The 72,089-nt window shown below is 38.9% G+C and overlaps 1 protein-coding gene and 1 pseudogene across 1 annotated transcript; one reads left to right on the top strand and one right to left on the bottom strand.

The window, feature by feature from the left end:
• Nucleotides 1-10,676: 10,676 nt before the first annotated feature.
• LOC109275567 (ATP synthase F(0) complex subunit C2, mitochondrial-like) lies at nucleotides 10,677-11,316 on the top strand. The gene has a single exon (XM_053908655.1). The coding sequence runs from the start codon at nucleotides 10,771-10,773 to the stop codon at nucleotides 11,314-11,316; it is 546 nt and encodes a 181-aa protein (XP_053764630.1). The 5' UTR covers nucleotides 10,677-10,770.
• Nucleotides 11,317-23,508: 12,192 nt separating this feature from the next.
• CYP1D1P (cytochrome P450 family 1 subfamily D member 1, pseudogene) lies at nucleotides 23,509-66,268 on the bottom strand (annotated as a pseudogene).
• Between the last annotated feature and the right edge of the window lie 5,821 nt (nucleotides 66,269-72,089).

Here is a 72,089-nt window from a genome sequence, read left to right as displayed (position 1 = left end):
CTTGACTGCCTGACAGCCTGATGTCTTTGGGGTTTCCATACCTATGAAATTAAAGGGTTTTTTCTCCCCCTCCTGTTAATCTGTTTTATGTTAATTTAATTATTAGACCAGCCAAAGAATCTAGAAGGGAAGAAGGGAAGTTTTTCTCCCTTGTACTTTTTAAGACCACTTCTGAAATTATCTATTTTCAGCTGGGTTTCTGAATTAGTTTCCTAGAGCTGCCATACCAAAATTTCACAAAATTAGTGGCATTAAAAAAAAAGAAAAGAAAAAGAAAAACAAAACAAAACAGAAGTTTTTTTGTCTCACACTAGCAGAGGCTAGAATTCCAAAATCAAAGCCTTAGGATTGGTTCCTTCTGGGAGCTCAGAGGGAATTTGTCCCATGCCTGTTTCCTGGCTTCTGGTGATTTTCTGGCAATCTTTGATATCCCCTGCCTTATGGACACATCACTCCACTCTCTTCACATGGTTCTCTCTCCGTTTGTCTCTGCAGTTACATGAGATTCTCCCTGTGTGCCTCTGTCTCTATCTCTGTGTTCCATGTTTCCCTCTTCTTATAAGGATGCCGATCATATTTGGTTTAGGGCCAGGGTTGGACAGTATGGCCTCATCTTAACTTGAGTACGTCTACAAAGACCCTACTTCCAAGTAAGTTCACATTTACACATTAGGATTTCAGCATATTTTTGGGGGAGATACACTTCAACCCCTAATGATGTCCCAAAGACAAATAAAGGTAATTCTTGTGATGAGATTTGTGCCTAAGTGGTTTATTAGCATATATTCACAAGAAAATATAGTGGGAGAGTAAGGAAATGGGTAAGGGAGGAAGGGAAGAAGACCAATCAAGGGCCATTATCAAGCTCTGCAGATAACTTTTGCTCATTCCAGTCATGGAGTTCCGGGCTCTGAGTATAGAGGCGAAACTAGACTGTTTTCATCTCTGCACCCATCACTCACTCATTCAGAGCTATGGCTGGAAGAATGTAAATATTCCAGGCATATTTAATTCTTGTTTGTATAGGAAAAGTAGCTGTGACAGCTGAAGAAAGCTGTTATGGGCTGAATTATGTCCTCCAAAACTCACATGTTGAAGTCTTAACCCTCAAGACCTCACGATATGACTGTATTTAGAGATAGGAGGTAATTAAGGTAAAATGAGATCATCCCTAGTTCAATATGACTGGTGTCCTTATAAGAAGAGATTAGTACACAGACTGCACATGGACAGTGGGACAGCCATGTGAACAGACACAGCAAGAAAGTGACCATCTACCAGCCAAGGAGAAAGGAACTCACAAGAAGCCAAACCCGCTGGCACCTTGATCTTGGACTTCAGCCTCCAGAACCGTGAGAAAGTAAATTTCCGTTGTTTAAGCCTCCTGGTCTGTGGTGTTTTGTTAGCGCAGCCCTAGCAGACTCACGCTGCCAAACACGTGCGTTCAGGGTCGTGAAGTGAGAGCACAATGTGGGCAACTGTGCGTGGAGTGGAAGATAAATCTGAGTGCATGTGGACAGAGCATCCATGGTGTCTGCTTTGGCCTGGGGCCCTGACTGCCATTTCTACAATGTGTGCTTCCTGCCCCTAAAACTTTGGCTTTTGCTCCATTAGACATTCTGGTTTCCAGAAAGGACATAATAGAGGTTCTAATGGAACCTGAAGGTGTGACTCATACTTTGTCAGTGTGGGCTCTGAGACATTTACTAAGGCTTGCTTTTCTATAATGGAGGCATAAACACATATATCTGGATCTTGGGAGATTCAGTTAAATGGATCTTATATTTCTTCACCCGGAGATAACAATGGATGGGTTGATGCGGCAATGGTGTAGGATGAGGGAAATGTATAGCCATATTTGAGGCATTATTATCTACAGATCGGAGAATACACTAAATAATTACACAAGACAGAACTTCTTTGCTTCCATAAAGGACTCATTGTAAGACTCAAATTACGGTCTACTAGGTTAAATCGAATTCGATGTGTTTGTTTCCAACTCTAATTAGTGTGTGTCACTGAAAAGGCATTCTACTATATAACACAATATTGACAATGCAAAGTTGATCTTACTGTAGGCATTTCTAATCATAGCTCTCTTGCTGGCACAATTTTTAACTTTACTTGAGGTTATAATTGTATATTTTCATTCCCTACGATAAAGATTTACTATGGATGTGTAACTCCAAAGTTAAATTACATTTTAAGTATCTTATTATACATTTAAAGATGTAATTCAGCTCTCAAACTTTTGAGAGTAAGATATAGAAGTTGAGTTCCTTTTTCAGAAAAGGGAACAAAATAGTAAATGTAATATTATAATGCTGTTCTTTTTCAAATTAGGAATACTTTGAGTAAATGTGTACAGAATTGGGCATTTATATTTTTGCTTCTGTCAAACAGAACAATGAATGTGAAATCACTTGGTATAATTTTTAATCATAGCAATTAAACTTTTTGCATAGGACTTTATAAGTGGTATAAGAAAATTATAGCTTATCGCCAGGATGAATCCATTTAGACCCATTGTTTATAGCCATCTAATGGAAAATATTTTATAATAATGCAACCTATGCTAGAATAATCTTCAATGTATTTTCAAAGCTAAAATAAACATCTAAATACATTTTACAATATGTTCTATATGAATAGTTATTTTGATGTTAGTTTAACAAATGTTTTATTCATACCCAGTGTTAATTGACTTCTAAATCTATTAATTAAAATAGCAGAATTCCACATTTTAATACAAATATAGAGACAATTTTCCTCCCAGGGAGCCAAGTTAAGTTAGTATTCAGAGCCTAGAAACAGAGTATAGACAAAGATATTAACTTCTCAACTCAGCCAACCTCCAGTGAACACATATAGGAAATAATGGATTAAACAAAATTCTTAAAACTGGATAACATACAGGGCATTAGTTCGTGATGGAAGATGGAACAAAAATTGCATAACTCTCACATAATTGGACAAGCTATGAACTGATGGTGGAAATATTTTGTAAAAACACAAATTAGTATACTAATATTATCTCATTTAAGCCTACTCTCACTCATACCTACCGTCATCCTCATTTTCTCTGACCTGCAGCACCTCTCCCTTATTCTTCATCCCTCAATATCTCTGGTTGTCCATGGGCGAAACCAGAGTCCAGTGGCTGGGAATAGTTACTCAGAGGACAGACATCCACCTACCTTCTCATCTAGGCAACCAATAGCAATCAGCCAGGCAGTAATTAGGGTACTGAAGACATACGTGTGAACAAAAATCCACTTACCTGTCTTCATCAACATCATATTTTCATTGGTGTGATAGACATAAGTAAATTAAAAAGCAAATAATGAGGGGTCCCTGGGTGACTCAGTTTGTTGATTTCAGCTCAGGTCATGTATCTATTGACTCTTGATTTCAGCTCAGGTCATGATCCCAGGGTCATGGGATTGAGCACCACATCAGTCTCCATGGTCAGCACAGGGCTTAAGATTCTCTCTCTCTCTCTCTCTCTCTCTCTCTCTCGCTCTCTCTCTGTCTCTCTCCTTCTGATCCTTTTCTCCTCTTGTGCTCTCTTTCTCCAAAAAATAAAATTAAAAAAAAGTAAATAACTAATGATCTTAAAATCTTGAATTTTATGGTGTAACTTTGAGTAAGTTATTTAACCTACTAAGCCTCAGCTATTTCTTTAACCTGTAAAATGGGTATGATAATATTGTTTACAAATTGTGTGTGTGTGTGTATACACACACATATATACACACATACATATGTACATAACCTTCCTTGAGATGTGTGTTATATAATATTACATATATTATATATAATATAATATGTTATATATAATTAGTCTGTATTAAAAGAGAATTATAACTCACAATTAGACTGGGCAAAGAGCCTTATGTAGACAGAAATCAAGCTCATGGAACTAAACATTCCTTACTCAGATTTTGGGTACAAATTGCCTCTGTTGACATGATCAATTGTAAAGAAGTATATGAATTATGGATAGTCCAGTGAGCAAAGAACCTTGTTATCTGACTGCTTGGACTGAGGCAATTTCCCCAGAAAAAATTAGAACGTGTCCTGTTCTTCATCGTTGGTTGCAGATTCTTTCTCTATCTTTCCTGACATTCAGTGTGAATGTGGTCAAGACTCTCCAATGTATCCAATCATTTTACTAAGGAGACCATCATTTTGTGTTAACTCCAAATCTCAGAAACCTTAATTTAAAAAAAAAAAGGTATTAAAATCATAACTGTATCTATTGTGTGAAATGATGTCCACAGATTTTGTCTTTTATTTATCATTGAGCTTGTGAATTACCTCAGAGTTCTTTCTTTCTTTTCCTTTGAAATTCCAACCAATCTGAGAGCTTTTAGAGGAGAGAAGGAGCCCCTTGTCTCTCGCAGGTATGAAAGTCAGCCTTTGCTTGCTGACTCTCTACACAGTGGAAAGCTTTGTTTCTTCCGCTTTATCTCAAAAGCTTGTTGTGATGTTAAAATTAGATAATCCGTGCAAAATTCTTTGTATGCTGCTGAGTATATAGTAAATGATCAATAAATGTTAGCTACTATTTTTATCTGATCCCTTTCTCTATCTTACTGGGCTTACCGTAGTTTCGAATCTTAACACTTTTTTGCCTTGTTATAGTTACAATAGCATCCCAAAAGGTTTTTCCATATATAATATAACCTACCCCACCTTCCATACATGTTATGACTTGCCACCAGATTAAATATCCTGATTAATAACTCTGGAATTTGGGTTCCTGATCAAATGTCTTTAATAATTTTGCACCTTAATCAGCACCTGCCACCACCTCAATCCACTTTGCCTTTCTTTATTTTATTTTATTTTTTTAATGTTTATTTATTTCTGAGACAGAGAGAGACAGAGCATGAGTGGGGGAGGGGCAGAGAGAGAGGGAGACAAAATCCGAAGCGGGCTCCAGGCTCTGAGCTGTCAGCACAGAGCCCGACACGGGGCTTGAACTCACGACCTGTGAGATCGTGACCTGAGCCAAAGTCGGTCACTCAACCAACTGAGCCACCCAGGCGCCCCCACTTTGCCTTTCTTTAAAAGAAAAAGTTTATCTATTTAATTTAGAGAGAGAGAGATTGAGAGCACGTGCAGGGGGAGGAGGGTCAGAGAGAGAGAGGGAAACAAGGAATCCCATGCAGGCTCTGTGCTGTCAGCGCAGAGCCCATATGGGGCTTGAACCATGAGATCATGACCTGAGTCGAAATTAAGAGTCTGATGCTTAAATGAGCCACTCAGGTGCCCCCACTTTGCCTTTCTAATTTTAGTTTCCCTTATGCTTTTACTGAACACTATATTCTGGTGCAAACAACTTGTTTGCTATTCTCTTAAGTGACTCAACATTTCCTTTCTACCCACTCAATGCCTCATCCCCAAACGGCCCACATCCATAGCCCTCATCATCCAAATGTCTCTTCCTCATAATCTACTCCTCTGAAAGCACATTTTCTCCCTTCTTTTACTTTCCTTATAGTCCTTATCAGTTCCTACCTCTCACTTTCTAGCATTGTTATTTGTGTACCTGCTTTATCTTTCCTAGTAGAGTGTAGGTCCTTAAGGGAAGAATCCATATCTGGTTCATATTTTCATTCCCAAAGTACCCACACTGAGTAAATATTTGTTGGTTAAATGAATGAATTAACTTTTCAGCTATTCAGGCCAGAAGGTTATACATTTAACCAGCGGGTTAAACATCAAATATGAATAATATTTTACTACAAAGGCTGGCTTCTCAACCAGAGAGGTGCTGACTTAAAATTTGTGATATGATTTCCGGAGAACAATGGAGACCACCATGTTTCAAACTATCTTTCAACCAAACCTCAATATCCTACTGGTAGAAAGCCACTAGGAGTTGATTTTCTTAGTCTTCTTGATGGCTTTAGGTCAGTGTAGGTTTCAAGAAACACCTACTTGCTGAATAAAATTGCTTGCTAGATTTCAGAACAGGTAAGAGACAAGGAAGGGTAAAATGGCCCTGAAGGTGGACACCAAATGGTGCAGAAGACACATTTTGCCTACATTGAACTTTTTAAATGGATAATCCTGTTTTAGTATTTGGCAGCAAGCTAGTTTCTCAGTAGAATGTGTCATAGTTTACCCACCGTGAGCCTGACTACCGGCAACTTCCAAGAACCTGCCAGGGGGCAGAAACAGGAAGGTGTGGCTGTACCTGGAGATCATTGGAGGGAGTTCAAAGGCAGGAGAGAGTCAGTACGAAGTGGGGAATGGCAGGGCCAGGAAATAGAAGATGAGACTCGAGTAATTCATGTTGCTTCACCCATGCAAATTCAGAAGTCACTGCTGAGTCAAAGCAGACATAAGCACTCACATGGTTCCTTGGGAAAATCCTCAGCCAAGGAAACAATGATGTTAAGTCAGGAAGAGAGAATCACTAAAGCAGGCTTGAAAGGGAAATAACCCTGCCAAACTGGAAGAAACACTGGTAGTTGCACAGCAGCAAAGGAAATGCGTGAATAGGACCCACATGACCTCATGTTAGACATGGTATCGCTCCACCCTACTTGTACTCCTGCTTATTCCACACACAAAGGTCTTCAGTATGCCTTCAGGAATTGTTTTAATTATGACATGCCCAGGCATCTCAGATTTCACTGACCTCAGACCATAGGGAAAAGAATACTAGAAACATTCCACTATTCCTAAAGGTAGGAAATACTGTCTTCCTAACCCTAAATCACGATGACAACAGTCCCTCCACTTGGTTGGTGGAATATAATGTCCGTGAAAGTTTAAGGTCATCCAACGTGCCTCACATGCATCTTAAGTCAGTTTTCAGCTACAATCGGGATATGGGGTCTGTGACCAGTGTTGTGCCAGGGTGTGTTCCCACAAGCTCACAAGAGTCAACTGTGCATATCTCTTCTCAAATCCGTGTTCGGTGAATTTATGATGGTAGCTTGACATTGGCTATGGGGGGCAAATACTGCGAGCCTTGCATTTTTCTCACCCCTGGAGAGCTGGTTGTTAACCATTACAAGCACACCAGCACGTTTGCACTGGTCTTTTTTTCCCACCAGTCCTCATTAGTGGTTTATTTCACTGCCCATGAAGCCATCTGGAGAAGCCACACCGTTGTCACTTTTCTTTTCTTTTTTTTTTCTTTTGGGGGGGGTTCTCATTTAATCCTCCCAACAAATACGAGATAGAGTTTATCACCGTCACTTTCCTTTTTTTTTTTTACTATTATTATTTATTTTTTTATTTAAAAAATTTTTTTAAATACGAAATTTATTGTCAAATTGGTGTCCATACAACACCCAGTGCTCATCCCAACAGGTGCCCTCCCCAATATCCGTCGCCAACCCACCCCTCCCTCCCACCCACGTTGTCACTTTTCTATGAGTTCAATAGTAGTGCCCAGAGTATTGTTTCCGGATGTTTCAAAAATCTTCCAATCTTGGGATTGCCAGAATGCTCTTGGATTCCATGCAAAGATGGGGAGAATAAGCTATCTCCACTCTTCATTTTGTCACCTGGACTCTACGAAGTCTTATTATTACCATGGTTTCTCATCTATCTCACTGACTTCTCCATGGTATCTCAAGACGAATCCAGCAAGCCCTATAGGAGATAAACACTATTTCACCCCTTCTCTGATTTGTTTTACTCCTTAAGGGCCTCCTGCCAACTATGAAAATGTGTTTCTTTTTTCCTAGGGACAAAATAAAAAACTTGATGACAAGAGGGACAGATGGAGTCCAGCTTACCCGAAAAGCAAGGCTGCCATTTAAACTTATTTTTGAAAACTAGTTGTGCTAGATATATCTTTTGCCTCCTTCCCCAGATTGGCTTTCCATCTTTTTTCATCCTGCTCTGTGTTCTGGGAAATTGGTACACAGAGGCTTCCTCACTGGCTCCCTTTCCCTGTAGCCTCCTGTAGAGTTAGGTCGAAGGAAAACGCTATCAGGAGATTTGGAAGTCATTGTTGAATGTCTTCTCCATACAGCTGTTCTATCTGGGTTCTCATAACTATTCTCTCCCCTGTCCCTCTGACCCAGGGGGAAAAATAGCTCCTTGTTTGTTAACAGTCCCAGGAAGCACCACTATCCCTCACTGTCTTCCTAAAGCCTCACCTTTTATACCTTTTATTTTTCTAATGTTTACTTATTTTTGAGAGAGAAAGAGCACACAAGTGAGGGAGGGGCAGAGAGAGACAGAGACACAGTATCCGAAGCAGGTTCCAGGCTCCGAGCTGTCAGCACAGAGCCCAACACGGGGCTTAAACCCACAAATCAGGAACCGTGAGATCATGACCTGAACTGATCATGACCTTTTTTTTATACCTTTAAAAAAAAAACCCAAATCTTCTCTATTAAAATCGCATTAACTCTCCAGTTTGAGGGGCACCTGGGTGGCTCATTCGGTCAAGCGTCCGACTTCGGCTCAGCTCACTATCTCATGGTCTGTGAGTTCGAGCCCCGCATCGGGCTCTGTGCTGACAGCTCGGAGCCTGGAGCCTGCTTCCGATGCTGTGTCTCCCTCTCTCTCTGACCCTCCCCTGTTCATGTTCTGTCTCTCTCTGTCTCAAAAATAAATAAACGTTAAAAAAAAATTAAAAAAAAAAACAACACACAACTCTCCAGTTTGAGTATGTTATCCTTTATTCTGCTGGCATCCTGGCTGATATGCTATTCATACAAAAGCATAGCCCAATGAAGCTTAATGTTCTTCTCACTAAAGAAAGGTATTTCTATTTGGTATATTTACAAAACAAGTTGTTTCAGCAATTGAAAAGAATAACCTTTGTGCCAAAGATAGCTGTTTATTTGACCTTAATTATTATATTTCTGCCCCACCTGTAATTTCATGAGATCTTGTCAGAGTTTATTAATTTTTTTAAATGCATAACTCCAGGTGAAATAAATAAGTACTTGAAGAAAAAGGGATAATAAAAGAATATTAAGGACATGGAATCTTATAATACATGTAAAAATATTGTTGATGCATATTGGTGTGAGAAAAATCCAGTAATTTTATCAGAGTATGAAATAAATATACAGTGATGAATTGGAATAAGTTATACCTCACAAACATTATCTCTGGGTTCAGTTCCATGAAAGTGAAAATCTGGTGTGTAATTTTGATTTAATATGGGGAAGTGTTAGAAAATGCACTCTGATGTTAGCAGGACCTTGAGTCTCACATTATTTGGTTGGGTACGTTCTGGAAAAATAGTTTCCTACTCACCTATCTCAGAAAACCAACAAGTGGGACGATTCAAATGAGGAATTAACCAGGATATGTTTTAGACTGTCTCACCCTCTACCCCCCAGGCTGTCCTGACCCAGTCATCATACAAAGGTGTTGCTCTAAAGCTGAAGCAGTGTCCAGAGTAAGAAAGAAAAAGTACCCCCGCCCTGACCTGCAACCGGAGATTAAGCGAAAGGTTATACGACATGACTGGCTCATTGTGAAAATGTGGGAAAGGAAATATTATTTCATTATATGGTGTCCCAGGGACTACCCAGATTGTAAAACCTGTGTATTCAACTGAATAAGGATTATGTTATCTTAAAATTTCCCTTCCTTATGACATGTTTTCTACTATCTTATTTAATCGCTCTAAAGAATGTGCTCTAATAACTCTGTGTTTAAATGTAGTTAACAGGTAACATGATAAAAATGGAAAACAAAACAAAACAAATAAGAACAAAAAGGAAAGAAAAAAGAAAATAGATTAAAAAAATAATGTGAGTACATGAAAGGAAAGGCCTAACTTATTACCTTACCCATCCCATCCCCCAAAGAGCTTGACGTAACGATTTGAACAAAATAGGCCCTTGATACCTGTTTATTAAATTTAATGTAAATATTCAAAATAAAGTTAAAATCAGACTGGCTATTTCTGGAAAAGTTCCAAACTTAAGCATTTGGTTTTCTTTACACATAACAAAAAATTAATCTGTTGGTAGAATCTTGGCGACTCCAAGAAATCCAGTGAATCTCTCCAGATGCCGAAGATTACCTAAAAAGATAGTCTTTAGAGCCATGACATAGGTAGTCATTGTCCCTGACACTCTCTTGCTGGAAATGTTCCTGATGAAATGCAATCTCATCCACCCTGTGTGACTAAAGCTATTAAAAGCAATGAAGAATATGGACAGGGTAAGCCATGATTAATTGCTTACTACAATGAAACTAATCCAAAATGTACATGAATCCTAAATTTAATGCTCATTATAAAAAAGGGATCTCTGCTATTTTAACACACCTACAAAGCCACCGATTCAAATATATTACCTTCCTAAAAATTTCCATTCATGAGCTCTCAACTCATGAACAGCAATAATTCTAGAGAAATTAAACAGTCTAAATTAATCAGGCATAAAACTTCCCAGGTTGTCAAATTTATCTAGCATGAACAGTTCTAATGAGATCTAATCACACCGCTATATTTTTATTTAGAGTTGCATATAGAATGATAGGTTAAAATATTTTCTTGCTTCATTTGAGCATACAAAACAAAACAAAGCAAGAAACACATTCCTATGTATAAATCAAAACATCAGAGACCATTGAACCCAGAAGTGCCAGGACAAAGCTGAGAATCCGTACAGGGCCAAGGCTGTAGAAATAGTTTCTGAGAAAACTGAGGGGGTGATTCGAAGATAGAAATGGGAGAATTTGTAGCAAATTTGGTGATCTGGATTGGCCAAGGAAGACAGAAGACACCTGCAACCTAATTGAATTATTCAGGATAAGACAGGCTATATGGTAGTTTGTAACAAAATAACCCCTGAACCCTTCTCTGTCTTCTCTGCACTGAAAATGTATACCTGTGCAAAGTCTGTCTCCACCCCCTTCTTCGTCAGGAGCACCGTGCTAAAATCACCAGAGACACTGACCGATGAGAGCCTCATCAGCCTGGCAGACCCAAATCTCCTGACCTCGCTTATTCCCAGCCATAGCTTCTCAACCAGCACCATTTTAAACAACATGGACACAGCAGCCAAGTTCACTGGGGCTGGGGCTTCCAAGGTAGGGGTGGCTGGCTCTGGGGCTAGAATTGGGACTATTTTTGGGAGCCTCATCATTGGTTATGCCAGGATCCCCTCTCTGAAGCTAAAGCTCTTCTCCTATGCCATTCTGGGTTTTGCCCTCTTGGAGACAATGGGGCTCTTTTGCCTGATGGTGGCCTTTCTCATCCTTTTTGTCATTGACAGAGTCATCTCCACCTCTCTGGGTCTTTCTCCAATGTCTCGTCTGCCCCGTATGTTCCCAGGCAGCCTGGGGGAAAGTGGTTGGCTCAGGGTTTGAAGAAGGAAGACAAATAAACACTGTATTAATAAGGGGGGGAAATGACCCCAGAAAACTTACGAGCTTAATATATAGTAGTTGATTTCTTGGTCATCCAAGTAATATATAATCTGATAGCTCACTAGAGCAGTGTTCATCCACTGATCCCTCAGATATCCAGGCTTTTTCTATTTTATAGCTCCACCATTGAAAATCCTTGGTTTCCAGGGTGGCTGTGTCAGGACAAAAAGAGAGCTGGGGAATATCTGGACCTTTCACTGTGGAGGGAGGCTCCAAAGTGGCATGTGTACTGAGGCACAGACCATAGACTTTGTCAAATATTGCATATGCTTTCCTCCATATCCCAGTCTCCATTTAGACTCCTTTGGGCCAGTGGGTTATGAGCAAAAATGGTGTGTCACCTTTGGGATGAAGCATTGGGGGTGAGAGTCAGTATGGGGTTCTTCAAGCTTTTTCTCCCTCTGCTGTATGACTGCAGTTCCAAATGGTAGAACTACAAAAAAAAAAAAAAAATTTAAAGAACCTTATCCTCAAGTAATTGGAAGGTAACTGCCCTAGGCAACTATCAGACCCATAGATGGCTTTGTGTGGGCAAGAGAGGAAGTAAAGTTGTACGTGCTAAATCTTGAGATTGGGAGTTTGTTTCCACTTACATAACCCAGCTTATCTTTACTGATGCCCCAGGGAAGATAAGCTCTTCAGAACCAAGTCTTCCAATGGAGGGGGTTCTGTGGAACTATTTTCTAGAATCCTATTGTTGCTGACATAGGAGTGCTATAACTCAAAGTCACAACATCACATGAACAGGGATAATGTTATGGGACTAGAAATATGTCTATCCAGTTTAGAAGCAGCCATTCATTTTAAATGCAATGAAAGAGGTAGTTCTCCCAAGAACAGTTTTTATCTTACCCCTAATCATTTTTTCCCCACTGTTCCTTCAGGATCCATAAGAATCTGGGTAACGTGGTTTTTAACTGATGGCCGGTAGATGTTTTCACAGAAGATCTGAGCGGCTGTTTTCTCACAGAGAAGAATAAAAAACACTGAGTGAAGAGACATTCAGGTCTTTTTATTAAAATAAGTCGTCCTATTGCCTTTTCTGACACATCAAAAATATGTTCAAGTGTATTTGTAATTGAACAGGATATAGATTATAGAACTGTGGACTCCTAATCTCCTTATATAAAAAAATTGTTAGTATTTTTTTAATATATTAACTTTAGATGTGTTTTCAAATATTTAGAAGTAGAAAGGGCCTAACCTTCTCTAAGATTAGAAACAATTCATGTTAGATATTCCCAGGACAAGTAAGGCTGTAAAACTATTTCTAATAACTACAGATTTTAGTTTAAACATAAACTGCACATAATTTGAAATTGCTTAATGGGAGACAGACATCCTTGCCTACAGGAGAGTCAAACCTCATAATCTGGAAATGTGCAGTCAGAGAAATCACTTATAATTTTGCTTTGAGTTTTGGATGCTTTGGTTTTAGTCAAGATGTATGAAGTCTGGCTTATGACTAAGAAAGCCACTTTTTCCTATTCATTCAATGGACGGTTAGCTACAGCTAAACCTAGATTAACAGTATTAACAGAGAGAACTGCTAAATTGCCAAATACTTTCCTTTTTAAGCCAAAGAAGAGTGCTACTTTAAATTTATAGGACTATTACAGGGGCGCCTGGGTGGCTCAGTCGGTTAAGCATCTGACTTCCGCTCAGGTCACGATCTCGCGGTTTGTGGGTTCGAGCCCCGCGTCGGGCTCTGGGCTGATGGCTCAGAGCCTGGAGCCTGCTTCTGATTCTGTGTCTCCCTCTCTCTCTGACCCTCCCCCGGTTCATGCTCTGTCTCTCTCTGTCTCAAAAATAAATAAACTTAAAAAAAAATTTTTAAAAATAAATAAATAAATTTATAGGACTATTACAAACCTAAGAGTTTTCAACACCCAAGGCAACGTAAGAGAGAAGACTTAAAGACATCTTTTATAGAAGAATGTGGACAATAGTTATGTTACAAAGTGATAATGAAATACCTTTCTCCTTGTTTATATTTCTTTAATAATTACTTTTAAACATATTAGTCTTTTGAAAAACTTACCCTCTGCGATGCTACAGGGGAAAAAAAAAATGACAGGTGAATATTCAGCATCTCTTACATTTCTCACATGCCAGGGGTACTTTTTCTTTGTCTCCATAATGTGGGGCTTGGTTGTGCAGCCTGGAATTATGAATGAGAAATGAAGCGGTAAGAATAGTAAGCTGAAACCTACCTCAACTACTTTTCACTGCTCAGGGCCAGGAGTTATTTGTTGAAAAGGAAGGATAAAAGGGTGGGCACAAGAGAGGCGAGAGTTTGTGCTGGGCTGAAAGAAGAGATTGAAGGTTTTAGAAGCGGAGGGAGAAGATTGGGACTAATTTGCTGTACCGTGATGTGTAGTTCTCGGTAGCAATTGAATGGGAGGCAAGGAAGATTTTGTTTTTAAGTTTATTTATTTGGAGAGAGTGGATGTGCCAGTGAGGGAGGGTCAGAGAAGTGAGAGGGACAGAGAGAGAGAGAAAGAGAGAGAGAGAGAGAGAGAGAGAGAGAGAGAGAGTCCTAAGCAGGCTCCACAGTATTAGACTGGAGCCTGATACGGGGCACAAATCCACAAAACCATGAAATCATGAACCTGAGCTGAAATCAAGAGTCAGATGCTTAACCAACTGAGCCACCCAGGTGGCCCAGTAGGCAAACAGGGTTTGAAATGTTTGGTTATGTGTTGTGAATGGAAGTCTTCTTTTGGAGAGAATTCAGTAAAGATTAAAGAATCTCTCTTTCTGTCCATAAGAAATGACTTTTCTAAAAGTAATAAAAGGCTGAACTGGGTCAAAGAGTGATCAACTTTACCAGCTTTTCTGACTTTTAACAAGATTTTAATTTTCTATAAAAATATAGTTGACCAGACATCATTGCACTATACCAAGCTGATAAGACAACACCAAATGGTGATGGATCCACACGGTTAATCATTAATGAAAATTGTCAAAATAATAGGCTGGGTTCAGGAGATGAGTTTCAGTGAGGAACACTTCCACGTACGAGGAAGATAAAATTTGCCTAACAAGAGCTTAGCAATAGAGAGGTCATTTTCTCACTTGACAAGAGATCTGAAAATGGGCCTCTGTTGGCATTTGTTACTGCCCTTCCCTTTCTTTCATGATTGAAGAGTGTCTCTGACACCTTACAGTGGCAGGTCCTTGAGATGGGAGTAGCATTATCTTGGTCCTTACAGCTTATGACAAAGAAAGAGGGTGTAGAGAATGTAGAGTGGCCTCGAGAAGACAGTAGAAAGGCTTCTGTGTCGTTCAACATCATCTATTTCAAGTTTGATTTCTAGGGATATACCAGAGAGAGCACTATTTTTAGCTGTTTATGATTTACCTGTCAATATTCTCACTATTCAGATATTGCCAATTAGCCTCGTTAACGCCAGGTCAAAATCAGAGTCAGGGAACAGAGGGTATATCTGGGCCCCGAGGCATGACTTATCCCTTTAATCCACTCTCCTCCCCAGATAAAAATCTTTTCACAAAACAGTACTGATTTAAGCAATTTAGCTTATATTTGCACTACTAAAAAAATCAGGCTCTTTGATTCTCAGAATGAATGCCTCTTGGAGAATAACAGAGGGGAAAGTTGTATCTCAAGAACATTATTGGTAGCATGAAGTAGCTAGTGTATTTTATAATTCTGAGATCTTTAACAACAGGGGGAAAAAAAGCTGAAAGTTCTATAGGCACAGATTGAGTTTAGCTTGGGTCATGCCTCAAACTTTTTGTATTTCCACCCGGATGATGGAGATCCGAAAGCCTGAGGTGTTTCCAACAAACAGAGTAAAGTCAACATAACCCATGCCACTCACTAACTAAATGTGCTTTCAGGCATGTTTGAAATAATGCAAAAGGTTAAACGCAACAGCATTTTTTTCTATGCACTGTTCTGGTAGAATTGCTTTCATCTGTCCCTGCTCAATGGCTATGAGCATCTTTCATCTGAGACATTGAAGTCTTGAGCCATAGTAAGGAAGTGTTCATTGCAGGAGTATGTATTTTTGTCTTCATTACTGTGTGGGATTTATTACCACATCTCTCATTTAGGGTTGGTTTGAAGTTAGACCTTGATCACTTCCAGATACCTTCCCATGAATGTTTTTCACCTGAGTGCACTTGTCTCTTTTGAAGTGCACAAACTGGGAGTACCCTGGGTGAATGCATTTGGCATCAACAGAAAGCTGAGTTTTTTCAGGTGGCTCATTGGATAGAAAGAAAAGACTACAACTGTGGAAAAGGTATTTTTATTACACAACATGCAAATATTTGTATTAACTTGTAGAACAAGTTTGATAAAACACACCCCAAAGCAAGATAAATAACATACAAACAGCCTATTCTTTCTACTAATTCTAGCACAATAAAGAATGTTTTCAATTTCCTTATCATTACAGGGAGTATTCGAATAACAGCTCTTGTTGCTGTATTGATAAAATCTAAAGATGGCAATAATTGATATAATCTAAGGGTGATAAGAATAGGAATAAATCACATACAAAGAGGTGTTATACTGACATTAGTCAACAAAACATAATCTGTTTTCAAAAAAAGTGAACATAATCTATTTATTATTGATAATGATAACAATAGCTACTTTTTAATGAATGGCTTAATAAATGTTTGGTGACAAATAGATTTTATTTAAAAAAATTTTTAACTACTTTATTGAGGTATGATTGACATACAAAAAATGGTATATGGTTAATGCCCACAACGTGTGGGGATAAGTATATATTTGTGGAAGTATCACCACAATCTATGCCATAAACATGCCCATAACCACCAAAACGTTCCATATATATATATATATATATGTTTAATTTTCCATTAGCCCATTTAATCCTCATACTGACCCTCAGCAGTCAGTAGGTATTGCTTTCACCAATTTACCAACATGGAAAACGTACCCTGTAAGGAATAATCATTTGCCTGAAGTCAAACTGATTGAATGCTGTAAAGCTAGGAACGGGGCACAGGTTTTTAATACTTCAAAGACTCTTTATTTAACTATTATTTTTATTATTATTTGCTTCTCAAACTTTAGAATATATTCAAAGAAAAAAAGTAAAACAGTGTATGTTTGTATACATATACCTTATTTACAATAGAAATATTTTGAATTAAAATTTGTGAAGCATGTATCAGTAAATAAAAATGTTTATAGCAGGATGGTAAGTGAAAAAAAGCTCATTGTACAACACATAGTTGATTCATAGCAATAAGTAGTAATTCTACTTCTCTGGACAGAGACTTGGAGACACATCAGTAAAAGAAAAAATACTTATAAGGGTGAAGTGTTTATAAGATTTAAGCATTTTAAGCTATCTTAACAGTGCTTTCACTGTCTTATATGTGGACAGTGGAACAAAAATAAATGCTAATTATCTTATTTTTAGAAATATAGCAATAGGAATTTTCATTCATACATTCAAATTAAAGCAAAAGTTTCAAAATAAAAAAAAAAAGCCCCTGTCCCTTTACTCTCTCCCTCGTGTCATGTTTCTTGTGAATCATCTTCTAGATTCCTAGTGGTGAAAGGCTCACAGATATAAATTATCAATTGCAAGTTAGACTAGTGTTTTGGAAAAGGGCACTCCACAATGGGTGGATTACCTAAACAACCTGAAGTGAGCTGAAGAAGGGCATCCACATCCTGGGACTTACAGTGACATTAAGGTGTGATAGAGGAGTATGGACAACTTCTGAGAAATAGGAGAGTCTTTGAAGGAACCAGATAAATAGCAAAAAAACGAGGGCCAAGACCTTGGAGAGAAGAGAGAACAGATATATTCAGTTCCTCTTTGCAAATTCACAAGCAGCAATGGAGAGGCCAAGATACCAAGGAGATATTTTATCTGGTTGTCTTATGGGGCTGAAGGAGAGGAGTGATGAGATACAGTTTGGGGACTCTTAGGAAAGAGAACTCTGGTAAACTTCCTTGCCTGTTAGCTTGAATTCTTCTTTCCAAGAGCAATTTCTGTGGAATAGAGGTGAACTGGAAAGAGATCATGGAGGCCAAAGTGAAGCTTTATATCATGTCAATCTTTGGTTGGAACGAGGTAGTCATCTTCTACCCTAATAGCCTGCCAATGGCAAAATAAATCCACCATGGAGGCAATATCATCAAGAGACTTAAATTGTCACCTAAATGTATCATACTAAATTTCCAGCCTTTAATAACCAGATATGCTAGAGTACAAGACCAAGTAACTAAAAACCAAAAGAAAAAAGCTAGACAATAGAGAGAGACAGAAGTTTTGGATGTTGAAATTTAAAATAGGTGAGAATAATAGTCTAAGAAATTAGATGGCAGAGATTTTCAATAGAATACTAGAAACCAGAAAAAAAAATCAAGTGAATATCTTAGAACAAAAAAAAAAATAGCTAAGATTAAGAAATCAATAGTACTTTAATAACAGATTTTTACAAATGAAGAAAAGAGACAGGAACTGGGAGACAGGCCAAACGAAAATATCCCAAGGGGGTAAAATGGATGGGAAAAAAAAGTGTGAAAACATACATAAGTGACATGGTGAAGAGGTCTAACATATGTGAAATAAGAGTTCCAGAGAAGAGAGAGGGGGTGCTGCAATATTTGAGGAGATAGTGAGCGATAATTTATCAAAACTCTTGCATGGATTGGAAAAAGAGGATATATGTCCCAACTTATTTTATGAGGTTATTCTAATTTTGATATTAAAACCCAAGAAGAAAGACTACAGGAAATGAATATAGGCCCATCTCTTTTCTGAATATGTATGCAAAAATCACAAACAAAATGCAGGCAAATTGAATGCAGAGATAAAAAAAAGGATGATATCTATCATAACAAATTTGGGGTTATTCCAGGAATCCAACATAACACTCTAATTCACTAAATTAACAAAATGGGAGAGGAAAATTTTCACAAATAGATGCAGATGTAATTTAATAAACTTTACATACACCCATGACACAGAAAACCTCTCAACAAAGTAGAAGTAGAAGAAAGGTTATTTAATATAATAAAGTTTATGTAAGCAAACACTACAGCAACCAGACATAATAGCAAAATATGGAAAGTTTTCCCTGAAATGAACAAGACATGGAACAAAGGTGTCCACTATCACCACCGTTATTCAACATTGTCAGAGGTCCCAAGTAAATAAATGAAAGGCATATAAATCGCAGAGGAAGAGATAAAACGTTATGAAATGCAGTTGACATGACAGTGCACACTAAAATTCACCCCCCCCCCCCTTAACTATGCCACCTATTATGATTTGTAAATGTATTTAGCAATGTTGTTGGGTCCAAGATAAAAAATATATAAAAAAATAAAAATAAAACCAGGTTATGTTTCAGTAGAATTTTAGGACTGTATTCAAAGGTGAATCACAGAATTGTAGAAGTGGTGGCAGAATATAAATTTCAAAAAAAAAATGTAAGGAATAGAAGACATCGTGAGACATAAGCAATTTTTTACAACATAGGAAACATTCATTAACTAAGCCTTTGATATGTCTCAGACACTGCATTGGACTTCAAAATGGTATGAAGTGAGGTAAAGAGCATTGGGTTAAGAGATGTAACCAATTTCTGTAACTAGACACTATAATTAGTAACTAAGATTAAAAATCAAAGACCTTGAACTAGCAAATAGTTTTTTTCATAAGCTGGAATTTGAAGGAGACTATATTTATAACATATTGGTATAAGTAAAAACGTGAGGCAGGAATCTTTGTTTTGTTCATGGATATAGCCCTTGAATCTGGTATAACACCCAACATGTAATAGGGCTCAAAGAATATCTGAGCTCCTCAGAATCTTACAAATTTCTAAATATTTTACTCAAATTAGATAAAAATGACAAGTGCAAATATAGTTCTTATTTTGAGCCAGGTATGGTTTTAGGTGCCTCACTCATACAAATTCACTTAAACCTGTTAACCTTGTGAATTAGGTGCTATTTTTATTCCCATTTGATAGATGAGGAAACAGAAGCTGTAAGCAATGTGCCCAAGGTTACACAGCTAAGTGTAGGAGCTGGGATTTGAACTTAAACCAGCCGCCTCTGAGCAACGTGATCTTAAACAGTGTGCTGCACTGCCTCGTGGGACCTTAGGAATGATCTAATCTGAATTCAAGCCTCACCCAAGACCTCAAAGCATTATTGACACAATATATCAGATTAGATACTCATGCTTCCAATTCCCAGTGTCACATTCCTGCCCACTCTGTATTACACTGCAGCCCTTTATTTACTTATTTATTTTTAAGTTTATTTATTTATCTTGAGAGAGAGAGAGCTCACGTGCAAGCAGGGGAGGGACAGAGAGAGAGGGAGAGAGAGGTAATCCCAAGCAGACTCCTCACCTTTAGCAAAAAACTCGCTGAGCAGCTCGAACTCACGAACCTTGAGATCATGACCTGAGCCAAAACTAGGAGTCACTCTCTTAACCTAATGAATGACCCAGGCGCCCTACAGTCCCAGTCCTTTAAAGGAAAGACTAACAATCCAGTCATGGGGAGGGCCAGAGGGAAGGGTGGTTAGAGATGTTTGTGCAGTTTTAAATAAATAATAGAATTAATGTAATGATATTTAACCATTTTTAAGGAGCTAGTCATTCAACCTGTTGGACACAACAGGGGTCAGATTAAACAAGAGTTCTTGAACAAAACCAACATGGTAAAAATTTGGACATAACATGTTTAAATGAAGACAAGAATCCACCTATAAAAAGCAGAATCAAAGTGTAAAAGTTGCCAATATAGATAATAGAATCTTTAGGGCAAGTTCATTATCAAATAATGAGTCTTTGTCAAATAACTATCTAAATACACAAAACAAAAAAACTTATGAATCATAACTTCATTTAAACAGAGTTTATGCTTCTGGTTCATGTTTCTTATAAAATGAATTTCATGTGCAGTTTCCAAAAATTAAATGAAATTACTTAATCATTCAACTTCCATTTTGATAACAGTATTGATATAGAGGACCCACCTTAGCTTTTGTAGTAACATATACTGATGGTAATCTTGATTAATAAGAGATTTGGATCTAGAGAATCTTTCCTTATACCTCCAAATGCAATCATAAGGCATTTTGTGTTAGATGTTGCAGTAAATGCAGAATCAGTGCCATTAACAAAGCCACAGTGTAGACAGATTCGGCTTATTGTTCCCTACTCAGCTTCTTGATGAGTCTCAGCCTCTGTCAGTTTCCCAGTGTTCTAGTTGGGTGACAAGACCACTGACCACCCCAGATTCCCAGAACATTCTGCTGGAGGCCAGGCCAGCCAGGGCAGAACAGAACAGCAGGCTCTCCTTAGACTTCTTAACATAAAGATCACAGGTTCTTTGAGTGACATCAGTGCCTTTAGCATATGGTGAAATTAAGCAAGATTTTGTTCTCAAGTGCAGAGCATGGGAATGAGGAAGAGGAAACTTCTAGCTGAAGAGAGAATAATCTCATATACTTGACATGCCAGAGACAGGGAGAAAAGCTGAATAGGGGAGTAATTCAGGAGAAGATAATTAATAATTACATGGGAACGGCAGTTGAGAGATTAAGGCTGAAATGTCAGATTAACCACTTCTTAGTCATGTGAATCTTAAGAAGTCTTCTACCTTCTCTGAGTAGTGATTACTTCACCGGGATATGTGGTTAATAGAACTGAGGGTGAACATGATTCTTAAGAATTAAATAAGATAATGTCTGATAAGAGCCTATGCATAGTAGATGATAAAAATTTTTGAGATAAATACTGAAAATGGGGTGCTACATTTTGAAAAGTTGGTTTTATGTCATATGGACTTTTCTCTTTGTACTTTTTAATTTTTCTATGTTTCTCCAAATTTCTGCAGATGTTAAGGATATGTACCACATACAACATAAATACAAACAAATAACCAAGCACATGGAGTTTATGAGAAAAGAAGAGATAAATAATGATAAACATATTATACCATATATGTTTATGGTATACCATATTATATATACCATAGTATATATGTACCATAGTAATGCTGTGGTCCATAAATGCTAATGATTTACCATTATTCCAACTTATTACTTAGTATTATAACTGACTTGCTGTTACAGAATTGTAATGTGTGCTATAAAGTGTCTTATGTTACTCATTCATGCATCTCAATTTGTCTGATTGGCCGATTGGCATATTTCCCAATCAAAATCTAGTTTTTATTTTGGTAGAAGTTACCACTGAGGTACAGGTCCTTGCACGAAATGAACCTACAAAGTCACGCTGCAGGGACAGGTGACAGCTCCCCCTACTGACCAAAAATGTAGGCGACACTATGCATATTCAGACAAATACATACACATACACACCACACATATGCATGCACACATACAAAAACACCACTTACTCACATCTTCACTCCTGCCCTACATATATAGGCTTAAAAAGTGCTGAGCATATGGCAGGTAAGTTGATATCATTGAAAGGCATCCTCTTTCTGTGAAAAGCAGGAGTGCACTCCAGGTGGACTAATTTAATAACAACCACATAGGGGTGCCTGAGTGGCTCAGTCAGTTGAGTGCCAGGTCATGATCTCATGCTTTGTGAGTTCGAGCCCTGCGTCGGGCTCTGTACTGACAGCTCAGAGCCTGGAGCCTGCTTCAAATTCTGTGTCTCCCTCTCTCTCTGCCCCTCCCCTGCTCACACTATGCCTCTCTCTCTCTCTCTAAAAAAAAACCTAAATAAACATTAAAAAAATAACAACCACGTAAATCTACATGTCAAGCACTAAGCCTAGATTTTAATTTCAACCAGGTAAGAAGTACTCAGGGATAAACATCTGCATTAAGCTTAAGTGCAGCTATTTTTTTTTCATACTCTTAATGGTTTCTAACTCTTCCAGACTCTTTAATTTACTGAGCTCTTCGACATTCAGTGGGATGCTGAGTACTAAGGATACAGCAGTGACTCAAGCAGGCAAAATCTCTTCCTTCATGGAGATTATATTCTAGTGGAGAGAAATAAACGTTCACATCAATTCACACTGATCTCTGAAGTCTTCAAGGTATGAAACATGTCAAACAAGTAGAAGTGAGTTTTAATTGTTCCTTTAAGGGAATTTGGAAATGTGAGTTTTAATTCTATGACTGCTTAGGCACTGTAGCTGACCTGCTCCTTAGGAAATTGATAGCTCTATTTCTAGTTTCCTGCTGATGTTTTTAAGTAAGTTCAAAGTGCTAATAGAAATATTATGAAAATCAGATATTGTAATATGAAAAATGTAAAAAACAGTGGTGCCCGTGATATGGAATTCAGTGCGAGATATGCCCATGCAAGGGCACTTAACTGCTCTTTCTTTAAGACCTTGATCCTTTCCGTCGTCCAGTATTTGAGCCCTCTCTATCACTAAATTTATCATTCTCCTCATTTACAGGGAGTTACGGAGAAATACTAAATAAAGCATGATCTGCAAAATCCCCGTAATCCTCAAAAGAGCAGGAAAGATCGCCAAAACAAAAATGCCTGTGTGCAGACCCTAGTGGGGGTTTGTGTTTAAGGTTACCTTCTGTTCAAGCTCTGTTTTTAAGCTACTCAGATTAGACTTTTGAAGCCGAAAGGTTACCTTTCTGAGGCTGATATGTGAGCATATTAATTAAGTCCAGAAATGGCCACAACTGGCCGTTGCGTTGCCATTTAGTTTGAGGCTGGCGTTGATTACCATTGGGGCAGATGGTGACTCACCACCTGCGCCCGAGCACGTGGGAGGCAGGAGACCAGTGCTCTCAGCTGCTCCTCTGTTCCCAACAGCAGCACAATAAGAAATGGGTGGCCTTGACCCCATTACACGTTCTTCTCTTCTTCCTCTGCTATTTTCATTCTCAGTGGAGAAGAGAAATGGTTCAAAACTGTTTGCAGCAAGACTCTTGAGGCAAACGAAAACATGCAGTGGATACATTCTAGTACTTTCTCAGCCTCCAAGATTCTTACCCTAGTGCTAAAGAGTTACGCTTCATGCGACTGCCATGACTTTATTCCAAGTTTTTTTTTTCTTGTTTGCAGAAAGCTACTGTTTTAATCATGCACTTGTATTTTTAAAAGCCAGAAACAGCAGTTGTAGGTCATTTATAGAATTCTATATTTCTTCGAGTGTCGTGTTGCTGTTTGGTCTCCTGGAAGAGGAAACAAAGACTTTGCAGCCAGAGCTCACTTCTGAAACTTCTTCACACTCTGAGACAGTCCCATGTTGTGTGACAAAGAACTCACCACAGAGATACCTGATGGGAGAATTAGGAGGTCAGGCACACAGGTCTCACTGGCTCAAATCAAGGTGTCAGTAGACCGGCATCCTTTCTAGAGGCTTTCGGGAACACTCTGTGTCCTACCTTTGGCAGCTTCTAGAGCTGCTCCTATGCCTTGGTTTGTGGACCTCTCCCTCCAGCTTTGAAGCCAGCAACATAGTATCTTTCCGACGCCTCTTCCTTGTCACATCCCTGTCCCTGACTGTCTTCTGTCTCCCTCTTCCACTTTTAAGGACCTTTGTGATTACATGAAACCCACCTCCCTAATCCAGAAGAATCCCCTTAATTTACGATCAGCTGATTAGCAACCTTAATTCTACCTGGAATTTCAGTCCCCTTTTGCCATGTAACCTTAACTTATTCACAGGTTATGGGGTTTAAGACATCCAGTGGGAGAACATGTTTGGGATGCCTTATTCTGCCTACCACAGAGATAGTGGGTGAGTAATACTTATGTAAAGTTGATAGCGTAGGGTAAGTTTATATATCCACATAGCCACACTTGAATTAAAACCTTCAACCTCACCTCCAGATCATGGGGTGATTTGACAGCTCATTTTGGTCACTATTAATTGGACCAAATGCTATATCTGAATCGTTCATCCCTGTGCTAATAATTCACTCAATTTATATTCTAGCATGCAGACATGATATTAATATTAGTCCCTAGAAATCCACTTTAAAATTTCTGAGAATGGGGCCCCTGGGTGGCTCAGTTGGTTGAGCGTCCAACTTCGGCTCAGGTGACGATCTCGCAGTTCACGGGTTCGAGCCCCGGGCTGGGGTCTGTGCTGTCAGTGCAGAGCCTGCTTTGGATCCTCTGTCCCCCTCTCTCTGCCCCAGCCCCACTTGTGCTCTCTCTCTCTCTCTGTCTCAGAAATAAATAAACATTAAAAATATTTTAAATTTCTGAGCCCATAATCGATGTTAAAGTATCTTTCTCTATCAGTTGCATAGATATACAAAGACAACAAAAATGTTTGAGCAATGAAAAATCCTTGTTCTGCTTTTGCCTTCTTCCAAGGCAAGTAGGCTCTGAGGAACAAAAATGACTAATTTATGGAAGAAAAAAAAATACCCTTCCCCAAGCAAACAAACAAACAAACAACAAAGAAACAAAGAAGAGAAATAGGAGAGAGAAAAGGTAGGTTTAAAAAAAACCGTACTTTACTATTCATGGTGTGAGGCCAGCAGAGTTGCAGTGAGAAGCTTGTATATTGGCTCCTTGCTATGGCTCAAAAGTCTAATTTGCTCAAAAGTTTAATTTGCAGGGGCGCCTGGGTAGCTCAGTCAGTAGAGCGTCTGACTTTGGCTCAGGTCATGATCTCGTGGTCTGTGTGTTCGAGCCCCATGTCGGGCTCTGTGCTGACAGCTCAGAACCTGGAGCCTGCTTCAGATTCTGTGTCTCCGTCTCCTTCTGCTCCTCCCCCGCTCATTCTCTGTCTCTCTCTCTCTCCTTCAAAAATAAATAAAAAACATTAAAAACATTTTTTTAAGTTTAATTTGCAGTTTTAGTGAATAATAACTCCTCATTTTTCCAACAGCAATTGATGAAGCAAAGTGCTAGCTTCTGGGATTATAAAGAGGAATGAGGCAGGGTATAGGCATAAGGACACATAATTTGAGTGCAGTAATGGAAGTGTGTTAAGAAAGGTATTTGTCGGGGTGCCTGGGTGGCTCAGTCGGTTGGGCGTCCGACTTCGGCTCAGGTCATGATCTCACAGGTCGTGGGTTCGAGCCCCGCGTCGGGCTCTGTGCTGACAGCTCAGAGTCTGGAGCCTGCTTCTGATTCTGTGTCCCCCTCTCTCTCTGCCCCTCCCCTGTTCATTCTCTGTCTCTGTCTCAAGAATAAATGCACAATAAAAAAAAAAATTTTTAAAAAGGAAGGTATTTGTGGATTTTTAAGGAAGCACCAAGAAAGGGGACCTAGCACATCTTGGAAAAGAAAAACAAAAACAGATTCAGGAATAACTTCCTAGCACATAGATGCCTGAGCTCAGTACTAGAGCATAAGAAGTATGAGTCATGCTGTGGGATAGTAGAGCAGCCAAGCCAGACTAGGAAAACCGTGAACTAAGGAACAGAAAGTGATGGAGCCCCTTGTGTACCAGGACCTCCAAGCTTCTCATGCTCAACATGGTCAGCTTCTCATTCTTCAAGATTCACTTCAAAAACCTTCTCCTCTGGGAGCACGTGGGTGACTCAGTCAGTTCAGCGTCAGACTCCCGCTCAGGTCATAATCTCAAGGTTCGTGAGTTCGAGCCCTGCATCGGGCTCGGATGCTCTGTTTCCCCCTCTCTCTCTGCCCGTCCCCTGCTTGTGCTCTCTCTCTCCCTCTCTCAAAAATAAACATTAAAAAAATAAAATTTTACAAACTTAAAATAAAAACACCTCCTCTGAGAAGTCTTCCCTAACCCACCCTTCTTGAACCATAACTCCCCAGTAATTCATTATCATAGCACCCTATTTACTTCTTTACTGGTGTTTATTACGACCTTTAACCACGTTAATGTATATGTTTGGTGTTTTGCTTCTCTTCCCCCTTACTAGGATGTAAACGGTCAGACACTACCACCATTGCATTTTTCCAGAATGTTTCATTAATGGAATATTCATTGCGATAATGAATATTTTTGTGATAATTGCTTATATTCTTCATCTCATTTCAGCTGCCAACGAACTGCAAGAAATCATAGTGGAGCTGGAAAAAGTCCAGGAAAATTTGAAACTTGCACATGGCCATCCAAATGCAACAGTGTCCCCAGGGAAGATAATATCCTGGGATTTTGCTTGTAGAAGCAGAATGAGAGAGTATAAACAAGCTTGGAAATGTAATCCTTTCTCATGGCTTTAGGATAACTAAAATCATTTTTAGCTATGTTAATCTGGTCACCCTTCGGGTAAATATCCTTCTGATATTTGCATTTGTAATACAAGAAGGCAGATTAAAAAACTGAAACCATCGTGTTACTTGACATCCATGAGGAATGTATTTGAAGGCATTTATATCATGGATACACAAATGCATACATGCCATTTTCTTTTACAGGTCTATTTTTTTCCCCTCTGAAAGCTCTTTAAAAAATCACTTCACAATGTCATGTTGAGATATAGGTTCTACCTGTAAGGTAAAGCACATTCCCAAGATAAGTGACTCCATACATTTGAAAGCTGAGATCGGTTCTCCCTGGCTTTTGTGGGAAATAGTCAGACATGTATCTTCCAATTTAGAGTTCTATCAAATCATTGGTTATAACTAGACAAAACCCCATCTTGGGTGATAATGCTTTAGGCCCGACTTAAGGTAAAACTGCAGAGGGAAAGACTTTAAAAGAAATAAGACAACAAGACTATCATCATATTCATAAGAGTTTCGAGTAGTATTTTAAAAGCAACAACTCTGAAACCTAAAGTAATTTTACACACACACATAAAATAGTGTGTGTATTTGTGATACGTATGGATAGATAGATAGATAGATAATATATGTTATATTTTGTGTGTTAAGGAACAACTGTGTTATAGATACTCACTCCTCAACCACCCCCTCTTATATAAGCACGTTCATAGATAAATAATCTGCTGTTTTGGATTTTTGACATGGCTGACACCCCCTCCCATGCTGAGTTATGGCTGTCATAACTGACTACGAATAGCAAAAGCCACACTCAGATGCTGACTCACAGGTTACAGTCCTCTACTCGCCTCTCTCGGGCTCCATGTCTGGGTCCTTAACATTTGTTTTTACTGGAAGAGACCCAGTCCTGAGGCAATTCCACACATGGTTGGCCAATTTTAGCCATCAGGTCTGTCACCTCTTTCTTACTGGGTTTTGGCTTCTCACTTGGCTTAGAACACTTAGAATGTTCTTTGTCTGAGGGTAAGAAACTGCTCCTGCCTCAGGCTGCATTGTCAAAGGTTGAGCTAATACCTGCCCACGTTCCCCATCCCACACACACTGACACCCACGCACACCCACACCCACACCCACACCCACACACACACACACACACACACACACACAGAAACACACATGCTTTCCTAGGCAGAAATAAGGATTTCATTTCCTAGGACTATTTTTTTTAGATTTTATTTTCTTTCCCATAGCTGGTAGCTTACAGGCAAACACACAGCAAGTACATAAGACATACTTGATGAAGACTCAGCCATCATGCCCCCCTTTGCACACAAACACAGCATCTAAAAGTAAGACAACATGGGGCACCTGAGTGGCTCAGTCAGTTAAGCAGCTGACTTCGGCGCAGGTCATGATCTCACAGCTTGTGAGTTCAAGCCCGGCATCAGGCTCTGTGCTGACAGCTTGTAGCCTGGAGCCTGCTTCGGATTCTGTGTCTCCCTCTCTCTCTCTGCCCCTCCCCCGCTCACACTCTGTCTCTCTCTCTCTCTCTCTCTCTCAAAAAATAAATAAACATTTAAAAAAACATTTTAAAACTAAGACAACATGTTCATGTTTCACATGAAAGATATCATCTCTCATTTTTTTTATTTAGAAAAAAATTGGTAAACAAGTAAGCAAGAAACATATAGCTCAAACAGATCTTTTTAAAAAAGAAAAAACTTTAAAAAAAACTCCTTTTTTAAATTTTAATAAGATGCCTTGTTCAAAAACAGAACACTGCATTTTGCCTTAAAAAAAAAAAAAGAAAAGAAAAAGAAACACACAATTATTTCTATTTCCAGTTGCACTGGACACAGTCAGAATGATGGAGCAGGCCAAGCCAGAGACAGTCACCTCCAGCATCAAGATTATCTTGTAAGAGTCCAGAAAAACTGGAGGACATTTCACTTGCAATCTTTTCCTCATCAGAACCTTTTTCCCTCAATTATAAGGATTATAAACCAATCTTCAATTACTAATTACTTATTGATTTTCAGTGGTGCAATAGAATCATTCATTGTTTCATAGACTGCCATTAATTCCCTTGCTATATTTACATTTTTAAATTCACTTCAATGTAACAAATGTTTATTTTAGTCTTACCATCCTGACCTCTGATTTACTTCATTGTTTACGAGATTCCTGTCTGTAAACAGTATCCAACCTCCTGATCTTAACTGTTTGGTTCCCAAGACCTCATGTGGTAGTGAATGAATAGTGTGGCAGAGATTTGTCACGGATGTTACAGAGAAAGAATGTTTCCAATCCCAGAACTGTGGGTACTTATCTCTGATACAAGAGAGAACAGGAAAATAACTCAAAGAGAGGAAAAAGTATTGTGAAAAATAATCACGTTGGAACCGAATAGTATTTCTGAAAATGCATGCAGCATCCCCAAAATGCATCTTGAAATGAATTAAATATTTGTTAATTCTTAAACTTCCTAGTGACTGATGAATTACCAGGGATTCCATAGGAAATATTTCAAGATGGCTTCCAAATGAAAGAGTTACTAAGCTAAATTCAAAGCTCAAGAAACTCATGAAAATGTTCTGAGAAACGCTTAACTTTGGACTTTGCAAAGCTTGGAAGAGAATTAATTTTAGGACAAGAATTACATTGAAGTATGCAATTATAAACATGAATTTTATTTTAACATACTTTTATCCCCCCAAACCCATATTCTTACTCCATACTTCTTTAAAGCACTGATGTTTCAAAAGCATCATAGCAAATTAAACATGAGGACAGTTGGCTAAAATCATTTAATCTTACTGGAACAAAATATCAACTGTAAAGGTAAATTGTGACTTAAAGGATAAACAAAAATATGACTCCCCACTGGCTGCAAAAATAATGGCTGACAATCTTCCTGTTGTAGAACATTTAAGAATCTATGCCACTAAAATTTATGGTGATATAATGATGTTTCTCTAACATTTAGATCATTAATTAAACATAATTAGTTATGTTTCTTTATGGGAGAATAATTTTATCTTTAGAAGACAAGCGGCTAACTTAGTGGTCGGGGTGGCCTGTATTTTACTTTCATGATATTTGTGGATAGTCAAAGTCCAGGGAAAGAATATGGTGGAAGAATGTCTCAGAATTATGATGGAAAATACAGAGATGCCTTGTGGATGCTGGGATAGGGCAGTTGGAAGTCTAGAGGGACAAATATTGGAAAATCCTGGAGAATCTAGCCCTCCAGGGCACGGTTTATACAACGCTCTCATTCTGTTCTAGGAACAAGGAGTTTATGTGATTTATAGCTAGTGAATGCTGAGCTGAAGTCCCTGAACTTCTCATCTGGTGCTTTTCAGGTACCTCTTATTTCTGCCCATCTCTTCAGAACAGACAGGTATTGCAAGGAAACATTAACAGATGTGCAGGCAGGCAGCCCTCTGTTTGCCTTCCCAAACCTGAATTCAATTTATGGCAAGAAAAAAATGAATCAAATATGAATATTTCTTATCTTTCATAGGACTAAAGCATTGCTAATGTCTTTATTTGAAAGATGCTCAGTACCTGGTAAAAAGTAACATGGTGACAGTTTAACATAGACTTTCTCTTGTGCTCCTTACCATCATCAAGGCTGTAGTTCATGTGTGTAGCACAGTTGATTAGAACATTGGGATAATCGCGGGTTTGATTTCTGTGGGGGGTGCATGCTGTATATCCCTCACTGGCTTTTAATTAAAGCAGATAATTATCTTTCAAATGCTAAGGGCAAGAAAATTTTGATGGATTGTTACTTTAAATCTTGACAACTTACTGAAAACAGATGTGGAGTTATAATGGCCCCTATCAACTGTATCTATAAAGTATAACGGATCCTATTAATATCAGTGTCTTAATAAACATTTAAACGTCGTGATTCTGTTTTGAATTTTGTGTCTGCCTTCCCCCCGCCCCCTGCCCCAGTGGTTAAAGATTAAAATTGAACAGGTTAGTGCCAGGTTAGTGATGAAGTTTGCTCTCAGACATTACTGTATATTACTCAGATTACCTAAATACAGGAGTGGTGAGGTCTAGAATCTGAATAATTTAAACGGTGGGAGCATGGGGCCTCCTGGGTGGCTCAATCCATTAAGCATCCAGCTTTGGCTCAGGACACGATCTCACAGTTTGTGAGTTTGAGCTCTGCATCAGGGCTTTCTGCTGTCAGCACAGAGCCCACTTTGGATCCTCTGTCCCCCTCTGTCTTTCTGCCCCTCACCCACTCACACACACGCATGCTCTCTCCCTCTCTCAAAATAAATAACTTAAAAAAATAATAAATGGTTGGAACATAGAGAAAACATCCATGATGAAACATTTAATGAAAAATCTCAGCAGCAGGCATATGTTGGAATAAAACAATGGAATTTTTTGTTAAAACATATGTCCACATGTATTTTCAAAACTCTTATCGTAACAGAAAATGCAGGCAGTTTTAGCCTGCAAACTTTTTTCCAGCTTTATACCTCGGAAACATAAAATTTGAGAAACGATCTTGACTATTTCCAAAATGCAAGTAATAATTCGCTAAAAAATAAATCAGAGAATAAAAATTGTGTTACAACGGTACATAACTAAATCAGAACAAAACGCCACAGTTCCCTCAAGTTACATGGGCTGAACTGGTGTTTCCACAGCAATGAGAGATGTGAACACTGGAGTGTAGCATGAAACAAACATGGTCCCAGCTCACTTATTTGAATTTATTTTAAAATTTACAAACCGACGTTTAACTGTCACGTAACTGTAAAACATAGTCGGTGTTCCATGCACACTGGGCTGGGAGAATAAAAATGTCACAGAAGCCTTGAATCTCAGAGTCATAATGAACTTCAAATGACATCTGATCCAATGATTTCCCTGACTCTTGAATTCTTCTCATAACTTCCCAGCCTAATGACCATTTAAACTTCATCCATGTGTCTGATGGTGGAAGAGAATTTGAATAGTGGTTAAGCAGACATTTCAAATCTTCTGTCAAAAACAAGCTAATCAGTTGTAGCAGGTCCACGTTATATACTGTGAAGTCTCAGATGCCCGGCAAAGAATCTGTTATCCACTCACAAAATGATGCTGAGGTATACGAGCACAAGAAAACAGATATTCGCAGGTAGAAAAACACTTGGTTTCATCAGGATTTTGTAAGGATGGACCAGTGGATCATGGAAAACACTTTGAAGAGTTATGAATTTATGAGACATAATTCTTGAATTTTATTTTTTATATCATTCTCTAGGTGATAAAACGATTGCTTTTGATGTGGAGTCTAGCTTCTAACAAATCCTACCTCACTGGAGATTTGCATAAAGAAGACTTTCATTTGCATAAAGAAGATATTTCGTGAGATATCTGAAAGCAAAGCAAAGAGAGGACGAATAGTGTGAGAGCTCAAGTATATTCCTCTGCCTTTTAATATGCTTTGCCAAGTTTCCTACAACTATCTTACTTTATTTTTATTTTATTTTATTTTATTTTATTTTATTTTATTATTTTATTTTTGAATCTTAACTTACTCAATGTTGGGATTTTAAAAAATCTGACAATTTACGCTCATGACTAGTAAAGGAACACCCTATCCTAATAAATCTAAAGACGCAAAAGTATTATTTTCTAAGGAATAATTGGGCCCCAAACTTTTAAAGCGGTTTCACTTAATGGGATGTTACCTGTTACTCGGATTGCGTTAATTCCAGTATGAAAACGTACTCTTATGATCTTCAGAGTCTTTATGACTTTCTAAACTGTGCTGTTGATGAATTCATGGCACATCTTTTCAGAAATCTTATGACGACTAAAACTCGGTTGATTCCTCAAGACCTAGAGAAATGAACACTGGATTACATTAGAAATAGCAAACTCCCAGGGTGCCTGGGTGGCTCAGTTGGTTTAGCATCTGACTTTAGCTCAGGTCATGATCTCACAGTCTGTGAGTTCGAGCCCCGCGTGGGGCTCTGTGCTGACAGCTCAGAGCCTGGAGCCCGCTTCAGATTCTGTGTCTCCCTCTCTCTCTGCCCCTCCCCTGCTCATGCTCTGTCTCTCTCTGTCTCAAAAATAAATAAAAATATTTTTTAAAAAATTAAAAAATTAAAAAAAAAATGGCAAATTCCCTAAACACCCTATTGCAGGCGTCCTACAATTGCTGACAGGTAAGATGATTTGTGGTATTCATTCTGCAGTAGCCAATACCGTAATATGTGTTCTGACTCTGTTTACAAACTGGCCCATGTGGCACTCTTATGAAAAATAGGTTTTTCCTAAAGTTGTGAGTTATTTAAAGAATAAAACTGACTTTGTTGAATATTTTACTACGTACCAGATGCTGATTTGTTAATCAGCTTTATTGTGGTATAATTTCTTTTTTTTTCTTTTTAATTTTTTTTTTAACGTTTATTTATTTTTGAGACAGAGAGACAGAGCATGAACAGGGGAGGGGCAGAGAGAGGGGGAGACACAGAATCTGAAACAGGCTCCAGGCTCTGAGCTGTCAGCACAGAGCCTGACGCGGGGCTCGAACTCACGGACCGTGAGATCATGACCTGAGCCGAAGTCGGACGCTTAACCGACCGAGCCACCCAGGTGCCCCTATTGTGGTATAATTTCACTAAAATGAACTCTTCAGTAAGATGAACTTGTTTTTCTATTCAAGTGACCCCTTTAAGTGTGTAGTTCACTGAGTTTTAACAAATGTATATGCTGTGTAACAAATACCAGATCAAGATACAAACATTTCATCATTCCATTCCCTTCTCTAAAGAACCATTGATCTTGTGGTTATATAGGCCTATTCTGGAATTTCATGTAAATGAATTATTCAGTAGCTCCTATTTTATATTTAAATTTTTCCCTTTTTTACTCAGCATGATGTTTTTAAGAATCACCCATATTTGTTTTATTTCAGGTCATTCCTTTCTATCCTTCAGTATTTCTGTTGTATGGATAGGCCACAATTTGTTTCTGTATTCACCTGTTGTTAGGCTATTATGTAAAAGTGGTTTTTATGAATATATCTTTGTATAGATATATGTTCTTATTTCTTTTCAATAAAAACATACAAGTAGAATCCTGGGTCAATGTCGTTGTGAGAAAAAAGAATAGGGTTTCTTCTCTCATCAAACTTACATGCAAACTTAATTGGATTTACATGAAGAGTCATAGACCCTGGGTTTTTAAAAATTGAACTGAAATACAAGGTATATTGATTTTCTATTGCTTTAAAACAAATTACTACAAATTCAGTGGCTTAAAACAACATGCGGTGAATGTCTGTTTCTATGATTCATGAGTGTAACCTAGTTGGATCTCTGTCCAGGATCCAATATAGTTGTAATCAAGATGTTGGTCAGGATGTGGTCCTTTCTAGAGTTTGGGATCCTCTTCCAAATTCCTGTGGCTATTGGCAGATATCAGGATTCTTTATGGTTGTAGGACTGATGTTCTTATTTTCTTGCCAGCTGTTATCAGGGAGCTGAGCTCAACTGCTAGAAGCTGGTCTCTTCCCATGTGACCCTCTCACAGACCTTTCACAATATGGAGCCTGCTTCCTGAAGGTCAATATAAGAATCTCTCTTATTCCTAGGAGAGCCCCAGTCCATCTTTTGGATGGTTCATCTCATTAGGGCTGGCTTACACAAGATAATCTCCCCCTTACTCAACTCAAAGTCACCTGATTATGGACCTTAATTATATCTGAAAACTCCTTTTGCTGTAAAATGTAACATAATCATGGGAGTGATACCTTATTTTCACAGTCTTGCCTACACTCAAGCGTAGGAAATTATACAGGGCATATATTTAGGGTCAGGTATCTTAGGGGTTATTTTAGAATCCAGTCTACCATACAAGGCAATACGTTGGATTTATTCAAGTTTATTGACTTTATCTCTATACTTCTCTTCACTTGAGTGTTTATTTTTCTGAGCACAATAAAGTAGTAATTTTGCCACACAAGGGAAAGATTTAACTTCCATTGCCCTAGAAGGATCATGCCACATGTGTTTTTGTTCTATTATAGAGTGTCTACTTTAATCATTTCAAAATAGCCACTTTGAGAAAAAAAATCTTATTTTTTGGATCTGAGTAATTTACTGACTATAATAACAGGGTTTTTTTTATGACATTAAATGCCTTTGATTTTGGATTTGTTTGTTTCTTTTGAGTCATCATCTGAAAGTTATTTAAATGAGTTTAAGTATACTCTTAGATATATCTTACATTAATCCTGTTCTCCTTTAGAATGGGACAAATATCTAAAGACACCACTCAAAATAGATGGCCCATAAAGCTGCAGAAGAAACAGTAAAGGAGCTAATGGAAAACTGGAAGGATAAAACAGTAAAGAACTCCCCCTCTCAATATTAAATGTAAACCAGGTCAAACTCTTCTTAATTTGGACTAGAATGAGATGGTGTAGTCTGTAATAAGCAGAATTGTTAATAACATCGGGTTAAGCATATACATAAAACTCAAAAGCATGTCTGGTGAGTCGCCATCAGATACGAGAGACATATCCCAAGTAAATTCTGCAGCTTGGTGGAGATTTGGGAATGCTTCATTAATCTGTTTCTAAGTGCTGTGCCAGATGTTAATTTTAGATATTTGGAATATAACACCCAAACTCTTCAACACTGAAATAAATGCTATTTTGTAACTTCCTGTGCTGAATGCTGAGGGGGGAAGGATCTTTCTTTCTTTCTTTCTTTCTACCATTTTTTAATGTTTGTTTATTTATTTATTTATTTATTTATTTATATTTTTTACCATTTAATTTAATTAATTTATTTTTTTAAATATACATCCAAGTTAGTTAGCATATAGTTCAACAATGATTTCAGGAGTAATTCCTTGATGCCCCCTACCCATTTAGCCCATCCCCCCTCCCACAACCCCTCTAGTAACCCTTTATTTGTTCTCCATATTTAAGAGTCTCTTATGTTTGTCCCCCTCCCTGTTTTTATGTTATTTTTGCTTCTCTTCCCTTATGTTCAACTGTTTTGTATCTTGAAGTTCTCATATGAGTGAAGTCATGTGATATTTGTCTTTCTCTGACTAATTTCGCTTAGCATAATACCCGCTAATTCCTAAGTGAAATAAGCCATACAGAGAAAGACAGATACCATATGGTTTCACTCTTATGTGGATCCTGAGAAACTTAACAGAAACCCATGGGGGAGGGGAAGGAAAAAAAAAAAAAGAGGTTAGAGTGGGAGAGAGCCAAAGCATAGGAGACTGTTAAAAACTGAGAACAAACTGAGGGTTGATGGGGGGTGGGAGGGAGGGGAGGGTGGGTGATGGGTATTGAGGAGGGCACCTTTTGGGATGAGCACTGGGTGTTGTATGGAAACCAATTTTACAATAAATTTCATATATTGAAAAAAAAAATACCCACTAATTCCATCCACGTAGTTGCAAATGGTAAAATTTCATTTTTGATTGCCCAGTAATACTCCATTGTGTGTGTATGCGTGTGTGTGTGTATATATATGTGTATATATATATATATATATATATATATATATATATATGCCACATCTTTATCCATTCATTCATCAATGGACATTTGGGCTCTTTCCGTACTTTGGCTATTGTTGATAGTGCTGCTATAAATATTGGGGTGCATGTGTCCCTTCAAAACGGCATACTTGTATCCCTTGGATAAATACCTAGTAGTGCAATTGCTGAGTTGTAGGGTAGTTCTCTTTTTAATATTTTGAAGAACCTCCATTCTGTTTTCCAGAGAGGCTGCACCAGTTTGTATTCCCACCAACAGTGCAAAAGAGATCCTCTTTCTCCACATCCTCGCCAACATCCGTTGTTGCCTGAGCTGTTAATGTTAACCATGCTGACAGGTGTGAGGTGATATCTCATGGTGGTTTTGATTTGTATTTCCCTGATGATGAGTGATTTTGAGCCTTTTTTCTCATGTGTCGGTTGGCCATCTGGATGTCTTCTTTGGAGAAGTGTCTATTCATGTCTTTTGCCCATTTCTTCACTGGATTATTTGTTTTTTGGGCGTTGAGTTTGGTAAGTTCTTCATAGATTTTTGGATACCAACCCTTTATCTGATATGCCATTTGCAAATATCTTCTCCCATTCTGTCGGTTGCCTTTTAGTTTTGCTGATTGTTTCCTTTGCCGTGCAGAAGCTTTTTATTTTGATGGGGTCCCAGTTGTTCATCTTTGCTTTTGTTTCCCTTGCCTCCGGAGACGTGTTGAGTAAGAAGTTGCTGCAGCCAAGGTCAAAGAGGTTTCTTCCTGCTTTCTCCTCGAGGATTTTGATGGCTTCCTGTCTTACATTTAGGTCTTTTATCCATTTCGAGTTTATTTTTGTGTATGGTGGAAGAAAGGGGTCCAGGTTCATTTTTCTGCATGTCACTGTCCAGTTTTCCCAGCACCACTTGCTGAAAAGACTGTCTTTATTCCTTTTAGCATTTATTTTTAAAGAAACGTTTCATGCATATGTGATGATTTAATATATGTATTCATTGTGAAATGGTCACCATAACCAAGTTAGTTAATGCATTCATCACTTCTCATAGTTACCATTTCTTTTTCATCATATTGGAAAAATATTTCATCTTATCCCAAGGAGAAAATATGAAGTCAGAAACCCAAACGAATGCATTTGTAGAAAATTCCATTATCTATATTAAAAAAAGAAAGTAATTATATGAATTATTGAACAAAATATTTCACAAAGACAGAATTTATGTTTGATTTTAGAATGTTCTTAAATTGTATTACCAGGATCTAATCTCCCTGGTTAAAAAAAAACTCCAATTAAAACAGCAATAGAAGATTATGAATTTGTTTAACCCTTTGGAAAGTCAACTGAAATAAATTAGCCAAGGCTAAAAGATTCCACTATAATGAAGTGATAAGAAAGTTGGCTTCCCCATTCAGCAGACCTGTTCCATAGGACTCCCTGCATACCCCATCCTTCCCAGTCTCTGGAACACCATCACAAGGGCTCTTTCTGCACTTTATAAATTTGATCCAAGTTGAGGCAAAGACAAAACCAAGTCTTCTTATATTTATTTTTTATCCTTTATGATGACTATGAAACATAGTTAATAGGCAAACTGAGATATCATAATAAATAAAGTAAAACAAAAGAAAACAAAACTAAGAAACCAACAACACTTGAAATCAAAGCAGGATTATCCAACTGAACTGGAAGGATCTTCAAAGATTGTCAAGGGCACATGAATGGGTGGTTGAAATTTGATTTCAATTATCTCAATAGTCAAGTATCTTGATATTATAATGCCATAGGAATAAAAACATACACAAACTGAATCTAAAATGTGCATTTGGGGGTGCCTGGATGGCTCAGTCAGTTAAGCGTCAGACTCTTGATTTCAGCTCACATCATGATCTCACAATTCGTGAGATCGAACCCCATGATGGGCTCTGGGATATGTGCTGACAGCACAAAGCCTGCTTGAGATTCTCTCTTTCTTCTCTCAGCCCCTCCCCAACCCCCATATGCATGCACTCTCTCTGTCTCTTACAAAATAAATAAACTTTAAAAAACTAAAATGTGCATTTGAAAGCTAGATAGCCCACCTAACTAACCATAACTTTGAATGAGTTAATTAACTTCTGTGTGTTAAAATATTTGCCTGTTAGAATGAGGGTAAAAGAGTACCTACATCATAGGATTGTCATAAGATGATAAGTGGAAAGATTTTAGGGGTGTGCCTGGTTGAGAGTGCATGCCCAATACATTTTAGCTATGACCATTATTTTTAAAAATGTTTATTTATTTTTGAGAGAGAGAGAACACATGTGCACAGGGGAGGGGCAGAAAGAGAGGGAGACAGAGGATCCAAAGAAGCTTTGCTCTGTCAGTGCAGAGCCCAATGTGGGGCTTGAACTCATGAACAACTGTGAGCCCATGACCTGAGCCGAAGTCAGATGCTTAATCCACCGAGCCAACTAGGTGTCCCTATCACCATTATTCTTAAAGCATAAACTTGGAACTGTGGTGAAAACACTGTAAACATAGGTAATAATGATTTTTTTCTACTAGACTATATACATAATGCTTTTTTTGCCATCTATCGAGACAGGAAATACTGATTAAATATTTTCAAATATCTTTTTTAAGAAAAAGTATTTGAATTCGAAGAATAGAAATTGTAATCCTTTATTTGCTAATAACTTCATTTTTTCTAAATTTTTAATTTAATTTTTTCTAAATGTTTAATTAAAAACAGCACTTATTGAGTTCCTACCATGTGTAAACCCCCTTCTCAGCCACTAAGCCTCTAGAGATGAATAAAAACATAGACTGTGTACTCAGAGGTGTAATAATATCAGAAAACATTTATTGCACATCTATTTACTGCATGAGAAAGTGCTCTGCCAAAGAGTTCAGGTACGTATGTATCATCTGTTCTCAGAGCATTACTGTGAGTTGTATGATATTCGCACTGCCTTTTTCCAAGTGAGAATAGAGGGACTTGGGAGGCTGTGCAGATTCACAGCTCATTAGTGGACAAGTCGGGATTCATTGAGGTCCAGGTGTGGAAATACTTCACATTCATATGAAATATTAATAATATTTTATATATAAAATAATTCCCTCCGGAATCCAATTAGCCGTGAGTCATCAGTTTTAAGGTGAAGACATATGACCTGACATGGACCTCTTTTTTCCTCATTTTCAGCCTGCCCACATGTCATAAAAGTGCTTGCTTTAGACTCTCATGTATGAGAATTATATTGAGAAAGTCAGAATATTCCTTTTTTTTTTTTTTTAGGTTTATTATTTAGAGAGAGAGAGAGGAGAGTGCAAGTGAAGGGGTGGGTAGAGAGAGAGGGAAAGACAAAGAATTTCAAGCATGCTCAGCACAGAGCCGGATGCGGGGCTGGATCCCACAACCACGGGAACACCACCTGAGCAGACTTCAAGAGTCAGACGCTCAACCAGCTGAGCCACCCAGGCGCCCCGAGAAAGTCAGAGTATTTCTAATAGGTAAAGGGAAATAAAGAGAAATGAATGGAAAAGCAACAGGAGGGAGGAAAGGGAAGAAGGTAAATGAAAGGCTTGGGGAAAGATTCAGGTTTGGGGTTTTAGTTTCTTATAATTTGGGGTACTGCAAACCAACAGCCAGTAGATGGCGCAAGAGTATGCTTATTCCAACCTCCGGCAAAGTTGGCTGGGTCCCCTTCCTCCTGCTTACCAAAACAAAACAAAACAAACCGGAAAAAAAAAACCCAGGACTGATCAAATACCGGGGGTCGAGCATTGAGTACTTGTTAGTGATGCTAGCTTTAAACTAGATTATATTTTCAACCATTTCGTGAAAAAGGGCACTGTTTGAAATGGGGTGAGTGCTGTTGTGAGGAAATGCTAGAATGCAATATGCCTGGTAATCTTTCTATTCAGTATTCTTCCTCTCCGGTGTTTGTTTTTTTTTTTTTTTCCCATGGCCACTTTGTAAATACAAAGTCAAGGCAACTTTAGAGATTCCCAGTTGCACATAATAAATGCAATGCGAAGGAGGCTAAAAATGCTTATGTCTCAACTTATTTCTCGGACTGAAATAGAGAATGAAAACAATAAAATGTCAGTTTGAGGAGATTTTATTTTATTATTTTTAATTTTTTTAAGTTTATTTATTTGGAGAGAGGGAGCAGCAGAGAAAGAGGGAGAAAGAGAATTGCAAGCAGGCTCTCCACCGTCAGAGCAGAGCCCAACATGGGGCTCGAACTCACAAGCCGTGAAACCATGACCTGGGCCAAAATCAAGAAAGAGCCAGTGGTTTAATTGACTGAGCCTCCCACATGCCCGTAACATGATGTTAAGTAAGAATACCCTGACAGGTAAAAAACAAACAAAAAACAACTTTAAAATTTGTCAACCAATTAACACAGTCATACATTTCCAAGAAACTAATAAAGTTTGGTTTCTGATAAACTAATAGCCATTTCATCCCTGACCCGGGTTCGTCTCCAACAAACACCTGCTCGTTAAAGTGTCATCTGTCTCTGACCCATGATGCTCCCGGCTTGCTGAGGAATGGTTACTTGTCATTTTCAGGACAACAATATCTTTAATTTAAACATATATGAATATTTGACAAGGCATTTATAAAAAGTAAACATATCTCCATTGGTTTCTTATCAAAGCAACATTCATTTGCTTATTATACCTGGCAAGATCTTTGCACCCTATTCTCACCTGCCCATGAGAGGCAAGAGAGGATTTCATCTCGTTAACTCCCTAAAGGATGCAGCTAGTATAAAGGGTTTAGAAAGATTGCAAAAGAACATGAAGCATCCGAATATGTAGAATCATGTGATTTCTAAATAAATGAGTGGCAACATTTGTAATTTAAGTTTCCTTCCTCCTTCTGGTTCCATATTTTGGGAATGAAGTAATGAAATAATGATTGTAGTAAGATGATAAAGTCCAGGCCACTGATGGAGGCTTAGGGCACTCCCATCACTCGCCCACAATTGGATGGTGTGTCAGTGACGGACCTTGCCCTCCTTTATCGGGTGTTTCAGGTTACGAGGGAAGGGCGCTCTTGTAGAAGTTGGGAAATAATATAACTGAGGTACTAGTTTGTGCTTGCCTGGGTAAAGATTAATTTGAGGATCAAATGGCAAAGTAAAAATTCAAGTAAATATCATTTTTATGTAACAAACCAAATCTTGTGAACTGAAGGACAGAATCTGTAGGTTGTAATATCCTTGTTACCTGTCTGTGTGCACTGTAGCAAATCAATCATATCTGGGCTTTTGTAAGCCAGGGTGAATTGAGAGACGTCCTTACAGCTGAGTTATCCAGTGAAATCGAGGAGTCATCCTTTGCAATGTTTTGTGTTAGGGTAGCAAGGAGGTGACAGGCAAGAACCCAGACAGGAATCTGTCTTCGGTCACACGGCTGACTCCTTTAGCTCACTAGGTTCTCTCCAAATCTGCCTTATTTGAGTTCCTCAAATATCCATGATGCATGCTAGCTTGTGGTTAGGAATTCTCAGTGAGTAATGTTTCTTCTTCTTTTTTTAAGTTTATTTATTTATCTTGAGAGAGAGAGAATGAGTGGCAGATGGGCAGAGAGAGGGGGGGACAAGAGGATCTGAACCGGGTTCTATGCTGACAGCGGAGAGCCCCAAGCGGGGTTTGAACTCATGAACTGTGAGATCATGACTTGAGCTGAGGTCGGAGGCTTAACTGACTGAGCCACCCAGTAACGTTTCTTCTTTTATTCTGCCTCAACTAGAGCTAGAGCCAAAATAGGCAAGTACTTTCACTATCTCCGTTTTTAAGGGAAGGCAAGATTCCCCCTGAGATTTGGCCCTTTGAAGGATCCCAGCATTATTGGAGGGAGTCCTCAGTCCCCCTCAGGGTCCTACCTCCTATTCACCTCTGGTGCCCTGCTTTGCTTCCTGTCCCAAGGCACACCGAGTACTCATTCACCCCTCTTCTAGATTGCTTTCTTATTATTTAAGTATCTATATTCCTACCATACTTCAAAAAGCTGATTGGTGTATTCTGTTGAAAATTGTCAATGTGCTTCACCAAAGAAGATTTTGTTAAATATCAAACCAACTATCTTGACCCTGTTTTTCATTTTCTTTGGTCCACATTGCTACAGCAAAACTAATGTTTCAAGATAATTTTCAGAAGAAGGTAAACTTATGACTCTCACACAGATATAAAAGGAACATGCACGAAAGAATTTCTTTTATTCGTATAATAGGAGAGAACCAGGCAGGTGTTATAACCAGTTCAGCACAAATTTGTATGGAGTAAAGTAATGTTGAAATGAATTGCATAATGGAGACCAAACTGTGGTTTTTCCACAGCCAATTAAGGCACCAGCAAACCAGACAGAAAATGTCAACTGAACCCTATCAGACTGGCCAGAATTTCCTTATCACTTACCTATGGTTACAAAAAGTTACAAAAATAGCCCAAAGAATGAACTGAGCTAGGGTCTGATCACCCAGAAATGTTGCCATAAAATGCACAGTGTTCCATTGAAACACATTTTTTTCTACACTAATCTTATCAAGGTCATTAATGACTTCTACATGGAAAAATTTAATATCACTGTTCAGTAATCATCCCACTTCAACTGTGAACAGCTTTTGACATAACTAATGAGTCCCTCCTTTTTGAAAAAAAATTTCTTTGCTGTCACCTTTGCTTTTATAAGCTCTTCTCCATCAATACTCATTGCCTAGGTGACTTCATCCAGTTCCAAGGGTTTATAAACCAACTATATGCTTAAAATTCCTAATATTATACCTTCAGTCCCATCTACTCCTGGGTACTCCTGACATACATTTTTAAAAATTCACATCTACTGTCAAATTGCCAAATAAAACTGTGTTAACTGAAACTGAACTTTGATTTCTTTTAATCTAACCCCTTTTCAAAACACACACACACACACACACACACACACACACACACACACCATCATCATGCAGTTCTAGGCCCTCTAGCCAAGTATGCAGTCATTCACGTGTCTCCCATGTGCCCGCCAGGCTCATTCTCCACCCTTCAACACCCTGATTCATGACAATGAAAGCTGACCTGTAGGAACTAAATCAAGGTTCTCTCTTGCCCTGTGTGTGTGTGTGTGTGTGTGTGTGTGTGTGTCAAATTGGTTTCCATACAACACCCAGTGCTCATCCCAACAGGTGCCCTCCTCAATGCCCATCACCCACCCTCCCCTCCACCCCCCATCAACCCTTAGTTTATTCTCAGGTTTTAGGAGTCTCTTATGGCTTTGGCTCTCTCCCTCTCTAACTTTTTTTTTTCCTTCCCCTCCCCCATGGTCTTCTGTTAAGTTTCTCAGGATCCACATAAGAGTGAAAACATAACAGGAAACCATCAAAACCCTAGAGGAGAAAGCAGGAAAAAACCTCTCTGACCTCAGCTGCAGCAATTTCTTACTTGACACATCCCAAAGGCAAGGGAATTAAAAGCAAAAATGAACTATTGGGACCTTATGAAGATAAAAAGCTTCCTCATTGCAAAGTAAACAATGAACAAAACTAAAAGGCAACCAACGGAATGGGAAAAGATATTTGCAAATGACATATCAGACAAAGAGTTAGTATCCAAAATCTATAAAGAACTCACCAAACTCCACACCCGAAAAACAAATAATCCAGTGAAGAAATGGGCAGAAAACATGAATAGACACTTTTCTAAAGAAGGCATCCAGATGGCCAATGGGCACATGAAAAGATGCTCAATGTCTTGTGCTGTGTTTTGCCATGATTGGTTTCAATCAATGGGGAGCCTTTGCTGAAAACAGAAGGGAGGGAATAGCATTAGGTGAAAGCATTGATTCCCTTCTCTATATTGGTATGGGGCAGCTCTGGGCCGGGTGTTGTCCTTACGGTTGTTTGGTTTGTTACAATTCCACTTAACATAGGTTTTTATACCGGACTTTGAACTTCCAAGACTGATTAACCATGTCTTTCCTTTATTCGCTCGCACCTATCCCTCGGGTCCACCTATACCCTGCTGATACCTTTGTAAATAATTCCTTTATTAAACACACTTCTAATGATCTTACTTTAATGTGCCATATCTTTTCTGATGAAACACTGAGTGATAAGAGCCCTCTGTTTCACATCCAGCGAATTCTCTGCACCTACTTTCAAAATATATTCAGTTTGACCTCTTTCTACTTGGAGTTCCCTGATCCACGCAAGAACTATGCTGTGTTATAATAGCCACTTCACTGGTTTTGCCCTAGAATCTGAAAACCCAGAAGAGCATGCTATGGTAATTGCATAATTTTCTGTCAAAACATAAAATTTATTTTGCCTATGCTAATCTAATCTAATCTAATCTAATCATCTAATTAATGACCTCCACACAGCAAAAATTCAATGTCACTTTTCATCTTACTATCTGGCAAGTATTGGAGAGTCTGCTTTTAGACAACAGGCTTGAGCGATGGAAACTTGATCAAGGCAGAAGAGTCCACGGCGACCCCCTGGGTCTGAATACAGACCCAGGAGCGTCTGAATACAGACGGCTCCATCAGGTGCCCCACCTCAAAATATCCACAGGCCCTAACTGACCAATGGGCTATTTACCACCAGGCACAATTACCAAGAAAGGGAAAATTCCATACCTCGCCATACCTCCGCACCTTCCCCCTTTAAATGCAGCTCCCATTCAGTGCCTCTTGTCACAGTCCCTCCTTTGCTACACTGCCCAGCCACCCTCCCGCTCCCTTGGGATGTGTTCAATAAGCTTTTATTTCTTTTGTCCTGCCTCAGGTGAATTCACTGACTGTGCTACTGGCTTTCACCAGATGGTCGCCCCACATTTGGGGGCCCCCGATCCAATGAGGAAAGACACCACAAGTATGTAATAGCCCTTTACACTTCACCTTCTACAGTCTCTTATCATGCAGAAACAGAACAATGTTTTAAAAACAAATGTGTCCCACATGATCGAGCCCTTAGCACCTGTCTTCTGTCTCTCGGGCATCCTCACACTGTTCCCTCCCTCCAGGCATTCTCACTACTCCTTTATACACCTGAGCATATTCTTGACTCAGGGTTTCTTTACTTGTCTGGAATGTGCATCCCCAAGATATCCATTGAGTCCCTAATTCCCTACAACCCTCTGCATAAAAGTCACCTCATAAGAGGGGACTTCCCTCACTGTCACGTGAAAGGGCATCCCCGCCCTTTCTCTATCCTCCTTCCCCTGCATTACTTCGCAGGGCTCACCACTACTTGACATACTTTATATGGCTTATCTACGTATTTATTTTATTTGCATATTTATTGATTTGTTCTTTCTTTTTTGAAATCTAAGTTTCATGAAAGCAAGATCTTTGTCTAGATTTTTTTTTTTCCTGTGATGCTCCTGCCATGCGTGGGTCATAATCACACTCAAATCAATGTGTGGAGTGAAATGAAATAACACAGAGGTAAATTAGCAAATGATACAGAAATTATGTTTTGAGACCCTGAGTCATAAATGGTCAGTTTCAATCCTATTGGAGTCTCAACCCGTTTCTAACAGGAAGCAAAGCAAAATTTAATCTCAAATGTGATCAAATATTTGAAAGCCGTTGGTTGGTCTGAATGTGCCTTTAAAGCTGAAACAACAAACAAAATCAGAGTTGTACAATGATTTGTCAGAAGGCCAGTAATGAAGAAACCAGTCAGCTGGATAAACAAGACGGATGTAAAAGAAACTCCATAACATCATTGTGGGTTCAAGCTGTATTTTCTTTGAATGAAAGAACTTAATTATGCTATTCATATTATAATTAGTGTTTGGTTTTTTTAATTAATTAAATTGCCTTGAATGAAGTAGTTATGGTCAAGTGAATTTCTCACCTCTCCATTAATTACAAAATATTAATATACAAATTTATATCACACAGGTACTAGAATATAAGTGCCCTTCATCATCCTTCCATACAACCAATTCGCTTTATTTTTACAGTTTTGTATTTGGCAGCCCTTCATACCTTTGACTGTATCTCTATCTCTTAAAACTCAACTTTCTAAGGAAGCAATTTTGGTTTTATCCTACACATCTTGAATGAGATTTCAGCAACTGTGTTTTGTTCGACTCTACTCCATTAAGTTATTTTTCTCATGGTAGCAGTAGAGTGTAGCTTGGCATTTTCCTGAAGATTCCAACATCAGAGTTTTCTGGAAGAGGTCAAGTTCAAATTTCCGTATCCACTGTATTTGATAAGCAAAGGTAAATAAGACCCACTTAACCCTGCTAAAACCAAATGGAAATAGGGGAAGTTTATTGGGTTGAGTAATTGAAAAGGACCAAGGATAATGGCTTCAGATATTGCTTGTTCCAGAAATAGACCTAGGATCTACTATGCCTCCATCTCTACATTCTGTTTGCCCACATGATGAGTTGATTTTCAGGTTTCTTAAGACAAGATGTTTTGTCAAAATCTCTTGCTCAGGAGGGAAAGTGAGGACCACTTCCCAGTAGCTCCTGAAAGACTCCTGAGATTGACTCTAATTGGGCACTTTATGAAAATCAATAGCTTTTTCTCTGTCTTAACAATAATGTTTGAAACTAAAGTGGAAAAAAATATACCCATTTACAATGGAGACAAAACAATGGCATTCTTAGACCTAAATATGGCAAGAATAGTATAAGACATAAAACCTAAATTGTGAAATCCAAATGAGATACATAAAATAACCTGAATAACAATGAGCTATAGAAATGTCAGTACTTCCGAAATTAATAGATAAATGCTATGTAGTTCAAATTAGAATCTCAATGAGATTTTCTATGGAATCACATGGAATGCTTCTGGGATGTATGTAGAAGAATAGATCTGTAAAAGTAGTCAAGAAATTTATGAATATTGAATAAGAACAATTAAGAAAGCAAAGTGGGGGCGCCTGGCTGGCTCAGTCGGTGAAGCATCTGACTTTGGCCCAGGTCATGATCTCGCGGTCCGTGAGTTCGAGCTCCCTGTTGGGCTCTGCGCTGATGATGGCTCAGGGCCTGGAGCCTGTTTCGGATTCTGTGTCTCCCTCTCTCTCTGACCCTCCCCCGTTCATTCTCTGTCTCTCTCTGTCCCAAAAATAAATAAACGTTAAAAAAAATTTAAGAAAGCAAAGTGGAAGACTTCTGGATACTAGGATACCTATATAGTCGCTGAAGTCAACAGTGTATGATACTGGCAGAGAAATACACAAATATATTAGTCACATGTGGTTGAGCATCCTCAGAAAGATGAAGATATATGTGGTTTTATCTAACTTAGAAAGGAGTGGCTAATCTAATAAATGGTGTTCATGTGATTGATTATCCAGAAAGAAACAGAACTAGAGCCCTTTTTTTTTTTTTTTTTTTTTTAATATTGGGAGGATCTGTAGGAGGCTATTTGTATAAATTTGAGGTGGGGAATTTAGGCTTTCCTAAGTATGACAGGAATCTCAAAAATCATGAAGGAAATGTTAGATATATTTGGCTATTTAAAAATGACATATTTTTATGGTAAGAGATACCATAAACAAAATGAAGAGAGGATTCAAAGATCTATTTAAAAATCATGTGTAGAAAAGTTTCTATTGTCTTCAGAGACTAGTTACTGAAGGAACATTGCATTTAAAATTCACTGTGGAATTCATAGGGTCCCCTCATTGTCTATGCGACAGAAAAAGAAATTTCAAACTTTCTCAAACAAATTATTGGAAGAATTTCTGAGTTAAGACTTAAGCTTCTATCACCAAAAGAATACCTTTCTAATGAAATGGTACTTTCAGAAAAAATATGAAAACTAATCCAAGTCTTTACTTGAAAATAAGTGCATGCTAAACAGAATGGTATTAGTTGGAAAATATATGGGGTGAAATAGAGCAAAAGAAGCACAGAGGCCTTGAAAAATAATTAGTAGGATCTGAAAACGTTCTCTCCTTGATTTTCTTTTCCTTTCTGAAAGAAAAAAGTTTGGAAGGACAACAGACTTATACTTTTGACCAAGAAGGAATTTTAGAAATGTGAATCAATAGAGAGAACATTTTGTTTTTCGGTCCCAACTTTTGAGGTGAAAAGTAGCAGTCCGAAAAATATAAAAGACTTATTCCGCAAGATCGACAGGTACAAATAACTGGTTCCACACTATCCTGGAATTATGAACAAAACGCAGACATTGCAATAGCTGAGATATATTTTGAAGGCAGAGATTTTTTTGATTAGTGGCACAAATCCTGTAACATCTCTTTCCAAGGAAACTAGAAAAAGGTAGTGTTGGCAAAAAACTACTTTCTCAGGAGGCCATGGTAACGGTGACCCCAGATCATTTGTATTTGAGGGGAGGTAGCAGAGGGTTGGAAGATCATTCACTTTTGAAGGACTTCAGTGGATGAATGCACTCAATCTGCCCTAGATTCATTTCATTAAGAGAGAATGGACCAGCTCACATTGCCAAAATCAAGTTCATTTAAGGTAACAGACCAGGGATGGTTCTGACCATCTGCCTCTTTAATTAGGGTATGTTTGCCATCACTGTGGCTAAAACAAAAATACAGAAAACAGCAATTGTTGAAGAGGATGTGGAAAAATCAGAGAACTCTTTCACCTTGCTGGCGGAGCTACAGATTGACAACAATCAAGCCGAAAACCTGGTTGGAAGTTCCAGAGGCAAACACATGAAGGTTTTATGGCTCAGCAATTCCAGTTCTATGTCTGTGTGGCCAACAGAAAGGTATACATATGTTCACCAAAAAATGTACACTAAAATGTTCATAGCAGCACTGGTCATAATAAAGTCAAACTAAAAACTACCCAAGTGGCTCCTATTAGCAGAAAAAAATTCGTCAAGTATGGTGTATTCACCTAATGGAACACTATAACAATAAGAGTGAGTAGAATAAAACTATGCACTATTTGGGTAAGTCTTGAAAGCACAGGGTGTTACAAAGAAGTCAAGCCCAAAAAAGTACATGCTGTTTGATTCCCCTATTTATAAGTAAAAAACAGACAAACCAAACAATCCCGTTTGAGGCTGGGATAATGGTTACCATTGGGGTACAGAGATCGGAACCTGTAAGAGGAGGCATGAAATGATGGAGGGCTCTGAGATGCTGGTGGTGGTCAGTTTTTAAACACTCATCAAACCTTAAGTTTATCCTTAGTGTGCTTTTCTGTATGTATGTTATAGTTTAGTAAAAAGTTTCCCAGCAAACTCGTGTTTGTAGTATAGAGCAGAAAACGGGGAGGAAGAGAACAGAGCGAGTGCACTTTCTTTAAATGGAAGGACTAGTTTATAACATTTTTAAAAAATTTTTTAGTGTTTATTTATTAGTGAGAGACAGAGAGAGACAGAGCATGAGCGGGGGGTGGGGGGTGGGGGGCAGAGAGAGAGGGAGACACAGAATCCGAAGCAGGTTCCAGGCTCTGAGCTGTCAGCACAGAGCCCAAGGCAGGGCTTGAACTCACAGACCACGAGATCATGACCTGAGCCAAAGTCAGACACTTAACCGACTGAGCCACCCAGCGGGCCCTATAAACATTTTTAACCAAAAACACAAACAGGAGCTTCCCAGGTGTACAGTAATTGGACTCACATCATCTTGCCCAATAGCTTGAGAAAAACAATTCTTAATTCAAAATTAAAGACAATTACTGTTCCTGCTCCAAAGATAGTTTTCATATACTAGGCTCCATTTCTCAGTTTTCTGAAATATGTAGAGTAAGATTATTGTTAACTAAAGAGAGATCACCTTATAAATCACTTCACTGCCCAGAGCAATTTTAATTTTGGAAAGCCTTCTCACACAATACTTTCCCATAGCCCATGAAGGCCCAATGAAGTGGATAGCCAATAAATACTTTGGGAATGATTCATCTGAGTACATGCTAAATGACTTTATATTCCAGACACTAAGCTAAGCACTGCTAAGATGATAGCCAAAGTTCTGCCTTCCAAAGGTGTCAAAACTCTCTTCCCGAGGTACTGGATTCTAAACCGCCTGGTCTCACCTCTTCTGAGATGGCAAAACTTCTTGGCAACTCTAAACAGACAGATGAAGGTCAAAATGGAGGCAGAACACTTAGAGACACCCTGAGACCCAGTGAGGACCACAAAGTCTGGGATGCTAGAAAATATAGTAGAAAATAGGTCAAGTTAGTGCAGAGGTACGAAAGAGTAAAGACTCCTTAGGAGAGTGACCAGCTGTGCAAAGAGGTAAATCGACCGAACTGTACAAATGCATTTGATCGGAAAAGAACAGTCATCTTGTCATGGACTTTTTACAAAAAGGAAATTGCAAAGGAATTTTTAAACACACACCCAACTTATTTGCATGAGAAGGGAGAATTGGAAGCTTGAATTTTTATGACCAGTCTTAGAACAATTGAAATATGTATATGTAACTGTGTGCTTGTGCACACATATCTACATGATTATCAATACTTGACTCTCCCTTAAAGAGTTTTGGGAAGTCGGGAATGTATTTTAGTCATCTGTTTTATGCCTGGCGTCTAAAGTGCCTGGCTTAGAATAGGCACCTGAAAACACTCATTAAAAACAAACCAAAGTGTGCTGTAGGTATGGAGAGCTTCTTAATCCATCAGTGGAATGATCCTTGACTTGTAAGGTTTTATATGGACAGTGTTTTGTTTATTTCCTTATTCTCAGGTGCCAGATTTTTTTAAATTTAATTAAGGCCAAACTTCTATAATCTCGTGTTGTAACTCAAAGTTCATTTGTCTAGTCGGAGAGTCTGAAAAGTCCCCCACTCTCTAGAGCAAATCCATGAATTTTATGATACATATCTGCCATCTTTAAACCTTTCTTCACTCTCTACATGAGTTCACAGAAGTAGAGAGAATTTAAAATCTCAAATAAATGTGATACTCTACCCAGAGCATGAGCCTAAGCTGAAATAGGAAAAAAAAAAAAATCTGATTTTTCTTAGCATTCGATCTACATCACATCTTACTCTCCCCATATAACAACAAACAGCACAATCAATAAAAACGTACACACACAATCCACAAGGTACCGAATTTTGTGTTCATTATCCCCACGCCCGATTCACGGAACACGAGTATGCAGGTTTATACTATTGTTTCTATTCTATGACGACAACCTAAGTACATTTGTCAAGCATCTCATTAATAAGCATTAAGTTGTTTCCAGTTTTTCAGTAGCAGAAGAAAGCAAGCTGGGGTGGACAGTACGTGGGTGTGCGTGACCGTTGCTCTAATGAAATTGCTGAATACCGAGTAAGTGCAACTTCAAGTCTATTAAAAACTTCCAAATTTCATATTGGTTGTACCCTCACCCCCCACACAAGAAGGAATGCAAGGCCTCATTTCTCCAAGTTCCACTGTTTTATACTGTCAGGCTTGTAAATTGTGACCTGTCTACTAAGCGAGAAATGGTAGTTTAGAGTCCTTTAATGTGCACTTTACCGATTATTACGGAGATTCTTGATTTCTCATGCTTCTTGGCTTTTCCTTTTCCATTTTTCTTTTCCTCCTACTCATTTGCTTTGCTCATTTTTTGGGGGTGGGGGGGGTACTGAGGATCTTTTTCATATTGATTTGAATACATTCTTTTTGATTCTGGATACAACTCACCTGTCTGTTATATGTGTTGCCGATATTATTTCCCACTCTGTGGCTTGTTTGTTTGTTTTGTTTGTTTGTTTGTTTGTTTTGTTTTTGCTTTTTGTTTATTGAGCCTTTTGTGGAGCAGAAATTCTAAATTTCAATGTAGTAAATGAAGTAACCATTTTCTTATGGATTGCATTTTCTGTACCTGGTTTAAGAATGTTTTTCTTATTTTTATAAAAATACTTTCTTCTAAACACTTCAACGTGTGGCTTGTTTTGTTTTCATTTAGGACTTTGATCTCCCTGAAATGGATTTTCTGAACGATGCAACTTTGGAATGTATTTCAATTATTTCAAACGTACTTAAACAATTTCCCTAGATCCATCCTGCTGATATATATCGCCCCTAGATTTCTGGCACTAAGAGGGGTACGATGGGAGACAAAGAGGCCAAGTTCTAAGCTCGTGATCCTTTTTCAACTAGAAACATAATTTTATATATTAAGAGCTGCCAAGATTTCACGTGAATTAAGGAGTGTTCTCTTGAAACTACTACCACCATGGAAACTATGCAAGCTTTGAATTGGGTTTGGTATAGATTTTCATCTTGGATTAAATTCTTACCAGCAGAACGATCTTAAATATATGACTTCATCTCTCTGAGCCTCCTTTTCTGCACAAAGATACCGTCAATGCCTATTCCATGGTTTGTGTTACGTTGATAATTTAAAAATGACTACTACATTGCCCAATACAAATGTTCAAAGACTGTTAGAACATTTGCCTTGGCAGTGAAACAGCAGTAGCTTGAGAGAAGTAGAAACAATCCAGATGAATGCTCGTTTCACTAATTTTGGCAAAAATGAGAATAAATACCTCACGTTTTGGAGAGCAGCAATGTGACTATCTCTTGAGATCATATGACCAGCTGTCTTCTGTGGCACCTAAGACTGGCCCTGAATGAAATAAACATGTCACTTTAGTCATCCCTGGCAGGGGTTAATCCTAGGGTAGGACGTGTAGATTCAGAAATTATGCCTGGGGCAAGCTTCAGAAGATTGACCCCCTCTCTCTAGGACTGGGAGAAGGCTAGTTTGCTTCTTTTATACGAGGCTCAGAGTGTGCAAAAGCTGGAGTGAGCAGTCTAAAGGGGGTGGGGGTAAGGGAGAATGGAATGGCACCTGTCCATGGTAAGCAAAGAGAACAGGAAATTGGTTCAGGATGAGATCCTGGGCACAGACTGGGCTCAGGCAACAGGTGACAGGACATGATCTTGGGTGGGGGGAGGGTAGGCCTTTCCAATATCCCCAAACCTTCAAGGAAGCTTTAAAAATACCAGTAACTCTCAGGTGTGCCATTGAAAATTAGGTAAATCCCAACACTCATCCTTGGGTGTAAACATGACAGGGAGAAAGTAGTGACAGCTTCTCTCCATCAGAGTGTGCAGGAGATGTGACGGACGCCATTAGAAAACCTATGTTTCTGGTAAGTCAGTGACATAGCTGCTGATACCCATGTGCATTGACAAGACAAAGAGGTTAGAGTGAAAGAAACACAGTGACTTTTTGGAACAGATTTGAGTTGTTACGCTTGGAGAGTTTCCTAAATGTGTAGGACATACTTTGACACTGGTTCTGGGGAAAGAGACAGGGGGCTAATTTCCGGCTGGAGTCTATGGCCATAGAAATGTAAGGAAAAAAGGACTTAATTGATGAGACCTGCATCTTAGAGCTTAAACAAGTGCGACAAGGTTGAAAACAGATTTCCAGACGGAGGAGACGTAGGCTATGGGTGGAAGTGAAACTCTGAGCAGAGGAGCCAGAAATAATATCCATAGTAGAAAATATCAGACATTTCCTTCCACTGAAAGGAACTTTAGCAAGGGCCATTCATCAAGCAAACCGTGTCCTGAGTGTCTACTAAGTGCCTAAAATAGAGCTGGACACTGTGGATACAATGGGGAGCCAAGCAGACTTGTTTTGTGGAACTTGCTGGGGAGGTTGGCATTAAAACGATGAATAGGGGCACCTGGGTGGATCGATTGGTGAAGCCTCCGACTTCAGCCTACGTCATGATCTCACCATTCCTGAGTTCAGGCCCTACGTCGGGCTCTGTGCCGACAGCTCAGAGTCTCCCTCCCTCTTCCCGCCCCCCCTTCCACTCACGCTCTGTCTCCCTCTCTCTCTCTCTCTCAAAAAAAAAATAAATAAACCTAAGAAAAAAAATGTTTTAGATGATGAGTAAAACCGGGTATTGGGGCAAGGGTGGAAATATGACCAAGAGAGCATAAAATGATTTCAGCCCGGGGCAGTAAGTACCTTATAGAAATAAATGTCACTATAAAGTCTGGAAAACATAAAGTTTGTTTAGTAAATGCATTTTAAGACACCAGAAACCCAGAAAGACTTTTATTAAGATTCATTAAAAGACATCTTTTGGGACTTGGTCATCTCACCTACCTGGAAAATTCATTTGTTCAACATGCTTTTGTCCACAGGGGTAAAGGATAAAGGTCATGGGATGTTGTATATGTATGTGTGGTGGGGCTTTAGATAGTCATATTGAATTGAGGTAAACTACTCTCTATAAACAGCTTGAAGCAAAGAAGAAGACCTATAAAGTTTTATGATTTTTATTTATTTTGGCTCTCTCAGTGTTAAAAATGTATACGATAGAAAATCAATTGCCTGCATCCTGCATTTTTATTCTTATCTTAAGAGAAAGTCAATGGTGTACTCCCTACAGAAAATTTGTTTCATGGCCTCTTAGGCCATTAAACAACTCCCGTTAGCCATTTCTGATTTAAGGTGTATATAGTATGCTGCTTTTATGTTTGTCGTAAGTAGGAATCTTGGGTTTTGTGGGGGAAGTCCTGTGTGAATTTGAAATACCAAGTCATGTATCCACATAGCTGGAGGCCCAGAAGCACCTGTAGATTTCACAGCCCAATTAAGAATTATGCAGATAGTAGGGGCGCCTGGGTGACTCAGTCGGTTAAGCGTCCGACTTTGGCTTGGGTCATGATCTCGCGGTGTGTGAGTTCGAGCCCCGCGTCGAGCTCTGTGCTGAAAGCTCGGAGCCTGGAGCCTGCTTCCGATTCTGTGTCTCCTTCTCTCTCTGCTCCTCCCCCACTCACGCTCTGTCTCTCTCTCTCAAAAATAAATAAACATTAAAAATAATAAAAAAAGAATTATGTAGATAGTAAAATACCCTCTGCCTCTCAAAATGGTTCTGATTTCTTAACTTGTTTTGTGGATTACTATTACACCTTGATTATGGGCTTAACGGGGACAAAATTGAAGAATTGTAATGCGGGAACATATAAATGGCTTTATAAATTTTGGTGCAAGATTTCTCCTTTGAAAACCACTTGGAACTAGACACATTCTATGCTCTCTTGCATTATGCAGTGGATAATGTTTCCAGGCTGATCTTCATTTTCGTAATGTTACAAACAGCCCCAAGGGGCTACAAGAAAGGCACAAAGTTATCTATATATATTTTTGTGTAGCAGGATATATAATTCTTATAATTCTGCCTTTTTACCTTGTATAATGACTGTTGGGGCCTCACTCATCTTGGATGAATACATCCCTATACTATCAACCGCTCTATGGTCATAAAGAATTCTATGTGTAGTTTCCAGATAATTATTTAAGATATTTATGTTAATATAAGTTATTTCATATAATATTTTGGTACACTGTGTCACTTCTGATTGTATTACATAAAAAGTATTATTACCTCTAGATAAATACATATAATTAAAAGTAACTCATTTACCTTACATTAAATGACCAAGAAAAGTTGTTCTTATCTTGCTTTTAAACTTTCTTCTCGTTTTATGTATATTTCTAAAAATACATAAAATGTAAACTTCTGAATTATACAAAAAGCTTAATAGTATTAATTATACCTTAGTGTAACAGTATTAATAGTATTTACTTACATCTTAGGAGCACAGTAAAAGTGAATTAACCTTTTACAATACAACGGTTAAAAGTATAGAATCCTATAGAATCGTATTTGCTTACTGCTTAGAAAAACCAGCAAAGACATGAGGTTAGAAAAACACAATTCTTTAATGAAAATGCCAGATAAACAGATTCCTGTAGTGTTGTAGTCAGACCCATTACTGTTGAGTATAAGGAAGATTTGACAGTTTTTTAACAGAAAAAAATGTAAGAATAGTTTTGGTTTGACACGCTGTCATGGGGATAATATAAATAGTTTCAAAAGCTTTTACAAGATAGGACAAGCAATCCGATTTGTTTATTTCCAAGGATAATGCTGAATTTATGTATATTTGGAAAGAAAGCCCCCGTCCTGACACTAATTCTCAATGTCTCTGAATTCGTTTACTTCTGGGCTTCCATTGCTACGTCCTGGTCTGAGAGGTCATTATCTAGAGTCACCCCTCCCCATGGCCCTCCCCGTCTCCATTAGACCTCAGATATGCTCTTATCTCTCAGCTTTGATTCCAAGTCCTTTATAATACAACTCTCCTTAAAGCTTCAATCTGAAATACAAGGTCTTTCAAACTATCTGTTTTCTGTTCCTTATATGCCTTAACTCACTAACGAATTCAATTCAAGGGACCCATACTTAGAGCTGGATACTACACTGAAAAAATATTCTTTTAATTGCTATCCTTTTTTTTCTTCTCATAACATGTTGTGTCCCCCCCACCCACCTGATTCATAGGTTGAAGTCCCAACTCCCCACATCTCAGAATGGAAGTGTATTTGAAGATAACGTCCTTAAAGATATAGTTCCGTGAAAATGACGCTCTTAGGAGGAAGCTATAATCTAATATGACTGGTGTCCTATTAAGAAAAAAGAGAGACACCAGGAATGTGTGCACACAGAGAAACAGCCGTGTGAGAAAACAATGAGATGGCAGCTATCTATAAACCAAGGAGAAAGAGAGGCCTTTGAAGAAACCAACCCTACCAACACCTTGATCTTGAACTTCGAGCTTCCAGAACTGTGAGAAAATAAACTTCTGTTGTGGAGGCCACCCAGGCTATGGTATTTTGTTATCTGGCAAACGAATACACATGTGTATTTAGCATGTGTGAAAAGAAATTGGTAACATTATGAAAACACCAATTTGCCCGGAGGTTAAGTTCTTAATACAGAAAACATAAGAGCCAATATAAAAACAGATTTTGAAGAAATCTGCCCTCATGCCCTTTTCTCTACCGTTTTTTTTTTAATTTTTAAAATTTTTGTTTATCTTTGAGAGAGAGAGAGAGACAGACCGAGTCTCAGAGGGGGAGGGGCAGACAGAGGGAGACACAGAATCCAAAGCAGGCTCCGGGCTCCGAGCTGTCAGCACAGAGCCCGACGTGGGGCTCGAACTCAGAAACCGGAAGATCATGACCTGAGCCAAAGTTGGACACTTAACTGACTGAGTCTCCCAAGTGCCTCAACTACCTTTCTAAATAGAGTACAGCTCATTTGCTACCCCTATGAAATGTTCTTTGCTGTTCTAGGTGACTCTAGCTCCCTTCTCTGGACCTCTTGAGCATCTATTTCCTAGACCACTGAAAAGAAATATATTTAATACCAGAACCTTGTTCTTATTCTGAACCCTGCATTTATTTATTTATTTTTCAAGTTTCCATTTAAATTCTAGTTAGCTAAAATATAGTCCTATATTGGCTTCAGGAGTAGAATTCAGTGAATCATCACTTACACACAGCACCCAGCGCTCATCACAACAAGTGCCCTCCTTAATGCCCACCACCCATTTAACCCATCCCCCCCCCCTCCCCTCCAGCAACCCTCAGTTTGTTCTCTATCTTTAAGAGTCTCTCAGGGCTTTTTTCCCTCTCCCTTTTGTTCATCTGTTTTGTTTCTTAAATTCCACATGTGAATATCAGATGATATTTTTCTTTCTCTGACCGACTTATTTCGCTTAGCATAATACACTCTAGCTCCATCCATGTCATTGCGAATGGCACGATTTCATTCTTTTTGATGACTGAGTAATAATCCATTGAGTTTATATACCACATCTTTATCCAGTCATCAATCAGTGGACGTTGGGGCTCTCTCCATAGCTTGGCTATTGTTGATAATGCTGCTATGAACATTGGGGCGCATGTACGTCTGCGAACCTGTATTTTTGTATCCTTTGGGTAAATAGTTAGTAGGGCAATTGCTGGATCATAGGGCAGTTCTATTTTTACCTTTTTGAGGAACCTCTGTACTCGAACCTTATATTTAAAACATATATAAGTGTACTTCTCTGTTGGAAGCTGTGGTATAAAAGAGATAGATTCGTTCAACCCACCACTCATCTTTTCCTTCTTTCCTGCTCAGTGACTCGGTGACATGTGGGACACCACATGAGACATGGGCTTAAGAACCCCTGAATCACATACACTTCCTTATTTTCTTAGTCTATTCTTATGAAACAAACCTCTTCTATTAGAACCAAGGCTGTGCCACACACTTTACAAAACCACTTCTTACATTAGGATAATAGACAAAAACAGGAACTAATCATATGGTTTAGCTGGAGAGGATCTTTCAGTTGCTTGTCAAATGAATATGAACCCCATTAATTTTTCTGAGTTCACCAAGAAATCTTTCACCCGGTCTCAGAACCTAAGAACACAAACCAAATGAGATTCTGTTTAGAGTTGGTACGTTTTGGCTTCATGGCTAAGTCGCACCTGGGTGACCAGTCAAGTTCAGCTCCAGGGTATTTCTTCAGCTCAAGCCACTGCAGAACTTTAGTGGTAAAAATGAATATCTCCTGCAATGATGAATTGCATGAATGATGAATAAAATTGCAATGATGAATAAAAATGAATATTTCCTGCAATACTTTCTCTGAGACGCCTCAAGAGTCCTGTTCCAAATATCAACATTTTGTCCTTAAGACTGTCATTCTTTGTTTTTGTTTTTATTTTTAGAAATCTTTGAGGTCTAAGTAAGTTGGGATCACCCCAAATAGTTCTGTATAAAATAGACAAAAGTAAAATTTTAAAAGGCAGTCATTTTAGGGGCACCTGGGTGGCTCAGTCAGTTAAGCATCCGACTTTGGCTCAGGTCATGATCTCACGGTTTGTGGGTTCGAGTCCCGGATCGGGCTTTGTGCTGACAGCTCAGAGCCTGGAGCCTGCTTCGGATTCTGTGTCTCCCTCTCTCTGTGCCCCTCCCCAACTTGCACTCTGTCTCTGTCTCTCTCAAAAATAAACAAACAGGGGCGCCTGGGTGGCGCAGTCGGTTAAGCGTCCGACTTCAGCCAGGTCACGATCTCGCGGTCCGTGAGTTCGAGCCCCGCGTCAGGCTCTGGGCTGATGGCTCGGAGCCTGGAGCCTGTTTCCGATTCTGTGTCTCCCTCTCTCTCTGCCCCTCCCCCGTTCATGCTCTGTCTCTCTCTGTCCCAAAAATAAAAAAAAAAAAAAAAAAAAAAAAGTTGAGAAAAAAATAAACAAACATTAAAAAAAAATTTTAAAGGAAGTCATTTTATCACTTTTACCTTTGCTGCCAACTTCTCCACAATAATTTTGTTTTGCATGAAATGTTTTGTTTTGGCACATCCTTTATAGATTATATATATATATGTGTGTGTGTGTGTGTGTGTGTGTGTGTGTGTATATATATATATATATAACCTATATGTATGCATGTAATCTATCTATATATAATTTATATAATGTATATAATCTCTCTATATAATCTCTCTCTATATACACACTATGTGTATGTACATAATATATGCATGTGTAATTTGTATCTAATTATGGAGATACATAATTATACATATATAATTATTATATAATATATAATTATTACGGATATAAATGTCTTTTTGTTTCTTTTAGTATATTGACAAGTTTAGTTGTCATGAAGATTTAGTATAATTATGCTTAATTTTCACTGAAATGACTTTTGAGTCCTTAGTGAATAAAATATTTGAACATTCACTTCAATTTTTAAAAATTTTATGTCAAGACTTCCACAAAATTCTCACAAGAATATTCCAAAATTGTGGTATAAATAAAAAGTAATTATCACTCAATCTCCTTTGCTTTCAGAAAAATGAGCCAGAGTGATGAGACCGTGAGCCATTTCTCTCACTGGGGTGCAAACGTGTGTAGGATGTGGGCTTCGTACATCATCACAGAGGGGAGTCAGGTCTCCCAAAGCATCCCTGAGTGAGGGGGTCCCCCAAAGCTCCCAAACTGTTGTGTATACGGTTCTCCCTCCTCCCTCTACCTTTTCTTACCAGGCACCATATTTGGCTTGTCTATGACAACTAATTTTAGCATGTTTCCCAATACATCCTAAGCCATAGATGAGGGACCCACCTGACTTTACAAAGTAATGGGCCTCTTTTTGCATAGATGTCACCCGTCTGTCTAGGAGAAAAACAATTGTTTTCTCTTTGCACCAGAGGCCACAGATCTGGAGACCTACAAATCGTACTCAGTCCTCCAATAAATTTCTTTTTGCTCTGATAATCCTTTAAATGCAATTCATTATTGCTAACATTTAAAAAATCAGAAGATTCCACATGAAAATCTGCATTTCCATGTTCTGTTTTGTAATGAAAGGGGCAGGCAATATAGGAACAATGATTTACTGGCTGGATTAGACAGAACAGATGGCCTCTTCCCCATGCTTCAACCAGTGCAAATCTCTCATTTGGGGCGTTTTCCACTGCTCAGTAGGTGCTTGAGTTTGTGACCTCTGTTTTACTTTAAACATGAATACTTTCCCCTTAATATCAAGTCTTAAGTTACATACTTATTTAGCTTAAACAAGTGCCTCCGTGCAAACAGTATTTCTTTATTAGCACCTGTGTGTTAACTCAGTTTGTTTGAACATTACTTAATATTCAATATAGTCATAAATGCTTGGATACTAGAACCTTTGGGATACTTGAGGTTGTGTTGAGAATAAATGCCATTAAATTTATACTGACTGTATGTCTTCTTATACCGACTTGTAAAAATCCTTAGTTTTATTCGGTATGATCACTGGGTCTGCAGAATGGATGTGTCAATCTCACTGATGATAAGTTTTGCATTGGGACAGTCCATGCAATGTATATTCTGCTGTTTTGCTGGTTACAGAGATTGTGAAGATGCAGTTAGGTACACAGGATAAAATCACCTGCCTCTCTAACAGCTCTGAGCATGAGACGTTAGTGAGATGAGATCTTGCATGAAGAAGGAGAAGCTGTGCAGGGCACTGTGTAGATAGCCCGCTGAATGCATAAGAAGGCATCTCTACTAGTTTACTGGAAACATCAAACCCAGGCCAAATGGAGCATCTGACGTCCATTAAACAAGAGTTAAGCAGTTGGACGTGAGTCCTGCTTCTGCTATCTGCTGAACACATGATCGGAAGCAATTTGTTTAGCTTGGTTGAAAGTTATTGTTGAGACTCAGAGGAGGTACTTTGCAATTCGGTGCCCAGCACACAGTAGGGGTCCATGCACCCCGTCATCATTCTCACACTGTGTGAGGCACCTTCAGCTCAGCCTGCCCATTAATAGTTGATGTGGGTGAGCCTCCAACTGCATTTTATTAACAACTATTTATTGAGTGCCTACTATGCGCCAGGAATCGATCCTGGTACTGGGGTAGACAAAAAGCAAGCAAAAACTGAGAGAAGAAAAATCCCTGCATATAATGACCTATGTTCTGGGGCGGGGGGCGGGGGGCGGGGAGGGGATTTAGGCTGCATTTTGAAATATCATCTGGTCATATCCATGCAGAGGATGAACCCATGACATCTTTGGTTCCCACCTCACCTCGTGAGCCCAGTTTTGAAATCAGATTGCCCTGAATGAATTTATATTAAGATTCCATCTTTCCCATTAGGATGGAGGAGAAAAAACTGAGTTTCTTTCCAGTTTCTTTCAAGAGAAACAGAAGGAATGAAGTGTCATTAGAAAGAATGTACATTGTCCCCAGACTAATTCCTAAGAAAGGCACAACCAAAAGAATCTTATCCCAAGAAATAATTTTGGCGACTTATTCGTCACGATTTACGTGACAAAGGTACAAGTTTTCCTGGGGGATGAAGTAACCATTCATAGCAGCATCCACTTAGTACTACAGGAAAGCAAAATACAACATTGCAACACATCCCATAAATTCAAACAGCCCACCCCTAAGCTGCCTCCCACAACTCACAATGTTTAATGTCTTTTTCTTACTGTAATAATAATATGACTTCTTTATAAATCTTCATTCTTTCATCGATTGATACATCTTCCACCTGTTGTCAAGTTAGTAACTTATTCTTTTTCTTGTACCTGTGCAACATATTGAGCATTTAATATATTGAAGGCATTGCTATGACTCACAAATGCTAACATTAATATTTAACATCAGATAGTTAGCGGAAGAAATGCTAAGCACAGCATGATTACATGTATATATATATATATATATATAGCCATCAAATATATATGTATATACATATATATCCATCAAATTTAAATCATGATCAAAATTATATATATATATATATATAGCCATCAAATATATATGTATATACATATATATCCATCAAATTTAAATCATGATCAAAATTATATATATATATATATATATATATATATGTATATATGTATGGGGAAGAGGAGCTAGTCTCTTTGCATGATGAAAAATAATGCATATCAAAACAAATGCTTCTGTTTGCAAAGAATATTCAGGAACATAATTGTGTAGACCCTAGAAAAAAATAAACCAAACTGCCAGTAAGTATGATAGAAAGAAGAAAGGAAGAAATGAATTTGAAGAATATTACATCTAAAATTAAACTGCTAAGGGGCGCCTGAGTGGCTCAGTTGGTCAAGTATCCCCCTTTGGCTCAGGTCATGATCTCACAGTTTGTGGGTTCGAGCCCCTCATCGGGCTCTGTGCTGACAGTTCGGAGCCTGGAGCCTGCTTCAGATTCTGTGTCTCCCTCTCTCTCTGCCCCTCTCCCCCCTCTCAAAAATAAACATTAAAAATTTTTTTAATTAAACGGCTAAAACATCTTTAGTATTCTTTGTCGTAATGTTAAGAGAATTTGCTTCCTGCAGTCTAATACCTAATAGAACTTATAAGAAATTTGATAGGTAAGAATGATTTTAAAAACTATGAAATTTAGGAATGATAGCAGTATGGTGACAGTGTAGACTAGTACAATCCTTCTGAAAAGGATTTTGGTACTCTGTATAAAAAACTCAAGACTCATTTTATTAGATGAGCCAGAAAGTTTGCTTCTTAGCATAAGGCTATCATTCAAAAGGAGGCAAAAACTGATGTATAAAGATGGTCATTTTAGCATTAGCAAGATATTCAATATCAGCATTATCTGTGCAGGCTGAAATTTGCAAACAAGGCAGGTATCCATCCCCAAAACAGCAGATGGATAAAATGTGGGGGGTGCATGCCACGGAATATTATGTAACCGTTAGAAACAACACAGGAGAAATACACCTGGCAATCATAATTGGCTCTCAGAAATATAGGGCTTCATGAAAAAGTTAGAAATAGATTGAGATGTAAATAAAAGGGCACTTATATAAATTAAAGGTCACGATAATATAAGAATAGATGTAATACATGGCAATAGAAAGCCTATTCTACAAGAATGCATAAAACAGGGCGCCTGGGTGGCTCAGTCCGCTGGCCCCTACTTCGAGTTCAAGCCCCGCGTCCGGCTTTGTCTGACAGCTCAGAGCCTGGAGCCTGGTTCAGATTCTCTCTGTGTGTGTCTCTCTCTGCCCCTCCCCCACTTGCACTCTCTATCTGCCTCTCAAAAATGAATAAACGTTACAAAAAATAAAACAATGCGTAAAACAAACAAAAACAACTTTTTACACAGATCAAGAATAAATGCCAGTGGGTTGGGGAAAGTCCTGGAAGTGGGAGGTGGGGGAATGAAATAACCAACCAGAAAACACAGCCAGGCATTGCCTGAACAATATAATGCACTAGAACTGGGGATTATGTTAACTCAAGTCTCTACTCTGAGCAGAACACGTAGTTTTCTGAATGACTTGGGAAAAAGGCATAATACCAAATGGTTTACACAGTGAGATCAGCTATATGAAATGGCCAGTATCGAAAAAGGGCTCTGAACCGTGAACAGTGGTTGACAAAAAAATCGCAATTAATCTTTATTTGCCTTCCATATTGACAAATACTCCTACCTACCAGCTCCAAAGAGCTCATTCACAGTGCTTATGATTTCAGCATCAGTTAAGATGGCTGTTTCCGTGGTAGCATAGTCATTGTGGCATGCGTTAACCAGGGCATCGGCAATGGCTTGGATGTCGTCCTGAGGGGTCAAACCTTAGCATGATTATTTATCTCCAACTACATTCCACATCACCCATGAAGGGTGAGAGCACCACAGAACTTGAATGAACCTAATTAGATTAGGAATATAAGGAATATAAGTACATCATTTTAAACCTGCAACCAATTTTGCTGGTCAATGGTAGCGCTCAATCTTGAGAGTATAAAATAGAAAAGTTACCAAACTCCATTTTCTCCTGGAAGCGTATTTCAGTCATTACAAAAAACAAAACAGGAGCGCCTGGGTGGCTCAGTGAGTTAAGCATCCAACTTCAACTTCGGCTCAGGTCATGATCTCGCGATGTGTGAGTTCGACCCCGCGTCGAGCTCTGTGCTGACAGCTCAGAGCCTGGAGCCTGCTTCGGATTCTGTGTCTCCCTCTCTCTCTGCTCCTCCCCCTCTCGTGCTCTGTCTCTCTCTCTCTCTCTCTCTCTCTCAAAAATAAATAAAAACATTTTAAAAGTGTTTTAAAAAGTACTACGTTTGGAAGCACACTTATAAAAATTAGAGGTTAACTTACTTCAGAGAAATTGCTAGACAATGAATTATGATAAGAGATTTTCAAATCTATTTATTGTAAGGAGTTAACTGTTATCACCATACAGAAAGACATGGGGCTGAAGCCTATTAGGGAATAAGAGAAAAATGTATGAACTTAAGAAATTCATTTACTTACTGTACCTGATCTAGAATTCCAGCTGGTACCTTGAAACAGATTGTTTTCTGGTTATTTCTTGTTTCTGTCTCTTCTTTTAACTGGAGGGGACTTTATTCTTCACACTTCTTCATTTACTCAATTATCTGCCTTTTTATGTTTTTTTTTCCCCTGATGCCCTCATCTTAGCAAATCGGACCCTGAGAACTAGGATTCTTTCTAATACATAACGTATTTTAAGAGATGTCTTACTCTTGTGTGGACCATCAGATTGGGCCAACAAAGATTTCACTGGCTCATAAGAAAGATCCACTTCTGCCTGTATTACAATCTCAAAATTTGTTTGCATATAGTCAGGGAACTCAAGTAGGGTTTAGGAGTAAATTGGAAGCTTCCTGATGAATAATCTTTGTGACTATTTAAATCACCTTCTGAAATAGTATGCTGATAACTTTATATCTGAGACCTCATAGTTTCAGATGTAAAATGGGAGAAACTAAATCATTCGTTCATTTCTCCAAGGAATTCATCTCCATTGTTGGTCATCATTTATCAGCCAATTATAGATTCACAATTCAAGTCTCTGCCTTATACACCCAACTGGGAAAATTTTCTGAGTTCTCAAAGAATTCAGAGCTCTTCTTAGGGTCCCTACATGAGAACCAAGTAATACTCCCCTATGATCTCACTGACCAAACCTCAAATTTACTCCTAGTTTGGGTAAGGTTCACTTTAGAAAAATTATAGTGGAAGAACCAAGGAAGAATGCATACAACTTTCTGGGTACTCAGTGTATCTCACCATTATCATTTACTTTTCACCAAAACCCTCATCCTGGCATGAATTTAAATCCTTACATTATCACATGTAATAAGATGATCATGTGGTACAATAGACTGATTCAGGGCCTGATAAACCTCCTGAGGTGCATTTATAATTCATAGTGGAAGGTAATGGAAACGTACGAAATCAGCAGGATTAACTTCACTGCAGATCTTGAGTAAGTGATCATTTTATCTATTCTGAGAAACTCCTCATCACATCACTGCTGTCACATCTCCTGCCAAAGCAAAGGGCACGGAGAACATTGGCCCCCACACGTGTGATAACACTTCTGGGGGCAAAGCTGCCATTCTTGGAAGTCAACTCTTCAAAGACTTTTACCAGCTCAGAAACTTCTTGATGACCTGATCCTCGGGTAAGCAAAGACAGTGGAGGACTTTTTTTTTTTCTGTTTTAGTAAAAGTTCAGAAAGCATTAGGGGCAACTTTCTAATAAAGCCTCCAAATCTCTCCATAATTGAAAATGAAAGACTCTGTCTTTCTGCCAGCAAAGAACATGCATGCATGATGGGTTGGTCTGCAAAACACGGTCCATCCTTGAGGTAGTGCTTGCCTCACCATTTTCATCCCATTCACTACCAGGACAGGCACCAGGCCAAGTTTGATGAGAAAGACATCTCCATATTTCTTTCTCATTTCCATGAATGTAAAGTAAGGATAGTTTCCATGCTGCAGAAGATTCCCTATGATGGGAAAGGACCATGATCCAGGAGGAGACACCTGCTTTCTCCCCTTGCTCCCTGGCGCTCTTACAAAAACAAAACCATTGCCAAAGTTATGGTACAAGTAGCCACCTCCCCAGGAGTGATCGCCATGTCACTTGGATATCATTTTCAGAAAGAAAGCACTAAAGAGTTAAGAGCATAAACCTTAGTTTTTCTATCCTAAGCAGAGACTAAGTAGTCTTTCTTTCTTGAAACATTTAAAGGAAGAGTACAGACTCTTTGCAGTTCATTGAAAGACATTCTTAACTGATGCACTAAGAGAGCAAAATCAAATTCTTGTAAAATGTGCTTCGTCTTTGTCCCTCTTCTCACCACCAGCCTGAACCTTTCCATGTCAGTCACTGACACGATAGAAGAAGGGGACGATTCAATGTACAAGGCAGTGCGGTCATTGGGAACGGGATGGAGACTACAGAAGCTGACTCATTGACTGGGGGACCTTTGTCTTGTCACTTAACCTAAGGGTGTCTCAGTTTTCTCATCTAAGTATCCTGCGGAATTAGTCATACTTTCTTTGAACAACCATTTACTGAACCTCTCCCACTCCAGGTCAGGCACTAAAAATATAAAACCAAATTTCATTAGATCAACAAAAATAAAATGATGAAGTGGAAAGTGATATCGAGAATTTCATAAAGAGCGATCTGTCATCATTTGAGAACCAAATTAAATTATTATTAAAACGTACTTGGTGAATTATAAGCCATGTAGTGAATATCTAATTGGTTGTTAGATAGCCCATCCTTGGACTTCCCAGCCTACTTGTAAAGGTGCTTTTCTGAAGCTATCTTTCTGCTCCGTGACCTGCCACGTAGACAAGGGTGATTGATCCAAGGATGGGCCACCGACCCAAGATGAACTTTCCTTAGGAATTTAGAACTGAGACTGTGAATGATCACCCTCTCTTTGGGCAGCTAGATCTATAAACTTCAAGTCCAAAGATAAGATTTGGGGACCTTTCACCCACTGGGAGGCTTTGAGAAACTGGTGAAAGCAGGTCTGAAAAATTAAAAACACAATTGTCCTCATGACCTTGCACCCACTGCCTGCCTCTAGTACCTTCATAAGATCTTGTCCTTGGGTCCAATTCTTTCCTGCTTAAACAGCTAGGATTGATTTCTGTTATTTGCCACCAAGAGAGTCCTAACAAAAGAAAAGTTTCATACACATGCAGAATATTGTTTTAATGTTTATTTATTTTTGAGAGAGAGACAGAGAGAGGCGCAGAGTGTGAGGAGGGGAAGGGCAGAAGAGAGGGAAACACAGAAGCTGAAGCAGGCTCCAGGCTCTGAGCTGTCAGCACAGCACCGGAAGCGGGGCTCGAACCCACAAACCACCAAATCATGACCTGAGCCGAAGTTGGGTGCTTAACCGACTGAGCCACTCAGGCGTCCCAACATGCAGAATATTTTTAATGGCTAATTAGCTATTGCATTTTATGGTAATTAGAGAATACAAACCCCCTTTCCCTGGAAAGAAAGCAGTGAAACTGTTCACGCTTCTCAAATTACTGAGACAAATAACACCGATGGGCAGTATACTCACTGACCAGTGTTAATATCCATTTCTCTTTGATTTTTGAATAAGCCAGCACTTGATTTCTTCTTTTTAAAAAAAAAAAAATTTTTTAACATTTATCCACTTTTTGAGAGTGAGAGAGACAGAGCGTGAGTGGGGGGAGGGGCAGAGAGAGAGGGAGCCAAAGAATCTGAAGCAGGCTCCAGGCTCTGAGCTGTCAGCACAGAGTCCAACACGGGGCTCAAACTCACGGATTGTGAGATCATGACCTGAGCTGAAGACAGACGCTCAACCGATTGAGCAACCCAGGAGCGCTTCAACTTATTTTTTTTTAATTTTTTTAATAAGTTTTATGTATTTATTTTGAGAGAGAGAGAGAGAGCATGAGCAGGGCAGGGGCAGAGAAAGGGAGAGACAGACTCTCAAGCAGGCTCCATGCTGTCAGTGTGGAGCCCAGCGTGGGGCTCGAACTCACAAACTGTGAGATCGTGACCTGAGCTGAAATCAAGAATCCTATGCTTAACTGACTGAGCCATCCAGGAGTCACAAGATCAGCTTCTTTTTTAATGGGGGTGGAGGTGAGGTAACAAGAACCCAAATACGCGTTTAAACTGAGAAGAGAAAACCGAGTCCCTAATCAATGCAACAGCTACAATTTGCAAAACTCCCCTTTTGTCTCCATTCAGAAAGAATGCAGTGAGATCTTCATTGTGTTTCTGCTTTGCAACGGGCTGACTTTGCAAAACCTCTCCTGTTTCTAAAGCCATTTATTGTCCTTTTCCCTGTGACAGGTCCGGAACTAAGTACTAAATGCGCACTGTCTTTTCCAATTCGTACCTCTGGGAGGTAATGTATCATCCTGCTACATAGAGGCTTGGAGAGGTAGAGTCACTTTTCCCATTTATTCCCCATTTTTTTTTTTTTAGTTTAACAGTGAATCACTGATTACCTCTAGCACTTGGTTTTTTTACGAATGCAATTTCTTACCTTGACAATTTTCAGCAGCATTTCCAAAGCAGACTCCTAAATGGTGAGAAGTGGGTGTGCCTGGAAGAACGTTGGACCCTCAGAAAGATGACTGTTTCTTCACTCTTTCTTCCCTTATGGATCTGTGAATCTCATGTTAAATTATGATCTCTCTTGCCCTCAGTTTTCTCATCTGTAAAATGGTCCCTTTGGACTGGAAGGCTTCCAAGGCCAGCTCCAACCTTCAGCAATCAAAGCTAGAAGGGAAGAGGGAGCAGAAGTTCAGGTGTGATGCACGGGGTTAACTGCCCAGCAATGTTATGTTGCCGGTTTCCAGGGCAGTTAACAGTTCATTGAAAAATGTAAGTAACTGTTCCGTGATCACCCTGAATTCTTTTTCAGCTTGGGCCCTTCTAGTTTCTTTTATCAAGTCCTCTTTAGCAGTTTACCAAGCCCAGACACATTGCCAACTTTCCCTGCAACTTTCTTGGAAAGCTCTGAAGGCACATTCTGTTCCTATTGTTTTGGGGTGAACTAGGGACGAGGACAGGGGGTGTGAAGCCTCCGAAAGCTGGGCTACTGCACCATCAAATGTTCAAGGTGAACTCTACCTCCTTAGAGAAGAGCCCTCCCTCAGGAGCTGTTAAACCCTAGCAATGTCCACGTCCCATGCATCTTGGGGTGGATGCATTCCAAAAAGCTCTTCAAGATGACTAAAAGACATTCTAGGTTGAGGACCTCTTTTAGGGGAAAACAACCCGCTAAGGAGATCAACAAATCCATTCAGCCAAATTACAGTGTAGTTTCGAAGGCTCACCTATGCCCAGAAATCTTGCCCATCAGTGTGAGGAATCTGGCAGAGGAATCAAAAGACAGAGAAGGTTTTGAGGAAAAGCCGGTGTATCCTAGGAAACAGGAACACTCTGGTCACAGCAGCAACACCAGGCCTCGGGAAAGGCTGGGGGAGAACATTCCAGGAAGAGAGAGTGAGGGGTGGACCTGTGTGGAGAGGGGTCCAGAGCTGGATTAGGGCGTTTGAGAGCTGGAGGGAGGGAGGGATGGGAAGGCCTCTGCAGGCAGACTTGGGCCTCGGAAGCCTGGAAAGTTCAGTGAGTGATGGGAGAGGGGCCACATCTGGAACAATGGGTTCCGGTAAGAGGGTAGGATAGAAATTAATCTTGGAAAAAAGCAGGGCAGGACAGGGAGAATGGAAAGACTAATAATCATTTTTAAAGTGCTGGTGACAAGCAGGGTAGGTTGAAAGACTTGTAGCAGAAAGGCAAGGGGCAGGGAGGAAGAAAGAGGAGGGAACAGAAGCGTTGCTTTGCTGTGAGGTTCTGGAAATCAGGAGAATGTGCCATCGTGAGGGTGGGAAGATGAAGGAAATAAAAAATCCAGGAAATGTAGGTTCTCTTTCTCAGGTGGGTTGGGAAGGCTCTTGGAAGTCTTTACCAACCAGACAGATTTGTATTTCCACAACGAGAATGGTTAATTTATGAGTAGGATATTCGTAACTTTGGTTGGAGAAAATATTCCTGTGTTAAGGCATTTTTCCTGAACCTGGATAAAGACCAGTTTTTCTACCTAAAGTCTGCTTTTTCTACTTGTGACAAGGTAAACAATCTGTGGTTTAGGGACATCTTTCTGCCAAGATGTCTGCAACTTAATACATAATAGAGTTTTTTTTTTTTTTTAAGCTTTGCAATTTGGGGCTAAGTAAATATTAGAAGTTTCAAGGTCACTTATTTTTGAGGTCAGTTTTTTAATGTTTATTTATTTTTGAGAGAGAGAGAGAGAGACAGAGAGAGAGAGAGTGTGTGTGTGTGAGTGGGGGAGAGGCAGAAAGAGAGAGGGAGACACAGAATCCGAAGCAGGCTCCAAGCTCTGAGCTGTCAGCACAGAGCTCGACGTGGGGCTCGATATCACAAATCATGAGATCACAACCTGAGGCGAAGTCAGACGCTCAACCAACTGAGCCACCTCAGCTGACCCTCAAGGTCAGCTTTTAACAAAAAAGTCCAAGAATGATCATTGGTAGCCAGTACCTTCTCACATAGGGAAGAAAGCAAGCCCCCAAACTGAATGCTAAACCTGACATATTCCCTCAAGAGTATCCTTCAGGCTCTGAGTTACATATTGGCATATTCACAAAATATTAGAGATTTCTAAATATCTAAACTCTAAAAGTCATATACTAAATAACTGGACAAGGGCTAACAAACCATACGAATTTTCTGACCTTCTTGCGGAAGCTGTATTAATTGGATTTTAATCATCTCATACTTAGCTACTGAAAAAACAAAGCAAAATATTTTTGCTCCTAATGTTTCTCTGTGAAGTATCATCTTCTCTAATATAATTAACGCCACAATGGATTAATGTATAGATATTATGTAGTCGTATCAAATTCCTTGTGCAAGGACCCATATTATAGACAACTGAAAATAGTTGCTTGACAATGTGTTAATTGAAAGGTTTGTTAGGAGAAGATAATGAGAATCACCTTATATTTCCATTAGTTGAGAGGAAAATCCATCCCAAAGCAATAATTGTGGCAGTTAATGTTCATTGTGAGCTTATAAAAAAATGGATATTTTAAAGATCTTTTTGTATTATTTCAGTTATTTCTTATAACCAAGATCAGACAGAACTGCTATTTTTTCTCTGTTTGGCAGATGATGAATGCTGAGGCACAGAGAAGCTACAAACTTTGCTCAAGGTAACAGCGTGCAAGTGGTGGGAAAAGAGATTTGAACCCAACTAGTATAGCTCTAGCGTTTGTGCCCCTACCTCTGATTATACCACCTTATCCTGGAGAAATCTACAGCTGAAATCTGACGCTTCTACTGCCGACGACACCAACCTTTACCGATATGACTTCCTAATGCAAGAGGAAACCACTTAGGATACTAGGGCTACTCCTCTAGGAGTAGGATTAGGCTGTAGGATATCAGATCCACCCTTGCCCTAAATGGCCATGGGTTGTGTGTTAGTTTTCTGGGAATGCTGTCACAAATTTCCACACATGTGATGGTTTACAGCAACGGAAATTTATTAACTTGTAGTCTGGAGGCCACTGAAATCAATGTGTTAGTAGGACTTGGCTCCTCCTAAATGCTGTAAGAGGGAATTTCACTTTGCCTCGTCCAGCTTCTGGTGGCTCCAGGTACTCCTTGGTTTATAGCTGCATCACTCCAATCTCTGCCTCCGTCTTTGCATGGCCCTGTTTTTCTCAGTTTCTCCTCTGTGTGTCTCTTACAAGGACACTTGTCATTGGATTTAGGGCTCAGGTGAATAACCAGAGTGATCTCAACTTGAGATCCTTAATGACATTTACAAAGATCATTTTTCCAAATGACGTCACATTCACAAGTTCTAGGGTATGGACGTATCTCTGTGAAGGCCACTAGTCAACCCACCGCAGATG

This window comes from Panthera pardus, unplaced genomic scaffold, assembly GCF_024362965.1.
Source record: "Panthera pardus isolate Hobbes unplaced genomic scaffold, ASM2436296v1 HiC_scaffold_20, whole genome shotgun sequence".
NCBI classification, from domain to species: domain Eukaryota; kingdom Metazoa; phylum Chordata; class Mammalia; order Carnivora; family Felidae; genus Panthera; species Panthera pardus.
This window is presented reverse-complemented; position numbering and strand designations above follow the sequence as displayed.

What these genes read in the sequence shown, in the direction of transcription:
- LOC109275567 (XM_053908655.1), top strand. Translation starts at nt 10,771, where the DNA reads ATGGTAGTTTGTAACAAAATAACCCCTGAACCCTTCTCTGTCTTCTCT.